The sequence below is a fragment of the Podarcis gaigeae genome (assembly GCF_964106915.1).
Source record: "Podarcis gaigeae genome assembly, chromosome: 2".
NCBI classification, from domain to species: Eukaryota; Metazoa; Chordata; class Lepidosauria; order Squamata; family Lacertidae; genus Podarcis; species Podarcis gaigeae.
The window spans coordinates 111,299,074-111,370,094 of record NC_139679.1 but is presented as its reverse complement, the minus strand read 5'-3'; the positions used below and the strand labels follow the sequence as shown (position 1 = coordinate 111,370,094).

General features: G+C 43.8%; 4 protein-coding genes and 2 long non-coding RNA genes across 9 annotated transcripts in view; 2 read left to right on the top strand and 4 right to left on the bottom strand.

Annotated features, from left to right (window-relative positions):
• Positions 1 to 2,660, bottom strand: part of LOC310838219 — an 8,647-nt gene extending 5,987 nt beyond the window's left edge. The window contains exons 1-2 of one of the 2 annotated variants that reach the window (XR_014560819.1): positions 2,429 to 2,632; positions 1,036 to 1,137 (exon numbers count right to left, since the gene is read on the bottom strand). This is a non-coding gene — a long non-coding RNA (uncharacterized lncRNA). Of the gene's footprint in view, positions 1 to 1,035 lie in introns of both variants that reach the window. The other variant, XR_014560818.1, reaches the window with a different exon arrangement.
• Positions 2,661 to 14,734: 12,074 nt separating this feature from the next.
• Positions 14,735 to 18,971, bottom strand: LOC310835777 (vomeronasal type-2 receptor 26-like; the record flags this gene model as incomplete). The annotated part of the gene is made up of 4 exons (XM_083720741.1): positions 18,814 to 18,971; positions 17,426 to 17,653; positions 16,342 to 16,468; positions 14,735 to 15,639 (listed from the first exon to the last, which is right to left on the bottom strand). Exons 1-4 carry the CDS (start codon positions 18,883 to 18,885, stop codon positions 14,735 to 14,737), a joined length of 1,332 nt encoding a protein of 443 aa, XP_083576867.1. The 5' UTR covers positions 18,886 to 18,971.
• Positions 18,972 to 20,300: 1,329 nt separating this feature from the next.
• On the top strand, positions 20,301 to 40,677 carry LOC310837402 (vomeronasal type-2 receptor 26-like). 3 transcript variants are annotated; one of them, XM_083723959.1, is made up of 5 exons: positions 20,301 to 20,744; positions 32,725 to 33,016; positions 35,548 to 35,775; positions 38,025 to 38,151; positions 39,433 to 40,677. In XM_083723959.1, the coding sequence occupies exons 1-5, from the start codon at positions 20,734 to 20,736 to the stop codon at positions 40,335 to 40,337; spliced, it is 1,563 nt and encodes a 520-aa protein (XP_083580085.1). In that variant the 5' UTR covers positions 20,301 to 20,733; the 3' UTR covers positions 40,338 to 40,677. The 3 variants fall into 3 exon arrangements, with proteins under 3 accessions (XP_083580085.1, XP_083580084.1, XP_083580083.1); XM_083723958.1 differs by lacking the exon at positions 20,301 to 20,744 and adding an exon at positions 30,932 to 31,279; XM_083723957.1 differs by lacking the exon at positions 20,301 to 20,744 and having other exon boundaries at positions 32,880 to 34,572.
• On the top strand, positions 25,583 to 27,832 carry LOC310838268. Its single transcript, XR_014560872.1, has 3 exons — positions 25,583 to 25,705; positions 26,423 to 26,549; positions 27,695 to 27,832. It is a non-coding gene; the product is annotated as an uncharacterized lncRNA (long non-coding RNA).
• Positions 40,678 to 42,653: 1,976 nt separating the features above from the next.
• Positions 42,654 to 54,043, bottom strand: LOC310835767 (vomeronasal type-2 receptor 26-like; the record flags this gene model as incomplete). Its single annotated transcript, XM_083720729.1, has 5 exons — positions 42,654 to 43,675; positions 45,215 to 45,341; positions 46,224 to 46,448; positions 52,635 to 52,926; positions 53,847 to 54,043. The coding sequence occupies 5 exons, from the start codon at positions 54,041 to 54,043 to the stop codon at positions 42,771 to 42,773; spliced, it is 1,746 nt and encodes a 581-aa protein (XP_083576855.1). The 3' UTR covers positions 42,654 to 42,770.
• Positions 54,044 to 56,803: 2,760 nt separating this feature from the next.
• LOC310835760 (vomeronasal type-2 receptor 26-like) lies at positions 56,804 to 60,211 on the bottom strand (the record flags this gene model as incomplete). The annotated part of the gene is made up of 3 exons (XM_083720718.1): positions 56,804 to 58,330; positions 59,166 to 59,292; positions 60,113 to 60,211. 3 exons carry the CDS (start codon positions 60,209 to 60,211, stop codon positions 57,426 to 57,428), a joined length of 1,131 nt encoding a protein of 376 aa, XP_083576844.1. The 3' UTR covers positions 56,804 to 57,425.
• Between the last annotated feature and the right edge of the window lie 10,810 nt (positions 60,212 to 71,021).

Genomic DNA, 71,021 nt, shown 5'->3' with positions numbered 1-71,021 from the left:
CCCATAACAGAACTCTGAAGCACATTCAAAGCATGCACACCCAAAAAGGAACCCTGGGAACTGTATAGTTTACCACCCACAGAGATACAATTCCCAAGCACCCTCAACAGACTACAATTCCCAAGATTCTTTGTGGTGGACGGCTGTGCTTTGAATGTATGGTGCTGTGAGTGCAGTGCTATTTTTCTAGAAAAAGAGGTGCTGGAATTCACCATGAACACCTCCATTTGTTCTCTTATAAGGGCGATGGAGCCCACCTGAGAGGTGCCAGAACTGAGTTCCAGCGAATTCTAGCTGAAAAAAAGGCCCTGTGTAAATGTATGGTGCGTATGGAACCCCAATCATAGACCTACAGAGGAACATAGAGAGGATCGGCTAGGAAAATAATAATAATAATAATAATAATAATAATAATAATAATAATAATAATAATTTATTACTTATACCCCGCTCATCTGGTCAGGCCTCCCCAGCCACTCTAGGTGGCTTCCAATATTAAAAACACAATAAAACATCAAACACTCCCTTTCTTTTCCCTTATACAATGGTACCTCGGTTTACGAACAGTCCTGTTTACGAACTATTCGGTTTATGAACTCTGCAAAACCGGAAGTAGTGTTTCGGTTAGCGAACTTTACCTTGGTCTACAAATGGAAGCCAAATGGTGGAAGGGCACCGGCAGCGGGAGGCCTCATTAAGGAAAGTGCGCCTCAGTTAAAGAACGGATTTGGTTTAAGAACGGACTTCAGGAATGGATTAAGTTCATGAACTGAGGTTCCACTGTACACGGGTTCTGTTTCTCTTTTTTCTTTGTGACTCACCATGTTTGATGCACATATAGTTATGCTCTTTCGAACTTCCAATTTTTTTTAAAAAAGAAAAGAACAGCCATGCCAAAGCAAAACAAAAACCTTAAAAACCTTTAAAACTTCCCTAAACAGGGCTGCCTTCAATCTTCTTGTACATAGTAGGCTGGTGTTTGGGTTTTAGCCCTGGCTCCTATTTTTAGACTACATGATGAAACTGTACAATTACCAGACAAAATCATGAAGATCAAAATGCACTTCAGAGCGACACTCGCTGCCAGCAAAACCCCAAAAACCAATCCAGGCCAGAAGAACATGGAAGAAGAAGGATCTGTGGAGAACCAAATGGTGTGAAACTCAACAATACAGAAAGTGTACGTGAAACCTTTAGCAGCCAATTGAGAGCTTTCATGATCTAAGGGCACATGGTGGTGTAACTTGATCTGAAGTTGAAGTCGGTCCACATCTGGTTCGTGACTGAGCGGAAATAAGCAGCCTAAAGTCATAGTACATGGGACCACTACAGACAGTGGCGCAGCTGCATGCTCCGCTACCGGGGGCGGAGAGCAGGCGGGGGCGTGGCTGGCCACCCGTGAGGGCGTGACACGTGTTTTGGGGGTGTGCCATGCTGCCTGTGGGGGCATGGCACCTGCTGCCTGGCGTGTGTCCAGGGGGGCCGCCGCGATGGCACCCTACTGGAATACTGGTGCCGGGGGCGGTCCGCTCCCTCCGCACCCCTGTTCCTCCATCAATGACCACAGACCCCACAGCCATCAGGATCCCCGGACGGTGAGCTTTCGTTTCTTTAAAAAAAAAAAGCATCTGAACCTCCTAAAAAGAACGTTACGAAAGCATGTATGAAGGTCGCCTTCCAAGAAATTTCTGTGAAATGAAACAGTTGCTCCCTTTTAGTGTTTTTAGTCAATGAGTCAGAGCTGTGACTAACAAGTGTGTGCTTTGTACACCAGGCAACAGAAGTCCTAAAGAGGTCCCTTAAGAGCTGCTGTCCCTACCCACCAGCTGCGACCCTTTTGTACAATTATTCTGAGTTTGTTTCATTTTCTAGTTCTTGGAATCTCAGTAATTTGCCTTCCTCCCCCCCCCCCCGCAACCAGGATGCATCTTTCCTCCAGTGGCCCAGGGGCCAGATCCAGCCCAATCACCTTCTAAATCTGGCCCACGGACGGTCCGGGAATCAGCATGCTTTTACATGAGTAGAATGTGTGCTTTTATTTAAAATGCATCTCTGGGTTATTTGAGGGGCATAGGAATTCATTTTTCTTCTTTTTTCTTCCAAAATATAGTCCGGCCGCCCCCCACAAGGTCTGCGGGACAATGGACTGGTGAAAAACTTTGCTAACCGCTGCTATAGCTAGCTACCTCTGGGACAAGTAACTTGCTCTATGCTCACCTCAGCTGAAAATAAACAACAGCCATGACCCTTCTCCTCCTCATTTGTCCTTCAACTTCTCACTTGTCTGTCAAGTACTTGCCCTGTGCCTTATGTTTGTTTTTCTGTTAATGTATTTACAAAATATTTTTTTCTGAAACTTAAAAGAAAGGGCTAGCTAGCTACATCGGTTGAAAACCAAAAGCAATATTTAGAATATTTTGATCCGTACCTTTAGCCTGAGCACGAGGCGATATTGCGGGTAACTCTCCTCTCTCTGGTCCAGTTGTCCTTTGCTTTTCATTCGCCATGTTCATCAACTATTTGATCTGACTTATTCGCTTAAAGAGCACCACCCTCCAGAAAAGGAACTAATGATTCCTCAAAGCTCTGAAAATCTTATAAACGTCAGGAAAGTACCCACACAGGAAGTGGTGATGCAATTCTTAAATTCAACTCTTTTCGGGACGAGCCAACCTCTGACATTTCTCACCGAATTTGCTCAGTTATACAAAATTTAAAGGGATATCATATTACTTTAAACCAGGGTTTCCCAAACAGAGGTCTCCAGCTGTTTTTGCACTACAACTCCCATCGCCCCTAGCTAGCAGGACCAGTGGTCAGGGAGGTGGGAACTGTAATCCAAAAACAGCTGGAGACCCACATTTGGGAAACCCTGCTTTAAACAGTCATGGTTTCCTCCAAAGAATTCTGGAATGTGTAGTTTGTTAAGGTTGCTGAGAGTTGTTAGGAGACCCCTATACCCTGCACAAAGCTACTATTCCCAGAATGATTTCACAATCAATCCCTCTTCCCAGAGAACAGGGCTGGCCCTACCATTAGATGGAGTGAGGCAGCTGCCTTAGGCAAGAGACTTGAGTATCATAAAACTCCATCAAATTTCAAATTTAATTTAATTGTGTTTAATTTTTCACTCCCAGAAAGACACTCTTGTGGGATTTTCTGCCTTATGTGCCAAAATAACTTGCTATTTTGCACTTTAACTTTAAGAGCAGAGTGGGAAGGGTGATGTCAGAGCCACCCGAGGTCCCAGCTCACAAGAGACCAAAATCCAGTCCAAGTTATATACAAAAGGTTTTATTGAAGAACATTGTTGTTGTTACATCCAAGCTCCATGGCTCAGCATCTGTTACCCTTAGATGTTAGAAGTCCCCTCTGAGTCAGTCCCGCCCCTGCACCAGCTTAAGAGGCTTGTACTGCTCCACCTTTTCCTCTCTTTCCTTTTCCGCAGGGTCTTCCTGCCCCCCTGTGCTCCCTCCCTCCGGGACTCCCCCGAGGCTGAGTCTTCTGCCGCCTGCTCCCCCCTCCTTCGTGCTTTGGGACCAGGCTCCTCCTCAGGGCTCTCCTCATTTCCGCGCGCCTCCACATTTGAACTTGGCGCGCGTACGTTGCCTCTGACCTTCCTTTCGACCGTTACGCTACTCTCGGTACTACACTCCTCCCCTTCCGGCAGGACGTCTTGCTCCGAACTCCTTCCCCTCTCTGCTCCCTGTTCTGCTCTTTCTGACACACTGGCAACTCCACCCCCTTCACTCCGTTCCGACGGAGAGGCCGGTCCCGATCTCCAGCCCCCACTGGGGATTCCCCCTTCGTTCCCCTGCTTCTGACTGCCTCCCTCTCTACTGCCCCTTGGCCTGACCAGGGGGGCTCCCTTTTGGGAATCCTCGGATTCACTTGACGGACTCACTGACAACCTCGGGTCGTCGTCGTCCTCTTCCTCGTCGCCCTGGGACCCCTCCCCCTCGCTCTCTGTCCCTGAAACCCTGACATCCATCCCCCCCTCGAAGCCCCCCCTTCCCCCCTCCCGCCCATCGGGTGCAGGTTGTAGGAGCTGCAGCTCTTCGGAGGTGGATGCAGGATACAGGTTGTGTACCTCCATATCCTCTGCTTGCAGTTCGGTGTATGAGTGTTCGAATTCGGGTTCTTGACCCAAAGTGTTCTCTTCTCCCTCTTCCATTGGTACCTCGTCTGGTGCTGCCGGCCAAGGTCCCGTCAGCCATTTCCTGCGCCAGTCCTCCTCTGGTTGCTCGTCCCACCAATAAGAGGGTTCTGTGTCCACCCCTGAGCACGATCCCCTGGGCGGGCTAGATTCTGGCGTTCTCTCCTCGGCTGAAGAAAAATCCCGGAAAGTACTGTCTGGGAGTGTGGGCGTAAAGAGCCAGTCATCAAAGTACTCGGCTGGCATGGGTCTATGCGGGAAAAGGGCATGGAACTCGTCTTTTAGAAGAGGTTCGTCTAAAGCGTAGCCCGGCACCCAACCGTTGGCACTGGCTGGAGTGCCCTCTGTGGCTAGAAAGTATTCTACCCCCTCTTCCCCCCATCTCGAGTCCAGGATTTCTGTGACCTCGTTGAGTGGTTCGGCCCTAGGCGCCCTCTCCCTCTCCTGTGACTTAGTGTGTAGTTGCGGGACTGTTTCAGACTCCTGAAACCTGTGCGGTGCCTTGTAGGGGGTGAGCACCGACCTATGAAATACCGGATGCACTCTGGAACCTTCGGGGAGGGCTAGTCGAAAGGCTACAGGGTTGATCTTAGCCTCCACCTGGTACGGCCCTAACTGCCTGTGCCCTAGCTTCTTCTTGGCCAACGACTTGGCTGGCATCGCTTGGGCGGCTAACCACACCCAGTCCCCCACCTGGATCTCCTCCCCCGCTCTCCTGTTTTTGTCTGCCTGCACCTTATATGCTTGCTTGGCCAGCTCCAAATGTCTCCGCAACTTTTCGTGCACCTCCTGCAGCTCCGCTGCAAACTGGTCGACTTCTTGCGGCACCCCCTCTCTCGGTGCCCCGAACCCCGGGAAGGTTCTGGGATGCCGACCGTTGTTCGCGAAGAACGGCGTCACCCCCGTGGACGCGTGCTTCGTGTTGTTATAGGCAAACTCTGCCATCGGCAGGTAGTCCACCCAAGCTGCGGGTCGCTGATTGGCGTAACATCTCAGGTACTGCTGCATGATCGCGTTGACCCTCTCAGCTTGGCCGTTGGTCTGTGGGTGTCTCGCTGACGTACGGTTGATCTTGACGTTCAGGATACCTAAAAGCTTCTGCCAAAAATTGGAAACAAACTGGCGCCCCCTGTCGGACAGGATGGACTGCGGCAGCCCATGCACCTTGAACACGTGATCAATGAAGAGTTTGGCAGTCTGTTCCGCCGTCGCCACCTTTGCGCACGGAATGAAGTGCGCCATCTTGGTGAACAGGTCCACAACCACCAGTACCGCCGTCTTCCCTCTGGAGCTGGGCAGGTCAGTAACGAAGTCCAGGGCTACCCTCTCCCACGGTTGCTGTGGCGTTTCCAGCGGTTCCAACAGCCCCGCTGGCTTCTGGTGTACTGGCTTGGACCTTTGACAAGTGTCACACCTGGCGACGTAATCCGCTACCTCTCCACGCATCCGAGGCCACCAAAAGTCCCTTGCCACCAGTTCTATTGTCTTCTCCTTGCCGAAGTGGCCCGCACTGGGGGCGTCGTGCAACTGCTGCAGAACCTTTGCGCGAAGCTCGTCGCTTGGCACGTAGAGGGCACCTTTGCGAGTTAGCAGCCCGTCGCGTAGTTGGAAATCTTCGCCACTCTGCACACCTCTGCGCAACTCCTCCATTTTGGACTGTGCGAACTGATCCACTTGCAACGCGCGTCGCACCGCGTCCAGATCTACTGTGATGGCAGCGCACGACCACGCCTGCGGTGCGAAAATGTGCCTGGCTGCTACTGGTGTCGCTTCATCGAGATATTGCGGTTTCCTGGATAGCGCATCGGCTATAACGTTGGAATCTCCGGGGATGTACTCTATCCGAAAGTCGAAATCCGCGAAGAATTCCGCCCAGCGCATGTGTCTCTGGCTTTGGAGCTTCGCCGTGCGCCAATACTCTAGGTTCTTGTGATCCGTGTGGACCTGTACTGTGTGCTTGGCTCCTATGAGGAAGTGTCGCCACGCTTTGAACGCTGCGTGAATGGCCAACAGCTCTCTGTCCCATATGGTGTAGTTTTGCTCCGCCTTGCTGAGCTTTCGGGAGTAAAAGGCACCGGGTCTCCAGTTCCCATGTGGATCTTCTTGCAGGAGCACGGCTCCAACCGCCCTGTCTGACGCGTCGGTCTCTACTCGCATGGGCCTGCCTGGATTCACGTGCAGCAGCTGCTCCTCGGATGCGAAAAGGCTTTTAAGCTTCCGAAAAGAGCGCTCCGCCTGTTCCGTCCACACGAACCTCTTCTTCTTGGAACTCAGAGTGTCCGTGATCGCTGCCGTCTCCTTTGCAAAACCTCTGATGAATTTGCGGTAGAAGTTGGCGAAGCCGACGAATCTCTGGACTTCCTTCCGATTGCGTGGGCTCTTCCAGTCCAACACCGCGCGGACCTTGACGCTGTCCATGGCCAGCCCCTTGTCGGACAGCTTGTAGCCCAGGAAATCCACCTCCGTCACATCAAACTGGCACTTCTCTAACTTGGCGTAGAGCCTGTTCTCCCGTAGTCTTTGCAGGACTTCCTTTACGTCCCTCTCGTGGGCCTCTTCCGTCTCTGAAAAGATCACGATGTCGTCGAGGAAACACACACATTTCTTGTAGAGGAGTCCCGCTAGCACGTGATGCATAAAGGCTTGGAAGACGTGAGATCCATTTTGGAGACCAAACGGCATAACTCTGTATTCATACGTGCCCAGAGGCGTGAACATGGCCGTTTTCCACTCATCGCCCTCCCGGATGCGTATGAGGTTATACGCTCCACGCAGATCCAATTTGGTGAAGATCTTCCCCTTCCTCACGGTTGCTAGGAGATCATCAATCTTAGGCATGGGGAAGGCCTTGGGTTTGGTCATACTGTTTATGGTTCTATAGTCCACAATGAGTCTCTTTTGGGGCGTGTCCTTCTTCTTCACAAAGAACACAGGACTGCCCCCCACTGCTTTCGATTCCCGGATGAATCCACGCTTCAAATTGTGCTCTATGAACTCCCTGAGCTCTTGCATTTCGTCCTCAGACATGGAATACAGCTTTGCAGTCGGCAACTGTGCCCCCGGCACCAGATCGATGGCACAATCATAAGGTCTGTGGGGCGGCAACTGGTCAGCTTCCTTCTCGCAGAAAACCTCCAGGAACCCTTCGTACTTGCTAGGTACTGCCTGCACCATGCCAAGTCGCAGCTGCTGCTCAGCCCCCTCCTCCTGGCAGGACTGGATGCAATTTTGAGCACAGTACGATGAACAAAAGGTGATCTGGCGTTGGTACCACGCTACAGCAGGACTGTGTCTCTCCAGCCAACTCATGCCCAATACTATAGGCGTGTCAGACAGGTGGGTGACATTGAAGCTAATGACTTCTCGGTGATCTCCAATCCGCATCACCATGGGAGGTGTCTGTTGCACAACTTGCCCTCCTAGCAATTTCCTGCCATCCACCGTGACTACGTTCAGAGGCGTTGTGGCGGGCAGAAGCGCTATGCGATGCTGCTTGACGAATTGCATCCCCACGAAATTGGCGTTGCTCCCCGAATCGATCGTGAGGGGCACTTCTAGGGTGGTCCCATTTGGCAACTGAAGTGTTGCAGTGAGCTGCACCGCTGGCTTGGGTGGTAAAGGGTCTGTGGGTTGCAAAGACGCTGGGGACTGTTCTACAGATTCGCCTGGCTGAGCCCCAGCAATTCTGCTTCCAGCCAGGCATAGTCGTTTCCCTGAGGTTCCTCTTCCTGGATCACTTCTGCAGCTACCGTCGCTAAAGCTGCAGTGTGTTTCTGGAGCCTCTGGGGGCACTCTTTCGCCATGTGCAGTGCACTGTCGCAGATGTAACACTTCCTGGTCCCTCTAGGAGGCTTCGCCTTTACTGCACCGGAAACTGGGGCTCTGGCTGTTGCTTGAGCCTTAGCACCACCAAGTTCCATCGGCTCCTCCCCCTGCCTCCCCAGCGGCGAGGGATGTGACTGACTGAACTCCCTGGGGATGAAAGAAGACGTCCTCGCTTGTGGACGCACCTGACGTTCTTCCTCATTGTGCCAAGGACGTCCCTCGTGACGTATCCCAATCGCCAGAGCCCTCTGCACCACCTCCTCCAGGGTCTGAGGTCTGTCTCCCCTGGCAAGTTCGTCCTTTATGGGACCGCTGAGACCCTCCCAGAACAAATCCCTCACAGGTGTGCAGTCTTTCTCCCAGCGTAACGCAGTCAGTAAAGCAAAAAATCTGGAATGGTACTGACGCACAGTGGCTTTGCCTTGCCGCAGTCCAAATATCTCCCTGCGTGCAAGATCCAAATCTACGGTTGACTGGAAGCAGGCATCCATCGCTTTAATGAATTCATCAGAATCGCGGCGGGCAGGGCCATCTTCACGCCACAAATTGCGCAACCAGTCTCTGGCCGGCCCATGCAAGTGAGAAACAATAAACCCCACTTTCTCCTCCTCATCTTTAAAGTCATGACGAAGCAAGTGCAATGCATACAAAACGTCTGCTCTGAAACTGGGGTAGTGCTTCAGGTTCCCATCGAAGTGGGTGACTAGGCTGCCCCCCCCCGCCTTCCAAGTCCAATTCCCTCTGATCTGGACCCTGGGAACCCTTCCCTGCTTGCACGCTCCCACCTTGTTTGCAGGTCTTGGCAGCGCTTCTCCATTTCGTCATGCTTCTTCTGAGACGCAAGGACTGCAGCGGTGAGTTCGGAAACTGTAGTTCGCAGTGCTGTCAGCTGATCCTCTGCACTCATGGCTGTCACCGTTTGTGAGCTTTGCAAAAAAAAATTTGCGTTCTTTGGGAGGGGACTTACTGTCAGAGCCACCCGAGGTCCCAGCTCACAAGAGACCAAAATCCAGTCCAAGTTATATACAAAAGGTTTTATTGAAGAACATTGTTGTCGTTACATCCAAGCTCCGTGGCTCAGCATCTGTTACCCTTAGATGTTAGAAGTCCCCTCTGAGTCAGTCCCGCCCCTGCACCAGCTTAAGAGGCTTGTACTGCTCCACCTTTTCCTCTCTTTCCTTTTCCGCAGGGTCTTCCTGCCCCCCTGTGCTCCCTCCCTCCGGGACTCCCCCGAGGCTGAGTCTTCTGCCGCCTGCTCCCCCCTCCTTCGTGCTTTGGGACCAGGCTCCTCCTCAGGGCTCTCCTCATTTCCGCGCGCCTCCACATTTGAACTTGGTGCGCGTACGTTGCCTCTGACCTTCCTTTCGACCGTTACGCTACTCTCGGTACTACACTCCTCCCCTTCCGGCAGGACGTCTTGCTCCGAACTCCTTCCCCTCTCTGCTCCCTGTTCTGCTCTTTCTGACACACTGGCAACTCCACCCCCTTCACTCCGTTCCGACGGAGAGGCCGGTCCCGATCTCCAGCCCCCACTGGGGATTCCCCCTTCGTTCCCCTGCTTCTGACTGCCTCCCTCTCTACTGCCCCTTGGCCTGACCAGGGGGGCTCCCTTTTGGGAATCCTCGGATTCACTTGACGGACTCACTGACAACCTCGGGTCGTCGTCGTCCTCTTCCTCGTCGCCCTGGGACCCCTCCCCCTCGCTCTCTGTCCCTGAAACCCTGACAGGTGACATTTTTGTTCTTCCTCAGGTGGCAAAAGGGCTTGGGCAGCCATGTCACCAGAGGTCCTTTTCTGGGTGTTTCTTTCCTTGGAAGTCAACTGATTGGCTACAGTGAGAAAGTGGCACCTTCTCTCCATTCAGTTGGTACCTGCTATTTTGGCAGTTTAAATGGAATTTTTTCCCATTGACCCAGGTTTTTCTTTTGTGGTATGTAGAGAGGCTGAGTTATTTTCACATGCTATTTTTATCTAGCTGTTTCTGGTTTCTGGTTTCCAGTTCTGCTGTTCATTTAATCATTTGTTTGGTGTTATTTATCTATTCACAGCGGGTGGCATTGTGGTCTAAACCACGGAGCCTCTTGGGCTTGCTGATCGGAAGGTTGGTGGTTCAAATACGCACAACAGGTTGAGCTCCTATTGCTCTGTCCCAGCTCCTGCCAACCTAGCAGTTTGAAAGCACAGCAGTGCAAGTAGATAAATAGGTACCACTGTGGCAGGAAGGTAAACGGTGTTTCCGTGCTCTCTGGCTTCTGTCACGGTGTTCCCTTGTGACAGAAGTGGTTTAGTCATGCTGGCCACATGACCCGGAAAGATGTCTGTGGGCAAACGCTGGCTCCCTCAGCCGGAAAGCAAGATGAGCACTGCAGCCCCACAGTCGCTTTGTGACTGGACTTAACCGTCCAGGTGTCCTTTACCTTTACCTCATTTAATTAATTGTTGTTTGTTTCTTATTAAGATGATTTAAAGCAAAACATAACAAAACCACAAAAACAAGTCATGGGATGCCTTGAGATGCCTTAATGTGTGCTCGTAAATCATTGAGTGCTCTTCTTAGAATACGAACGTTAACAGAATATACTATTGGAATCTTGTATGTGAAGGCTACACAGATGCCATTCTCAATGAAAGCTACCTTCATGGTTCTCGCAAAGTTATCTCCACCATCATTATCTGGAGCAAATAGACCAACCCATATTCACCTGAAATGCAGGAGCAACTGAACTATCCCCATGTATTGTGAAGTTTCCTTGGGGCTCATTCAGTAGGAAGAGGAGAACTGGGTGTTATCACTCAGAATATGGTTGACAAAACCATAAGTGAGCTAGGAGAAAAGCAATAAATGCTTCACATTCAATATAATGTAGACATTTGTTAGCCGAAAAATGGTTTCCACTGAAGAATGCAATGTTCCAAACATCTACTCACTCTAAGTTCTGTGGACTTTGATTGGACTTACTCCCAGGTAAGTGAGCCTGGGGTGGCGGCAACCTGATTGATCTGCTTTTGAATCATTGTACATTTGACTTCCACAATCTTTTTTTAAAAATAATATTTATTCAGAATTTTGAAGAATTACAAAAATAAAAAATAAAAAAGAAAAAGAAAAAAGACAGAAAAAATACAATCATTTAAAAAGGGGGGGAAAAACAGATTAAGCCTTTACATAACTTTCTTCCTTTGCTTATTTCCTTGACCTCCTCACACCTCCCATTTTTGTATTCTAGTTCAAATTGTTATTCCAGCAAATCCTTCCAACCTTGTTTTTATCTTAATAATTTGATTTAATATATTGTAATTTTACGTTCTCTCTTTCATCAATTCATTTTTACTTAACCCTTTATATGATTTCTACCAAAACCACATAATTTTCTTTTTCCAACATCTTTCTAACAATCCTTAATTTTACAATATTTTTGAAGATATACTTTAATTTTTTTCCAATCTTCTTCCACCGACTCTTCTCCTTGATCCCGGATTCTACCAGTCATCTCAGCCAATTCCATATATTCCATCACCTTCGTCTGCCATTCTTCCCGGGTGGGTAGATCTTGCATCTTCCAATACTTTGCGATGAGTATTCTTGCTGCTGTTGTAGCGTACATAAAAAAAGTTTTATCCTCCCATCGCACCAATTGGCTGACCATGCCCAGGAGAAAGGCCACTGGTTTCTTCTGAAAGGTATATTTAAATACCTTTTTCATTTCATTATATATCATCTCCCAGAAGACCTTAATCTTTGGGCACGTCCACCAAAGGTGAAAGAATGTGCCCTCAATCTCTTTACATTTCCAACATTTATTATCGGGCAAATGATAAATTTTTGCTAGCTTGACTGGCACGAGTAAGTGTTGAAAAACTGCATCTGTGCCCAGAAAAGTGGGACCATTGGGGCAGCCGCCATTCATAGCTATGAGTGAGTTGGTTGCTACCCAAGGCACCTTGCAAAAAATATTCTGAAATTGAGGACCTGGGAGTCTGCAGGGGAGACCAGAACTAGCTGAGAAAAAGCAAACGCTAGAAACACTTACGGGAGGAAGTCATAGACAGGGTCAGATGTGAAAGCATGTGTTGGATAGACAGCTGTCCTCAATGGTATAACTCCATGTCAGAGAACTGCCATCAGGGCCAGAGGGAGAGAGGGGGCTCCAGAGGGATTCCAGAGAGCGTCCCAGGATGGGGAGAGGCAGCCCATCTTCTGGGGAACGGAATCAGCTTAGCACCAGTGGAGAAGGGGGGTAGATGGGGGAATCGGTGAGGCGGTCCCATGACTCCTCACCGGGGACCAGCAGGGTGGGCACAGGTCCTCCGCTGCCCACACCCTCCTTGCGCAGAAGGCTTCTGCGCAGGGAGAGTAGGCGGAGACTAGGCGTCAAAGAGCTTCTTTGCTGGAAGAAGTTCAAGAAATGCCCACTGACGGATTCTGCCAGCGATTGAGGCAGCCACGGGCGAGTGGCTGTCCGGACAGAAAAGGTTCACTCAGGCAACCCAGCCAGGTGTGGCGCCGGTTTATGCACGAGCAACCCCTAGAACCATTACACTCCAGTAATAAAGTAATCACCTGGTCTGTAATAATTATTTGGAGACATTCGTAAGCTTAAGATATCTTCATCACTCATCACTAACCCAAAGTGCAAACGAAACAATAACAGCATAAGCATCATTTTGGGTCCAAGCATACACTAGATACCCCCCTCCAATTGATTTTATTATACCAATAAATTTGTAGAGAGATCTGCCAAGAAAGAAATACAACAGCCTACAAGCCTCATCCTGTGTCTCACTTCAAAGTCTGTTATCTTGGCTAATTGGGATGCAGTCAAACATCAGACCCACAGACCACCTCTGCTTATCCAAGTCCTCATTCTTATTAGCCATATATCTATCTATCCAGATTTGGTGGAAGAAATGATTGATAATTTGGGGTTTGAATTATTTTTATTTAATGATAATGCTCAAAGGTGACCTCTGGAAAAATGCTGTGGAATTCTGGTCACAGGGACACAAATCAATCACAATGATTTTGATAATTGCAGGGGGTGTATAATCACCTCTTTGCATGCTCTCTCTGAGGCAAAGGCACAGGTGCGTGGCAGGAGAAAACATGTTTGCAAAAGTTCACCCAAGTCATGTCATGCTTTCCTATGGGACAATTGGAAGGGCACTGAACTTGAATTTTTATTATTATGGTCATGGACCAGTTCTGGCTCACAATATCAGGAAAATCATAAAACACAACAGGAATACGTTGAATTGCAATTGGGTATAACAGACAATACAGATATAGCAGTTAATATATTTATATAAATTCTTGATCACTAAAATATAACCTAAAACTGTCATTTAAAATCTTTATTATTTTGGTAGTACGGCTTGTTCCCTAAGTTTCATGGCAGTCCCACAGAATTTGACCACCCTTAGCATGCTCTCTGGATCCTTGTCCTCTACCAGGAGTTTTAGACATTGAAGTTCGGAAACAGGCACTGAACTTGGACCATGTTTAGCGGAGCTGTGGGCGACCATCAGCTGTCCATAAGTATCATCTTGTATTTTGCCTACGGCAGAAAAATGCCTTTGGACAACCCTGGGAAGCAGTTTCCTTCGTCACCACTGGCTCCTGAAAAAGAAGGTTGTCAATGTGCACCAAGGTGTCCCGTGCCTGCACAATGTAATCAGTTATTGTCCTTAGAGAAAGAGGAGCTGAGAAACCAAGAGAAAATATAACTACAGAGTCTAAATTGTGAGAACAACGTGTGAGACTGTGTTGCATCTTTCCTGATTCCATTGTGCAGATGTTATGGGAGAATTCTTAACATACATTTTACATTTTGGGGTGGAGGATAAATAAATGTGAAGAACTTCACCCCTTTTCTTTTAAACTGAAGGCTGTCAAAATTGTTACTATATTTATAAAGCACCAGTACTATAGATGAGAGTTTATAGCGTAGTATCACTGCCACAAAAATACAGGTCCCTGTAGGCAGAGATCAGCAGCCTGGCTGCTGTTGAATCTAAACCTCTTTTTTGAATGCCCCCCAAACCAGCAGTTCCAGAGAGCCAGTGTGGTGTAGTGGTTAAGAGCGGTGGACTTGTAATCTGGTGAACCGGGTTCGATTCCCCGCTCCTCCACATGCAGCTGCTGGGTGACTTTGGGCTAGTCACACTTCTCTGAAGTCTCTCAACCTCCCTCACCTCACAGGGTGTTTGTTGTGGGGGAGGAAGGGTCTTCTTCTGCTGCTTCATGGTGACATGGCATGTACTCAGAGACATTCCTTGGAAGGAAGATGGCTACTCCATGATGATAATAATAAAAGTTTTGAAAAAATCTGAAAGTCCACATACACACATACATAGTTATGAAATTTAGTTGAGTAATACCTTTGACACAACAATCTTTCAGAATGTATTGGAAAAATAATATAGAAAGGTTTATTGTTTTGTGTACATTCGATTGTAAGATAAAACATATGTGAAGGGACTTAACATGAAGTCAAAACTGAAGAAAAGATTTCCTAAGATAAAAGGGGGAAATATTTACTTTCTTTATTATCGTTTCTTGGGGGTGTCTGTACATATGTGTGTTTTTGTATGGAATGTTTGGAAGGAAATAAGATGGTAAATAACAAATAACAAACTAAATATTGATGTATGTAATTTTTATTTCTCAATGATATTTAGTGGTTGTATGGTTGTAATGTTTTTGTAAGATAAAATCATTCAATAATTTTATTTTTTTTATAAAAAAACACAACCTTAATCTTTCCTTCTCATCATTAAGTGCGCCTTTGTATTCAAATCAGGCCTGAGGACAATGATGTAGCATTTGGGAAGGAAGATGCAGCCCAGGAGCCCAGCACTGGAAGCCAAGATGGAGAAGATCTGCACAGCCACCACGTATTTTCCCTTGGTGCTCAGGTAAGTTGGCACAAAGGAGACCCAAACGCTGCAAAACACCAGCATGCTGAAGGTGATAAACTTGGCTTCATTGAAACCCCCAGGGAGCTTCCTGGCGAGGAAAGCAACTGTAAAAGAGATGGCAGCCAGAAGGCCCATGTAGCCAAGGGCAGAATAAAACATAGTGACGGACCCTTCATTGCACTGGAGAATGATCTGTCTGACCTGGGAATCCATGTCCAGTTCTGGGAAGGGGGGATACCTTCCGATCCAGGCAATACAGATGCCAAACTGAAAGACAGAACTAAAGAAGACAATGCCATTTGTCAGACTCTTTCCCACCCACTTGCTAATTCTGTTCCCTGGTTTTGTGGCCATGAATGCCAAAAACACAGTTATAGTTTTTGCCAGCACAGAAGAGACTGCAACTGAGAAGATGATGCTGAAGATGGTTTGGCGGAGAAGACAGGTGACCTTTTGAGGCTGGCCGATGAAAAGAAAGGAGGACAAAAAGGAAAGCAGGAGAGAAACAAGGAGGATGTAAGTAAGGTTTCGATTGTTGGCTTTAACAAGTGGAGTGTCTTGGTATTTAATGAAGATTCCCAAAATAGTACTTGTGATTACGCACAAGAATAGGGCAAAGAAAACCAAGGTAACCCCCAGGGGTTCTTCATAGGAGAGAAAGACTATAGTCTTGGGGATACATTGATCCCTCTCATTGTTTGAGTATTGATCTTCTGGACACTGATGACATTGATCTGCATCTGAAAGAAAACATTATTTTTGTACATCAAACCCCAGAAATTTCTGTATCATCAATATATTCCCTACCTAAATGGAGCATCTTTTTTTCTTTTTAGTAATTTTATTCAATATCTGAACTGTACTGCAGTTCATAAGCACAGTGAGTTTATGAGGTTTAAGGTTTCTTTACAGCTGGGTTCGGTTTTCTGTGTCTGTCTCATCATTTAATCTTGTGTTTGTGTGTGGGTATGTCTGCATTGTGAGTATATTCTACACCATCCAGCAGATACCAAATTTAGCAAACTAATCCCCTCTGCAGGGGCTGCTGTGGATCAAAATTTCATGTCTCTGTTTTTTAAAAAGAAGAAATTGAAGGCCATTTTGGTTTTGCAGTGCAGTCAATTGGCTTTTCAGGAGATTTGTATTTACTGGATCACAATCTAGATTTGAATCCAGTGCAGGTCAGATCAGGTCTGGAATGAATCAGGTCTGATCCAGATTTACAAGTCATGACTGCAAATCAAAGTGGGTGAAGTCTATGCACAGCTTTTCTGCCATTGCAATTTTGTGATTAGCAGTGTAGCACCACTGAAACAACTCATGACAAGTCTTGAGATTTCTTTCCAAATGTCTCTTTTTAGATCTAGCATGATTACCGGTACATTCACAGTGAACTTGCTCTTCATCCCTTAGAGCCTGCTGTTCCTTCAAAGCTGTTTTACCTGTGTGACTAGATATGGCTCCTTCTAGGCATGGGCCGCATTTATAGCAGCAAATTTGCTGTCCTTCTGGTACCACTTTTCTGGATCCAGGCTGGCAGCTTTCTGAACATGTGGAATGGGGCCTTGTCTAAAGGGCATCAAGAAAACAAACAGCATTTTAGGAGCTCTTGCATTCTCTGTAGGTACTATACCATTCTGCTCTGATGGGTCTGTGTCTTAGAAAACTGAATAATAATAATAATAATAATAATAATAATAATAATAATAATAAAATTTATTTATACCCCACCCTCCCCGGCCTGAGCCAGGCTCAGGGTGGCTAACACCAGTAAAATTACAGTAAAATCATAATAGGAAAAAAAACAACCCAATTTAAAATACAGGTTAAAATGCAATTTAAAATGCAGCCTCATTTTAAAATAACCCATAGATCAAAACCATAAGGGGAGGGAAAACATAAGGGTCAGACTGAGTCCAAACCACTGGATCAGGTTCCTCATTCTTGCCTTAAAAAATGATCTATATCTATATCCAGCGTTTTCTTTCTTTAAAAAAAAGTTTAGGGGTACTCTCATTTTCCTACTCACATTGAAATGCTGCTTCTCAATGAGACCAAACTTAGATTCACAAAATGTTTAGGGGTATGTGTACCCCTGGGTACCCCCAGTAATCATACAGCATTATTATATTTAAATAACAAATGTGAGGTTGCAGCTGAGACCAGCTTTTACATTTACTTTTACTGTATTTTTTGCTGTATAAGACACACCAGACCACAAGACGCACCTAGTTTTTGGAGGAGGAAAACAAGAAACAAATAATTCTGAATCTCAGAAGTCAGAACAACAAGAGGGATCGCTGTGCAGTGAAAGCAGCGATCCCTCTTGCTGTTCTGGCTTCTGGGATAGCTGCGCAGCCTGTATTTGCTCCATAAGACACACACACATTTCCCCTTACTTTTTAGGAGGGAAAAAGTGAGTCTTATAGAGCAAAAAATACGGTAATTTGAAATGTACATCTTCCAGCTCTCAGCTTGTGCTCCCAGCTACTATAGGACAGCATAAAACACGAATACACTCCCCACCTGGTTGAACCATTTGGGCCACACAGTGGCCTCTTCATCGATGGTCATCTCTAGACCTGAGGACTCCTGGGTCTCCAACTTCCCCACTTTCACTCTTACGGCAGTTTGGTTAGGAAATGTGACCAAATTCACAATATCGTAGTCAGCCACCAGCTCTCTATCTTCATCAAAATGCACCTTGTCCTCTGTAGTACTGTTGAAATGGACGCTTCTCAGAAAAGGGGGGAGCTAGTAAGAAAGAGAAAGAGTCTCAACATCTGTAAATGAATTAGATTCGTCTCTTCTTCCATCCCAATCTTCATTTAAAAAAAAATTATTTGAAAGAAACAGAGGTAGTCCTTGAATGTGGCAACAAGTGAAAACAAGTTTGGATCTATGATTTTTTTTTGGGGGGGGAATTCATGAAAACAATTGTTTTTCTCAGTTCCACAGCTACACACACTTCACTAGAAAAGTGATTCGTAGAAGAAAAAATTTAATTAAACATTAAATAGAACAATGTTCTTATGGTATGAACACCTTTTCGGTGTGAAAATGGTGGAGAACCTGTTATTTTTCTCCTGACTGTTCCCAGAAAAGTTATAATGTAACTGTAGGTTCAGTGGTAGTCTTCCAAGAGGAATTAGATTTACAGTTTCTTTTTAAAAAATAATAATCAGATTTTTTAAAAAATTTTAAGATTTCAGATATGGCAGTTAACAGTAGACTCTTGCTTTTATATGGGGCAAGAGAATTGAAATGGGTCAAATCGTGATAGGTCCTTTAGTGGTCATTCAAAATCATTAGTCCTTTGCTACAGTCCAATGAGAATACAGATTTCCAGGCAGAACCTGAAGACTGGTCAGAGAGGGCTTTAGTAAATAGATTAGCAATTTAGTTGAATCTAGCCTAAATGGTTAGCAACTGGAGGCACACTTTATTTAAGCTGTGTAATTATAAATAATTGGTGGTGTTTGTAACCCCCAGTTTACACAGGCCGGGTTCTTGACAAGGGGTGACTCTGTTGAATTAGCAGGAGTGAGCAGATGAATCAATCAATCAATCAATCAATCAATCACAACCAATGAAGAATTGCGACAGAATGACACATGGAGGGGCAGAGGCCAAAAGCAGAACAGAAAACAGGAAGGGACACAGTGAGGAATCACTTCTATGGGTTGCATTATTCAACTGCCCTTTTTCACCTGGCATACCAACAGCCATTTTATGCCCCAGATCACCAGCTCAGAATTATCGACTTAGGCAGATACTATCATAAATTGGAGCTGGCTTAGAAACACGGGAAACAGCTTTATACTAAGCCTGGCTACTTCTCTATCTAGACACATTTTTAAAAACCTCTGATTAGCGTTGCCTCTTTAGGAACTCGGGCAGAGGCACTTCTTCACCTGCTTATTTGAATCCTTTGAACTGGGAAGGCTAGGAATTATCCTCAGAAGTCCTGCATGCAGAGCAGACATTCTACTGCTGTGCTACAGACCCTCACTAGTGGTATAGGGGAAAATGCAAGTGGCCAGAGTTTAACAGGTCATCCAGACTTGCATTTGTCCTGATTGTCCCACATTTTCTAGGTACAGGTCCAAGCAGTTTTGCACTTGTCCCACTGCTTTCCTCTGGAAAATCCACTCTTTAGTGATGAATTGGAGCAAACAATCCAGAGAAAACCCAGTTGGTGTTTTTTCTGGGGAAAGCAGTGGGGCAAGGTAAAGTCTGAATGAATGTTATGGCTTGGTCTCTCCCACAAACGCGAGACGACTCTGGCTGTTAATTTATTGCTTTATTTATTGCTAAAACAACAAACTAGGACTGAGCTCCTCTATTCATCGTCCTCCCCAGAAGATGGAGTTGCCTGGACTGAGCTCCTCCCCCTCCCCCAGCATGGAAGCCCCAACTTTCTCTTCCAGTATCTTTCACATCTCAGCCACTTTTGAGATCCTACGAGATTTGGGAGAGAATGTTTCCTGCATTCCAACGTCTGCCTTCCACTGCTAACTGTTCTCTCCCTATACCTGCTTCTTCTCCTCCTGTCAGCATCTGAGCTTCGCTGACAATGAGCCCTAAGTGAAAGAAAACACTACCTGAACACAAAACTTTACAGTCGACCCCTAATATATATAAAATTTGATTAAAAAATTCACCTACAATGGCTCTCTTTCTCTCTCCCTCTTACCTGCCATGGTCTTATGCTCAGAAAATCCACTCTTCTGTCTTCTGCAGGCATCACGTGGCTAGATACAGATGTGACGAGCGCATGGAAGGCATGTGCCACAACATAGACTGCGTTATAAACATTGTAGCTCTCAGCAGACATTCTTTTCTCAAGCCAACGTATGGGGAAATCGTCAAGCTTTCTCTTCCCCACACATCTTTTCCAGGTTTTTCTTGACCATCTGTGGTTGGAATCAGAGCAATCAAATGCTTCTGACCAAAATTGATCGAGGAAATATTCATCTTGAATCAATAGGTGGTCTTGGAATTTTGACCTCTTGTTTGTTTGGATGGTAAAGGACAATGCACCGTGGAAGGATTTGACATCCCAGAATGCAAAAGATGTGCTTAAGGTGAAACCCCACAGAGCTGTGGAGACCCAAACTTTCCCTACAGGGGTCCGTTTTCCTTCTTCAATCCTGTTCAGTATGACAGGCAACAGACACATGGAGTCAGGATCCCCAAAGTAAATGATCACGTTAGCTTTTCTCTGTGTAAGGTGTGCTTCCAAATAGGAAGGTTTTCTGCGTAAAACATGAACTCCAGCAGCAATTAGTTGTTGAATCCTATCTGTGAAGGCTACACAAATGCCGTTTGCAAAGAATATTGTCTTCATGGTTCTCAAAAACCAATCTCCACCATCATGCTTCGGAGAAATGAGACCGACCCACATCCACCTGAAATGGAGGAGCATTTTCACTATTCCCATGTACTGTTGAGTTTCCTTTGGGCTCATCCAGTAGGAAGAGGGAAACTGGGATTTATCATTCAGAATATTGTTGACAAAGCCATAAGTGAGCTAGTAAGAAAAGGAATCAATGTTTAGTGTGGGAAATAATGCTCATACATTGCCAGCCTAAAACAGCTTCTGCTTAGCTGTACAACCTTATACATGTCACACTGAGTTCAGTTGAACCTTCTCCCAGCTAAGTGGATACCAAATTATTGACATTTCTTTCCAATCATCCTATGCTTGACTACTTTTGCAGAGCTGTTTCTGGAGTACATCCTTGCATCTGTGCTCTGGACAAACTTTCCCAAACCGAACTCGTTTGGCTCCATTTTTCTTGCTGCCACACTGAACAATCAAGTTCTTACAGATGCAAGCCAGGTATTATGTGGCACCTGTACAAATAAAGTTCAGTTCTGCCAATCAAAGGGGTCCAGCGGGGATGCATGGGGTGTGGCAATCTTGTAGGAAAACTGGTCCCAGGTTTTTGAGGAAATAAAGTGGAGAAGCAAATAACAATAAGAATTCTCCCATTTCACTTGGTTAGATGCTACTTGGGGAGGGCATGTTGATTGGTCACTTGCAATGCAGCCTGTTTCTGCGTTCAGGGTTCCAGCCAGTCAGACACAATCTTTTCCATGGATGCTAACACACACACACACACACACACACACCCCACAGGTTTTCTAACCCCACACCCACTCTTGAACAATCAGCTGGCATTCCAAAGCCCCATAGCAGGTTCAGCCCTCCTTTAGCAATTTCTGTATTTGTGTGGCCAGGCATCCCCACCCCCCACCCCCCAAAAAATATATCATCTAGCACCATGAAAAAATGAAACATGACCACTTGCATTTGGGTCAAATCAGACCAAAACTTTATTGATTATAGGTGGAAGAGGCATTGTAGGCATTGTTGGAAACTAAAATGGCAGCTTCCACTTAAATGCCCTGGAACATTACAAGCTTAGGGGCATTTCAGAGTATAGCAAGAAATGTAAATGGCAGCTCCAATCTACCCTGGGGCTCACAGCAATGCTGCTGCTGCCATCCACTGATGCCCAGTGCCAGAACTCATGTGGTTTTGCTGTGATGAGAGATCTCTCTCATGCTGACCCTGAGGAGAAAACCATCCTTCAATATCTGTGCATGCCTGTTATGTCCATACCTGAGGGACCTTGTAAACATCTAGCATGGTTGCCATCTGGAAAAAGGTTTCAAAGCCCCCTCCTTGAATAACAGCCAGGAGCTTTCCTTGCCTCCCACACTTGAAATTAGGGACCATCCAATGTCCGGTAGAGAACAGGTCTATGGTGGCTTCATAGGCTCTCCTGACACTGAAACAGTTTTCATAGATGCTGTAGCCAAGGGTGATATTGGGTAAGAGCTCGGGGTTTTCGTTGATCTCATTAATGGCAAAAAGGATAGCTAGGGCATGCTGGTAGTTCCTTTCCAACAGTCTGGAATGAAAAACAATTGGAATGTTTCATATAATCATAACTGTCAGCTCCTGTGGTGTTTCATAATACCAGTAGAGGAAGGAGAAATATATATTGTTCTATAATTCTCCATGACTTAGTTATATCTCTGATTAAAGTTTCAACCAACAGGCAAGTAATATGCAACCATCTATATATACAAGAAAAAGACAGATCTCTTTATATATATATATATATATTGGTAGTGTGGCTAATTGGAGCTATATCAGTTTCCCTGAAACTTTAAGATACTTCTCCACTTCTTCAAATACTAAAGAAATGCTGTATTTGGGACATTTATAAAAAGAACAGTCCTTTAGAGAATGCTTCCCTCTGCCTTCCCCGCAAAACATGGCAAGCCAGGAAAGAGTTAATTAACTATTAATAAACTATTAATAAATTGATACCTACAAGCATCTATCAAGTTCAATCTATATATGATTTCACACTAAGGTGTTTAAAGGGATTTATAGATAAGATGGAAAAGATGGTAATTTCTGCATTGTATGATTAATATCTAGCAATTTATGGGTTGTTTTGTGCTCATTTTATACCTGGATTTTTCTCCCAATATTTATCTCTATAAATCAGTAAAGGTAAAGGTAAAGGTACCCCTGCCCGTACGGGCCAGTCTTGACAGACTCTGGGGTTGTGTGCCCATCTCACTCAAGAGGCCAGGGGCCAGCGCTGTCCGGAGACACTTCCGGGTCACGTGGCCAGCGTGACATCGCTGCTCTGGCGAGCCAGAGCCGCACACGGAAACGCCGTTTACCTTCCCGCTGGTAAGCGGTCCCTATTTATCTACTTGCACCCAGAGGTGCTTTTGAACTGCTAGGTTGGCAGGCGCTGGGACCGAGCAGCGGGAGCGCACCCCGCCGCAGGGATTCGAACCGCCGACCTTTCGATCGGCAAGTCCTAGGCGCTGAGGCTTTAACCCACAGCGCCACCTGCGTCCCCTATAAATCAGTACAACTGATTAAATCCTACTGAACACAAAGGAACTTACTTCCAAGTAAACAGTCACAGTGAGGTTTACTTCCAAGTGCAGATGGGAGAGAAATTGTATTAAACAGAGGGGGGAATGTGGAGAACCAAATTTATAAATGGAAAAAGGAGAAACCGAAATTGTCAGGTTCACTCAACCCTATTTCCAAGAACACTGTAATCAAGTAACTCTCTGTGACTTCTTTTCCAATGTGTTGTCGTGTAGAGTCCTTCTGATCAGGATTGTAGCCAGCCAGTCATGCCCCTTTCCCAGATATGCCAGTCAATCCCTCCAACAGTTTTACCAACAGCACTCTGCCTGCATTCTGTGTCCACTAAGCTTTCCTTTTTTAAAAAATAAAATAAAATGTGTTTTTCCAAATGTCGGGATTCACCCAAGCCAAATGAAACCTTCCATTATGTCTAAATGGTGTTGTTTTCTCTATATAAGAATCTAAACTCAGAGAATGAGTTCCCTATTAGCACAGACCTCAAAGCAGCTTACAGGGATGGGCAGTTGAATGGAAGATCAGAATTGGCTGAGGGCACTCAAAAGCTTAAGAGCAAACCACACTTACGGGAAGAAGTCGTGGACAGGGTTAGACCTGAAAGCATGTGTCGGGTACACAGCTGTCCTCACAGGTATTACTCCACTAATAATGTAGTCTCCTGGTCTGTAATAATTATTTGGAGACATTCGTAGGCTCGAGAGATCTCTGGGTCTGTTCATTGCTAACCCCAAGTGCAAATGAAGCAATAGCAGTAGCAGCAGAGTCATTTTCGGCAGAAACAAGCAAGCTAGAGGCACCCTCCAATCTGCAAAGAGAAACAGAATCGCCTTGCAAGCCTCATCTTATGCTTGACTTTGCAGAGGAAGATGCCAAGTCTGTGTTAAAGGAGTTGTGATGTAATGAAACATCAGACTGTCAGACCATGTCTGTTGGTCTAAATCGCAGCCCTCATCCTTACTAGCCCACTAAATATATTCATGTTGCTTTCTTTCCAATTTTGGAGCAAGACGTTATCAGTGATTCTTGGTTCCTTGGTGGTGGTGGTGGTAGTAGTAGTAGTATTGACCTCCAAAGTCACCTATGGAAAAACCCTGTTGAATTTTGATCACAGGAACACAAAATCAATCACAATGATTTTGATAATTGCAGGGGACGTATAATCACCTTCTCTGAGGGTACACTTTCTCTGAGGGTACCTGCGCAGGTGCACAGCAGAAGAAAACATCTGCAAGTTCAGCCTGAGCTATGTCATGCTTTCTAACTAAACAATTGACAGGACAGAAAACTTGGACTAATGTTTATTGGAGGTGTTAGTAACTTTGACCCTCCAGACTTCTTTCATAAATATGTGAATTCCCTTTTTGATACAATATATGTAGGTCCTCTTTATTTTTCTTTGTGGTCCTTCTTCACCCTTGATGTGCCAGATTCTGGAAGGTGCTCAGCTCTCGAGGTCAAAGGAGCTTTTAAAAGAGGGTGTCTGGTTTGCATGAGAATTGAAAAGTTAACCCGGTGTTTCTCAAACAATGGTCTAGGACTGAATAGTCCCAGGCCTGGTTTTGGTATAGAAACTGCCTTGATTGGCCTGTATGATGACTTCTACTGGGGGAGAGAGGGAGGAGCATGTCCCAGTTAATTATTCTTGATCTCTCAATGGCTTTCAATACCAAATGTGTTCTGATGGAGCAGCTGTCCAAGTTGCTGAGGGGCAGCACTGCTCTGTGGTTGTTCAGGTCCTACCTAGATGGTCATTTTCAGAGGATGGTGCTTGGGGCGTATTTTTGGCCCTGTGTGTGGCCCTGTGGAGCCTCCAATGTGGGGTTCCACAGGGTTCAAGTTGATCCCTCATGCTGCGCAAAATGAAAGTGAAACCACTGAATGAGGCCATCCAGGGCTGTCTTTAGCAGATGCGGTGCCGGGGTGCAAATTACCAAGGATAGTAAGGGGGGTGAAGCTGCACACTGCCAGCCATTGGGGGGGGTTGCGCAACTCTCCCCCATGCCGCTGCAGGAGAGCAATCCCTGCAGAGGCTTGGGAGGCAAACCGCACGCCCACCAACCATATGGTTGATGGGGTGCAGCTGGCAGGCATGCAGGGAAAGGGGAGGCCGCTGGCAAAGCCGCGCAGCTCCCCCACTCGCTGGGGTGCCCCTGAGAAGCCGACGCCCTGGCGCAACAACCACTAAGCCGTAGGGGAAAGACGGCTCTGGGGTCATCAGAGGTTTGGGAGCACTTTGTCAGCAATGTGTTGATGACACACTACTTTACATCTGCAGGTGTGACAGAGGAAATGGTAGATCAAGGTCTTGCTTAGCATCTAACTGGATGAGAACCAATAAGTTGATGCTTAATCCAGACGAGACTGACGCACTGTTAGTGGGTAATTCCCTAGATTGGATTGATGGGATGTGGCCTGTTCTGGATGCGGTTACACTCCACCTGAAGGAGTAGCTCCATAGCTTGGAGGTACTTCTGGGTCCATTGTGGTTGCATGAGGCTGAAGGGACCTTGGTGGTGCAGAGTGCCTTCCACCAGCTTCTATTAGCTTCAGCTGGTGTCCCAGCTGCAGTGCTATCTGGATGGAGATAGCTTAACTTCCATTGTCTAATCTCTAGTTTTGTTGTTGTTTAGTTGTTTAGTTGTTTAGTCGTGACTCTTCGTGACCCCCTGGACCAGAGCATGCCAGGCCCTCCTGTCTTCCACTGCCTCCCACAGTTTGGTCAAATTCATGTTCGTATTGTGAATTTGGTCACATTTCCTAACCAAACTGCTGTAAGAGTGAAAGTGGGGAAGTTGGAGACCCAGGAGTCCTCAGGTGTAGAGATGACCATCGACGAAGAGGCCACTGTGTGGCCCAAATGGTTCAACCAGGTGGGGAGTGTATTTGTGTTTTGTGCTGTCCTGTAGTAGCTGGGAACACAATCTGAGAGCTGGAAGATGTACATTTCAAATTAAAAGTAAATGTAAAAGCTGGTCTCAGCTGCAACCTCACATTTGTTATTTAAATATAATAATGCTGTATGATTACTGGGGGTACGCAGGGGTATACATACCCCTAAACATTTTGTGAATCTAAGTTTGGTCTCATTGAGAAGCAGTATTTCAATGTGAGTAGGAAAATGAGAGTACCCCTAAACATGTTTTTAAAAAGAAAAAAGCACTGGATATAGCCAGTGTGGTATAGTGGTTAAGAGCGGTGGACTCGTAATCTGGTGAACCGGGTTCGCTTCCCCGCTCCTCCACATGCAGCTGCTGGGTGACCTTGGGCCAGTCACACTTCTCTGAAGTCTCTCAGCCCCACTCACCTCACAGAGTGTTTGTTGTGGGGGAGGAAGGGAAAGGAGAATGTTAGCCGCTTTGAGACTCCTTCGGGTAGTGATAAAGCAGGATATCAAATCCAAACTCCTCTTCTTCTTTTAAGGCAAGAATGAGGAACCTGATCCAGTTGCTCTGGTCCATTATTTGCTTCAGGAAGCAAAGGGGGATTTCAGTTTTCTAAGACACAGACCCATCAGAGCATAATGGTATAGTACCTAAAGAGAATGCAAGAGCTCCTAAAAGACTGTTTGTTTTCTTGATGCCCTTTAGACAAGGCCCCATTCCACATGTTCAGAAATCTGCCAGCCTGGATCCAGCAAAGTGGTGCTAGAAGGACAGCAAATTTGCTGCTATAAATGCGGCCCATGCCTAGAAGGAGCCATATCTAGTCACACAGGTAAAACAGCTTTGTTGTTTTTTTAAATAATTTTTATTAGCCGACCAATCAAATCAAATCACATCACATATATTCCAAATTACAAAGCCGAATTTTAAATTTTTGTTGAGGGGACCCATATTTCAAGTTCCGAAGGGGGATTCCGATCAACTTCTTGCTACTGCGTTAATATCCAAATCAGTCTAAATAATGTTCATAATTCTATCCAGTCTTATCTTGCTGTTTCCACATCTCATCTTATTTGTATATATTTTTTCTTTTTTTCTTTATGATCTCTTCTGATAATTTCCTTAAGCAGATAAACACCAATTATTATCCTGTGTGAATTTTTCTGTTCGTCCAATCCTCATATCAAGATGGTTTCCATATATCATCACTTTCATAAATAACATCGCTCTTTCCATCATTCTCTCAAATCTGTCGCTCTTAAGTCCCTCTGAGGAGTCTCACCCACAATATAAAAACAGCTCTGTTCCTCCTCCCAGACTTAAGTCCTCCGACAGAACTTGCCAACATGGCGACGGTATTTTTAACTGCGTCATTCCAAAGCTCTTATATTTTCCACGATCTTCTTGAAACATGCTTTGGTTAGAAAATAATCTCCACACAGTCATAAATCCACAGCATAAGTCATTAAAACGGCATTTCTGACTTGTGTGTGGGGGGAGGGGGGGTTCTTGGTTAATCACATAGAGGAAAGAAAGGAAAGTTTTCCCCCCTCTCCCATCCAGTCCCTTTGCCATACCGAGCCTTGGTGATCTTCTCATGATTTATTCTTATTCCCCCGACCCGTCTTGTTTATCAGAGATCTCTTCCGTTAGCAGTCTTTACTCCCCCTCCTTCCTTGAAATATGTGCAATTCACTTCCTCCTAATTGTTTCTTTTGAAGTTATTGCAGCTAGAGGCATGGATCAGAGACAGCGTCCAGGAGTGCCGAAATCCACAGGAGGGCTTTCTGCCTAGTGCCCCCATCCCCACAAATTCGGGGGGGGGGTGTAGGGCACAGCAGGCAAGGGCAGCCCCCCCCACAACCTTGGGGGAGTAGGGAGGCTATTTACTCCCATCACAGCCTCCTAATTACCTTGTGTGGGTCGGAGAGATGTTATGGTCAGCCATCTTCCGATGTGCCCCTAGTGGCCCCTCAGGTAAAACAGCTTTGAAGGAACAGCAGGCTCTGAGGGATGAAGAGCAGATTCACTGTGAATGTACCGGTAATCATGCTAGGTCTAAAAAGAGACATTTGGAAAGAAATCTCAAGATTTGTCATGAGTTGTTTCAGTGGTGCTACACTGCTAATCACAAAATGGCAATGGCAGAAAAACTGTGCATAGACTTAACCCCACTTTGATTTGCAGTCATGACTTGTAAATCTGGATCACACCTGATTCATTCCAGACCTGATCTGACGTGCACTGGATTCAAATCCAGATTGTGATTCAGTAAATACAAATCTCCTGAAAAGCCAATTGACTTGCACTGCAAAACCAAAATGGCCATCAATTTCTTCTTTTTTTAAAATAGAGACATAAAATTTTGAGCCACAGCAGCCCCTGCAGAGGGGATTAGCCAACAATTGAAACCTCACCTATACCCTCCTTGTTTCTCTCCTGCTTTCCTTTTTGTCCTCCTTTCTTTTCATCGGCCAGCCTCAAAAGGTCACCTACCTTCTACGTTAAACCATCTTCAGCATCATCTTCTCAGTCGCCGTCTCTTCTGTGCTGGCAAAGACTGTGGTTTTGGCATTCATAGCCACAAAACCAGGGACCAGAATCAGCAAGTGGGTGGGAAAGAGTTTGGCAAATGGTATTGTCCTCTTTAGTTCTGTCTTTCAGTTTGGAATCTGCATTGCCTGGATCGGAATATCTCCCCCTTTCCCAGAACTGGACATGGATTCCCAAGTCACACAGACAATTCTGCAGTGCAATGAAGGGTCTGTCACCATGTTTAACTCTGCCCTTGGCTACATGGGCCTTCTGGCTGCCATCTCTTTTACGGTTGCTTTCCTCACCAGGAAGCTCCCTGGCAGTTTCAACGAAGCCAAGTTTATCACCTTCAGCATGTTGGTGTTTTGCAGTGTTTGGGTCTCCTTTGTGCCAAGTTACTTGAGCACCAAGGGGAAATACATGGTGGCTGTGCAGATCTTCTCCATCTTGGCTTCCAGTGGTGGGCTCCTGGGTTGCATCTTCCTTCCCAAATGCTACATCATTGTCCTCAGGCCTGATTTGAATACAAAGTCACACTTAATGATGAGAAGGAAAGATTAATGTTGTGTCTTTTTTAAAATAATAATAATAATTTTATTGAATGATTTTATGTTACAAAAAACATTACAACCATACAACCACTAAATATAATTGAGAAATAAAAATTACATACATCAATATTTAGTTTGTTATTTGTTATTTACCATCTTATTTCCTTCCAAACACACATATGTAAAGACACCCCCCGAAAAAAATTGATAATAAGGAAAGTAAATATTTTCCCCCTTTTATCTTACAAAATCTTTTCTTCAATTTTGACTTCATGTCAAGTCCCTTCACATATGTTTTATCTTACAATTGAATGTTCACAAAACAATAAACCTTTCTGTATAAATTTTCCAATACATTCTGAAAGATTGTTGTGTCAAATGTATTACTCAGCTAAATTTCAGAACTATGTGTGTGTATGTAGACTTTCAGACTTTTTCAAAACTTTTATTATTATTCTTATTATCATGGAGTAGCCATCTTCCTTCGAAGGAATGTCTCTGAGTACATGCCATGTCATGATGATGATGATGAAGGAGAAGAAGAAGGAGAAGGAGAAGAAGAGGAGGAGGAGGAGTTTGGAGTTGATATCCCGCTTTATCACTACCCTAAGGAGTCTCAAAGCGGCTCACAATCTCCTTTCCCTTCCTCCCCCACAACAAACACCCTGTGAGATGCGTGAGGCTGAGAGACTTCAGAGAAGTGTGACTAGCACAAGGTCACTCAGCAGCTGCATGTGAAGGAGCAGGGAAGTGAACCCAGTTCACCAGATTACAAGTCCACCGCTCTTAACCACAACACCACACTGGCTCTCTGGAACTGCTGGTTTTGGGGGCATTAAAAAAGAGGTTTAGATTCAACAGCAGCCAGGCTGCTGATCTCTGCCTACCAGCTCTGTTCTATAAGTGGTGGTGGTGGGGGGGTCTTTATCACCTTGTAAGCACTCCACATTAAGTGTTGTAGTTTTTGCACTTCCTAAAAATTACAGAAATTCTCTATTCCTCCTACAAGGAATATAGACAGATAGAGATATTTTTTTAAAAAAAATATTTTTTATCAACTGGCCAATCACATCAAATTAAATCACATCACATAAATTCCGAATTACAAAGCCAAATTTTGAATTTTGTTGGGGGGACCCATACTTCAAGATCCGAAGGGGGATTCTGATCATCTTCTTGCTACTGTGTTAATGTCCAAATCAGTACCATTCAATCCAAACAGACAGAGATTTTCAGTCCATTCAAATTAGACTGGAAGGTCCTGAAAGGAGGGACCTGTTTTTTGTGTGGCAGTGATACTACGCTGTAAACTCTCATCTATAGCACTGGTGCTTTATAAATATAGTAACAATTTTGACAGATAAAAGCCTTCAATTTAAAAGAAAAGGGGCGAAGTTCTTCACATTTATTTATCCTCCACCCTCAAATGTAAATTCTATGTTCAGAATTGTCTCTTAACACCTGCACAATGGAAGCAGTAAAGATTCAACACAGTCTCACACGTCGTTCTCACAATTTAGACTCTGTAGTTATACTTTCTCTTGGTTTTTTCAGCTCCTTTCTCTAAGGACAATAACAATTAAACTTCTTATATTGTGCAGGCACGGGACACCTTGGTGCACACTGACAACCTTCTTTTTCAGGAGCCAGTGGTGACGAAGGAAACTGCTTCCCAGGGTTATCCAAAGGCATTTTTCTGCCTTAGGCAAAATACAAGATGACACGTATGGTCAACTGATGGTCGCCCACAGCTCCACTAAACATGGTTCAAGTTCAGTGCCCTTCCAATTGTCCCATAGGAAAGCATGACATGACTTGAGTGAACTTTTGCAAACATGTTTCCCCCTGCCGCGCACCTGTGCCTTTGCCTCAGAGAGAGCATGCAAAGAGGTGATTATACATCCCCTGCAATTATCAAAATCATTGTGATTGATTTGTGTCCCTGTGACCAGAATTCCACAGCATTTTTCCAGAGGTCACTTTTGAGCATTATCAATAAATAAAAATAATTCAAACCCCAAATTATCAATCATTTCTTCCACCAGATTTGGATAGATATATATATATGGCTAATAAGGATGAGGACTTGGATAAGCAGAGGTGGTCTGTGAGTCTGATGTTTGACTGCATCCTCATTAGCTTAGATGACAGACTTTGAAGTGAGACACAGGATGAGGCTTGTAGGCGGTTGTATTTCTTTCTTGGCAGATCTCTCAACAAATTTATTGCTATAATAAAGTCAGTTGAAGGGGGGTATCTACTGTATGCTTGGGCCTAAAATGATGCTGCCGCTGTTATTGTTTCATTTGCATTTTGGGTTAGTGATGAGTGTAGATGCAGATATCTCAAGCCTACGAATGTCTCCAAATAATTATTACAGACCAGGCGATTACTTCATTACTGGAGTTACACCGCTGAGGACAGCTATCTATCCAACACATGCTTTCACATCTGACCCTGTCTATGACTTCCTCCCGTAAGTGTTGCGAGCTTTTGCTTTTTCTCAGCTAGTTCTGGTCTCCCCTGCAGGATTCTAACATGAGCTGCAGACTCCCAGGTCCTCAATTTCAGAATATTTTTTGTAAGGTGCCTTGGGTAGCAACCAACTCACTCATAACTATGAATGGCGGCTGCCCCAATGGTCCCAGTTTTCTGGGCACAGATGCAGTTTTTCAACACCTACTCTTGCCAAATCGCTTTCCCTTCTTTGCTGTTTGCTGAGATTTAGAAGAAGCTGCTTCAAAGTACTAGTCCATGTTTCCTGAGGTGCCCTTTTCCTGCAGGAACTCTTGAACAGGGATGTGCTGAGTAGAACAGCGTCTGCCTTGCATGCAGAATGCCCCAGCTTCGGTCCCCAGCATCTCCAGGAGCTAGCCCTCTTGAAATCTAGGAGAGCAACTACGTCAGTGTTGATTACACTGAACTGGATGGAGTAATGCTCTGATTCAGTATATATCAGCTTCCTAACATCTGATGCTTTGTGAAGTCTACATTGGTGAACCCTAAATTTAGCTGGCACGCTAAATCAGTTTTCCCCCTGACTTGGTTAATTTTAACTGACTTTATGCTGCAACCCATTGTCCCACTGTTGTAGTATATGATGACTGAGAAAAAAGTGACTTTTTAAAAAGTCACTTTTCTGAGTAGTATTATTATTATTTCTATACCACCCTATACCCAAAGGTCTCAGGGCGGTTCACATAAAATATCAAATACATCAAATCAAAACAAAACCAACAACCAATAACACCCCCCCCAAAAAAAAAAAGAGCCAGCATTTGTCAAAAGGGTATAGGATGTAGATCAAGTCAGGCAGGCCTGGTTGAAAAGGAACATTTTTGCCTGGCACCTAAAGGTATATAGTGAAAAAACAGAAGAAATAAGTAAATGTGAGGTAAAAGTGTACTTAACAAATAATGTACAATGAGAATGTTTGGAAGTCTTTTTTAGAACCTCAACTACTTTTTCTTCTTCTTTATTTTATTTTATTTTATTCTTTCTTCTTTCTTTTTCTTTTTTCATAAATTGTAGTGTCATGTGTATTGTGAGATATACAAAGTATCTTTGCTTCACTTGGCACCATTTTCTCTTTTTGTTACAAACAAAAACAGAGAGTGTTGTATAAATGTTGTATAAATGTATATTTTTTTTAAAAAATCAAGATTCAATTGGGGGAAGAGAAAGAAAGAAATAAACCCTAACCTAGCCAGGGCAGGTTTTTTCTCTTTCTTGCTATGAGACATCTACAAGACAAAGCTCAGGTCTGCTTCATACATTTTTAAACTAGTGGGATAGACTTGTTTACAGGTCTTCCTTCCAAGTAGGTCACTCATAGTCACTGGCATTTTGGGGGGCTGGGGGGAGAGCAGGACTGGAACATACCATTTTAGCAGTTGATATGACATTTGCTTTTCATTCCAGGATAGTGGAGATAAACTACCAGCATGCCCTGGCTATCCTTTTTGCCATTAATGAGATCAACGAAAACCCTGAGCTCTTACCCAATATCACCCTTGGCTACAGCATCTATGAAAACTGTTTCAGTGTCAGGAGAGCCTATGAAGCCACCATAGACCTGTTCTCTACCAGACATTGGATGGTCCCTAATTTCAAGTGTGGGAGGCAAGGAAAACTCCTGGCTGTTATTCAAGGAGGGGACTTTGAAACCTTTTTCCAGATGGCAACCATGCTAGGTGTTTACAAGGTTCCTCAGGTATGGAGACAGGTTGCCAACCATGCCACACATGTATAGAGATACAAAGGGAGTCTTTTTCTCAGGGCCAGCTCCTTGGTTGAGAAATTCATTGGTGTAGTATCCCCCTCCACAATAAGCTGTGGTACTGATGGGCTTAGCTGGTGGTGAGCAGTAATGGTGGTGCTACTGAGAACACCAGAATGAGTGGGTTGGAGCCAGCATTTAGATTTCCTGCAATCCCCTAGTTCAGCAGCACACTGCATTGTGTGGGCATTTGGGGAAATTTAGGTGGAGACTGCTACTGGAATTTCCTACGATAATCCATACTGATGATGCATCAGGCCACTTCAGAGCACTATAGGAAATGTGAATAGTGTGAGGTTGAGAAAAGATGGGACAGGATGCAATGCTACTCAAAATTCCTCCATCCTTGGCTGCTAATGGAAATAGGAAGCGAGTTATGTTGTGCACGGGGCCTGCAAAACAATGTTGCCATAGTGCTGGTGTGTGCAAACCACGCATAAGATTGTGGAAGTCAAATGTACAATGATTCAAAAGCAGGTCAATCAGGTTGCCGCCACCCCAAGCTCACTTACCTGGGAGTAAGTCCAATCAAAGTCCACAGAACTTAGAGTGAGTAGATGTTTGGAACATTGCATTCTTCAGTGGAAACCATTTTTCGGCTAACAAATGTCCACATTATATTGAATGTTAAGGATTTATTGCTTTCCTTCTAGCTCACTTACGGTTTTGTCAACCATATTCTGAGTGATAACACCCAGTTCTCCTCTTCCTACTGGATGAGCCCCAAAGAAACTTCACAATACATGGGGATAGTTCAGTTGCTCCTGCGTTTCAGGTGGATATGGGTTGGTCTATTTGCTCCAGATAATGATGGTGGAGATCACTTTGTGAGAACCATGAAGGTAGCATTCATTGAGAATGGCATCTGTGTAGCCTTCACATACAAGATTCCAATAGTATATTCTATTAACATTCGTATTCCAAGAAGAGCGTTCAACAATTTCCGAGCACACATTCTGCAAAGAAAAGCCAATGTGATCATTTATTATGGTGATTCTGACTCAATGTTTCTGTTGCCTCATGTCCTAAGCAGAACTGAAAGAAAATTCAGTGCTCCTATAGGGAAAGTTTGGATCTCCACAGCTCTGTGGGGCTTCACCTTAAGCACATCTTTTCAATACTGGGATGTCAAATTCTTCCATGGAGCTTTGTCTTTTGTCATCCAAACAAACCAGCGGACAAAATCCCAGGGCCTTTTCTTGACTCAAGATGGCCATTTCCTGGATCGTATTTGGTCCGACACGTTTGACTGCTCTGATTCCAATCAGAGATGGTCACGGAAAACCTGGAAAAGATGCCTGGGGAGAGGAAAGCTGGAAAGCATTCCAACATCTTGGCTTGGGAACGGTATGTCTGCTGAGAGCTACAATGTGTACAATGCTGTGTACACTGTGGCACATGCTTTCCATGCTCTGATCACATCTGTGTCTAGCCGCATGATGACCACAGAAGAAGACAGACTGGATCTTCTGAACATAGAGGCATGGCAGGTGAGAAAGAGTGAGAGCCATTGAAATGACAGCTGAAATGGATAGCCCGTGTTTGTTGTTGTCATGCACCATTTTCTTCTACTTGGGTTCTGGGAACCCTTTAAGCAATGTGATGCTGCTCACTGTCCCACTACTGAGGGGCTGCATTGGACTGGAAGGGCACATGTTTTGCATGCAGAAGGCGACAAGCTGAAGCTTTGGCATCACCTCTTAAAAATGATCCAGACAAGGATGTGATGGGAAAGAGATTTTGACGATCCACTGCCACTTAGATCCAGCAATACTGAACTAGAAATTGTAGGTGTGTTCAGTATGTGTGTTGTGTATATACATCCATATGTGTGAATGTGAATGTTGAGTATCTGACTGTGAGTGGTGCGAGAGTGTGTGGCGGGACTCTACCTTCCCACTCACTCACTTTTATTATGGACCTGCCTGCCTACCATTGGCATGTAGCTCCCGGGAAGTCGGTCACATCCTGCCCACTCTTGAGCTACCTGAGCAAACACTCTGATCTATGGCACAAGACTCTTTGATCTATTAGGTTGTAACCCAATAGGGAGGTGTCAGGCTTCAGGGAATCAGCTTCCTCCCCCCTTTGGCAGTAGATAAGAAGAACAAAGGGAAAGGAGTCTTCTTACCAGTTCGAAACTTTAATGATCACAGCGAGAGAACAAACAATCCATTTCCTAGGAATGACGGTGCTACCAATTAAGGGTTCCACCCACTTCCTCCCTAGTCACACACATCACTACTGCATCATCTTGTTATTTTAAACAGATTTTATTAATTTTACACATTAATAAATTTTTCAATTACACGTGCTTCAGAAAATCCCCTCATCCAATGTTTCCTCCAGATTTTGGACTTCCAAATAGTTAATTGCACTGGGATGCTTCATGGCAAGTGATTCATAAATGAAAAGAAAGAAATAAAACAGTTTAATTACCCATCTTGAAATTATTGCTCCTCTAGCTTCACCCTTTTCTGAGAAGGATCCGCTTCAACAGTACGACCATGGACGAAGTATATTTTGATGAAGATAGGGAGCTGGTAGCTGACTGTGATATTGTGAATTTGGTCACGTTTCCTAACGAAACCGCCATAAGAGTGAAAGTGGGGAAGCTGGAGACCCAAGCCTCTTCAGGCCCAAAGCTGACTATTCATGAGGAGACCATCGTGTGGCACATCTGGTTTAATAAGGTGGGGAATGTATTCGCATTTTGCAAGCTGGTGTAATGTAGTAGCTAAGTGTGGACCTGTGAACCAAACCGAACAATCATCCTTTTATCCCTTATTGATCCATGAGATCCTTGCAATCTGTGAGAAAGTTTCTCCTGCGAGTTGCAAAGATGTCAGAAACCTGCTCTGGAGCAGGACTTTGAATGTGGCTGTCCTTGTGGAATGGCGTTCCTGTCAAGCTCTGCATTTTCTGGAAGCAACTGAAGACATTTTGGTTCTGACAAGCTTTCCCAGATGACAAATTGGTCTTTGCCATAAGTCTGTATTGTTTTAGCTTTGTTTTAACTGCACATCGCCTTGAGATGATTCTCTAGAGTCTAGAAGGTGATTAATAAATTAATCAGAAAAATTAACACTAATAAGAAAATTAACAACGAACTCTGTCAGTGGTCTCATTCAAATCACTGTCTCTCAGCCTCTCATTTTGCAATATAGGGGTGAAAATACTGTGTCATAAGTTCTGCATATAAGATTAGAAGAACCACTTTACAGCATCTTGAACATCAGCAAATAAATTGCCAGCTAAGATTTTGCAGACTAGAGTCCACCTAAACTTGTAACACTCTGGGGGAAGTGCTCTGACAGTGCCAGCTCTACTATTGAGCAAAATGAGACAGTTGATCCATTCACTGGGTGCTAACAAGTACTGGGTGGTGTAGAGGTGATGGAGGAAAGAGCTATGTGTTCCACAGTGCTCTAGGCTACTCTTCTGCCCTCAGGTGTGGGGGAAAATGCTGTTCCACAACAAACAATGAGGCAAAATTCAGCTGCCAGTCAAGCATGTGTCATGGAGTGGAGCAAGTTTGTTCCATCAATGGATGTTGTGCCTCCATGGTTGGTAGAGGCAACAATGCTTCTGGGTATCTGTTGCTGGAAGCTACAGGAGGGAAAGATGCTCCTGTGTTTAGGTCCTGCTTGCTGGTTTCCCACAGGCATCTGGTTGGCCTCTTTGGGAAGAAGGATGCTGCACGAGATGGACCATTGACCTGATCCAGCCTGCTGTTCTTGTATTCTTATGTCCAGTTCTTCATGACAGCAAAATGGCTTGGATAGGCCTTGTTCTTCAATCACAGGAGAGAGTAAGATTCAACTCAGACAAGACACAGGACCATCAGAATAGGATGATTTATTCTCTCTCTTTTTGGTGTCTCCCCCCCCCCTTTTTAAATTTTTTTTCACATATTACTTTACAATATAGATGTACCAAAGCCAACACCATTTCCTCCCCATCCCCCCATACATTTACATTTCTATTTCTTCAGTCCATCATATTATTCTTTTCTCCTTCCTCCCACTTCCCTCCGCCCCCCACGCAATTTCCTCCACATTAAACAATTTACAATAATCTTTGCATTCTACAACCTTCTCAAATCATCTATATATTCTTATTATCTTTCCTTACTAATTTTTCTTCCATCCAGTACATTTTAATCTAGGCATATTAGCGTATCTTTTGGGGGGCAATATTTTGCCATATATTCATCAAAACATTTCCACTCCTTTTTTAATTTTTGATTCGACTGATTTCTTATTACAGCAGTTAATTTTGCCAAAATTAAATATTCATTTAGTTTACAAATCCATTCCTCCTTTGTGGGTATAGTTTGTGACTTCCACCTAGCAGCAATCACTATTCTAGCAGCTGTACTTGCATATAGAAAAAAATATCTCTCCCCCCCCCCCCCGTGGGATCTCTTCATCTATCAATCCAAGGAGATATGTCTCTGGGTTTTCTTGTTATTGATATTTTCAACATCTTCTTTAGTTCTTCGCGTAAGGTAAAGGTAAAGGGACCCCTGACCATTAGGTCCAGTCGCAGATAACTCTGGGGTTGCAGCGCTCATCTTGCTTTACTGGCCGAGGGAGCCAGCAGACAGCTTCTGGGTCATGGGGCCAGCATGACTAAGCCGCTTCTGGTGAACCAGAGCGGCACACGGAAACGCCGTTTACCTTCCCGCCGGAGCGGTACCTATTTATCTACTTGCACTTTGATGTGCTTTTGAACTGCTAGGTTGGCAGAAGCAGAGACCAAGCAACGGGAGCTCACCCTGTCGAACCGCCGACCTTCTGATTGGCAAGTCCTAGGCTCTGTGATTTAATCCACAGCTCCACCTGTGTCCGTTCTTCATGTACTACTATCCAAAATTTCTTAATTTCCTCAGACAAAGCAGAACCTCCTCAAGCACTCTTTGTTTTCTTGTTCCCTTCAGACCAAGCCTTGTTCTACTTGTACAGAAAGTTGCCATCCTGGGTCCCACAAGGTGGTGCCAGAAACAAAGCCCGTTTGCTGCTATAAATGTGTCCCATGCATGGAAGGAGCCATTTCTACTCACACAGGTAAACGGCTTTGAGGGAGCAGCAGCTTCAGTGTGAACGTAGTAATGCTAGGCCTGAAAAGAAATGTTTGCCAAGTAGAAAGTACAGCAGTCGGCTTTGCAAAATCCAGATCCAAAAGTTCAAGATGCAGATTTCCACAGAACAGTTAGCTTTAAAATTTCAGTTCTGGTGAAACAATTTCAGGGCAATCATCTGTCGGATGCACTGCTTAGGAGTAGAGACCCAAATGGGCTCAAGTTCAGCCTTATTCCTCTACTGCTGTAGGTGCTTGCAGGGAACCTTTGCTAAACCACCACTTTTAGTCATCCGGCTTCCTGAGACCATGTTGGCTGTGAGGCCTGGATGACCTTCTCCCTGCCTTGCAGGCCTTTTCCCACCTGGCCTGGCCGGGCCTGGACTGACTCCAGCTACAAAAGCTGAGGCTGCTGAACAGGCTCTAGGGTTGAGGTATCGCTTGTTGCCATCATTGATATCAATTTCTTGTGTCTTTATTTTTAGATCCTACTATGATTTAATGTGGAAATTGTTCAGATTGCTTGGGTACATTTTGATGCGTTTTCTTTATTGTTAACGACTATCTTTCTTAACGTTTGAAATTATGTAATGTGCTACATGTTGCCTTGATCACGGTTTTAACTATGGAAAGGCAGCATACACATAAAATGATGTGTGTATGTATGAATTGACCATGATCCATGGTACTCGTGTTTTACGGTCACAGTTTTCCATCAGTTTGGAAAGATGCCTCAGTCATTTCTCATAACCAAATCTCTTGTCCCAACCCCAGCATGCTTTTCTCATGAGTTGTGGTGCAGCACTGCTACCCACAATATTGCAATGGTATAAAGGCCTGGCTTCTAGTACTATTTAACTTTGACTTCCACAACAAAGTGCATCACAGGACCGGGCTGTCAAAACATATGGTTCAAGTAGTCCTTGTTTCAGCTCTGACATCATCATCATCATCATCATTTACTATTTATGCCCCACCCATCTAGCTGGGTTTTCCCAGCCACTCTAAAGCATAAGTCTTGACCGTATCCAGCTCAACACCAGTCCATTATCTGATAAGTAACTATTTCCCCTGCACTTCAGCTATGATCCTATGATTCCTGATTCCCTAGATCTGTATCCGTGAGAAAGGTTCATTAGGAACTGCAACAAGAGAGAGAATATTGAATAAAACTGTTACAAAAAGAAAATGCTACATTTTTGCAAGGAATGTTTTAACAAGGAAAATATTTGATGTTGGGGTATTGAATTTTTCTTTCTTTCTTTCAGATGCAGATCACTGCCTTGCGTGTCTAGAAGATCAGTACTCAAACAATGAGAGGGATCAGTGCTTCCCCAAGACTATAGTCTTCCTCTCCTATGAAGAACCCCTGGGGATTACCTTGGCTTTCTTTGCCCTACTCTTGTGTTTAGCCACAGGTTTCATTTTGGGCATCTTCATTAAGTACCAAAGCACTGCACTAGTTAAAGCCAACAACCGAAACCTCACTTACATCCTCCTTGCTTCTCTCCTGCTTTCCTTTCTTTCTTGCCTTCTGTTCATCGGCGAGCCTCAACAAGTCACCTGTCTTCTCCGCCAAACCATCTTCAGCATCATCTTCTCGGTCGCCGTCTCTTCTGTGTTGGCAAAAACGACTACCGTGTTGTTGGCATTCATGGCCACAAAACCAGGGAACAGCATCAGGAAGTGGGTGGGAAAGAGTTTGGCAAATGGTATTGTCCTTTTGGGTACTTTCATTCAGTTGGTCATCTGCATTGCCTGGATCGGAATGTATCCCCCCTTCCCAGAACTAGACATGGATTCCCAAGTCACACAGACAATTCTGCAGTGCAATGAAGGGTCCATCATTATGTTCTACTCTGCCCTTGGCTACATGGGCCTTCTGGCAGCCATCTCTTTTACTGTGGCTTTCCTTGCCAGGAAGCTCCCTGGGGGTTTCAATGAAGCCAAGTTTATCACCTTCAGCATGCTGGTGTTTTGCAGTGTTTGGGTCTCCTTTGTGCCAACTTACTTGAGCACCAAGGGGAAATACATGGTGGCTGTGCAGATCTTCTCCATCTTGGCTTCCAGTGCTGGGCTCCTGGGCTGCATCTTCCTTCCCAAATGCTACATCATTGTCTTGAGGCCTGATTTGAATACAAAAGAGCACCTGATGTTGAAAAGCAAAGATTAAGGTTGAGATAAAGCAAGAGGGGAGTGAAACCCTCTCGAAGACTGGGGTGTGAAAACGCTCAGATAGATGGTTAACGTTTTTACTTACTCACATGGGAAGCCAACCCCCACCCAGCCCAGCATAAGAAATGTTACATTACCAAAGCAGACAGCAGATGGCTTGCTGATTTCTGCTAAGCTGATTTATTATTTTAGTGAGGTATAGGTGGGTGGTTGGGATCCTAACCACCTTGTATAAAGTGAAGTAGATAAGGAGGAATATTACCTGAAAGTGCTACAATTTATAGTTCAAATACTTTTCTTCTTCCACATCATATTGAATTACAGATTTCAGGTTTACAGGCACCGACTGGGGTAAATTAGTTAAATTTATTTTTACTTAAAGATGCACACTGTGTTAAGATCGACACATCTGCAGGAAATACATTAAACTGCTTTTTCATCAATAAAATACAGTCATACCATGGATTACAGACGCTTCAGGTTGTGTCAGGAGTCCAGGTCCCGGCTTGATAACAAAGTAAGCGTAGGTATTAAAAAGGAGGATTTATTGCAAAAACAAACAGATAGCTCTGGACGGCTCTAACAAAGCTGCCGACATTATCACTCAACATGACCCTTCTGAAGACTCCTTCAAGTTCCTACAGAAGATATTGAACCTTCACCCCTTATGTCTCTTGTTTTGCTTCCTGTCCAACAGTCCTCCCATTCACCAACTCTTCGGACTTATTGGATCAGCTCCAATCTCTTCCTGTTCTGCAAGACTGTCTCTGTGTCTGTATGTACCTGTTTGAGCTTCCTGAAAGCTTTGGCTGTGTTCCAGCCCGCTCTCAGTTGTTCCCTTGGCAACCAGCCATCCAAGATCAGAGGGAGTCGATGCTGGCAGCTCTGGCCTATGCTCAGCTTGTGTCAAATCTAAACCTCTCTGTTCTTGCCCATATTCTGCAGCTGGCTGTAAAGTTCCACTTGGAGCTGGCTCATTCCTGACACCAAGTTGTTGACTTGGGTAGGGCAGTCTGAACACTGCACTAGCTATCAATTAGTTTCCAGGTTCAATTCAAATGCCACTTTTGACCTATTAAAGCCTTATGTAGCTCAGGACCCCACTACCTCAAGTACCACCTTTGCTTGCATGAACCAATCCAGACCCTGCAAACACAATCAGGGCCCAGCATGTGCACCTCCATAGGATGTTTGGAGGGTGGCAACCCCAAAACCAGTGGTGGCCCCCTGCTTGTGAAATGCTCTCCTTGTGGATGGTCTGGCACCATCCTAGACATCATACAGTGACTTTTCTCTTTACTCAGACTTTTGGCCCTTAATTTGAAGGGTTGCATTGTGGCCTCTTTGAGTAAGGCAAGCTCTGTAAGTCCTGCCATTGTCTCTACAGTTGTGTTTTTAGCTTTTTATTTTGCTTTTAATGGGTCACTCTGTGAGAAAAGCTACTAACAACAACAACAACAACAATTTATTAAATTTATTGGTCACTTTTTTTGCCACAGCAGCTCGAAGCAACATACAATATTGTAAGCAAAAATAAATTACAATCTCCCTTGATTTCAAATGGGCTCACAGTCCCTTAAGAGGCTCTCTAGACAGTCAGAGAAGAAGGAAAAGAAAACCGAAGTTTTGCAACCAAGCATATCTGAAAGCCTTGATCATTTGTTGATCTGCTGCAAAAGAGATTTCTCGCCTCGAAAAAGAAGAACCCCAATCACATGTGTGTCAAAGATTTTGAACGCTTGTCGGTGTCCATAGGGCCACCCATATAATTGTCACAGAAATGTCACTGAAATGGGTTGTACAGGTAAATCATGACATGCGCAGAAAAATATGATTCAGGAATATTTACAAGGCTGTCAGTTGCAAAGGTTGGCAATGTAAGCTGAATTGTCTTTTCTGAGTTGCCCAAACACTCTTTTGACATGTTGGGCAATCCCAGTACCCAAATCTACCTACCAAGATTCAAGTCATTCATACAAATATATGTTCCTTTTGACAAATCAATTTGGGTGGTTATCGGTGCTTAACAGCTAAGCCACAGCCTTCAGTCTTCAGGAGATGTTTCCCATGATGTGCCTGGAAAAGGTTTCAGAGGTCAACTAGAGACTAATATGGCCTTGGCCTTGCTCAGTGTTTCTGTTTTATTAACATTGTATTGTAATAAAGTCACATTTTAATGAGAAACATATGTTTTCCATTGAAATAATGAAAGTAAATGAAAGTATCCCTGTTGCATGTTTGACATCATACACAGAATACCCCTAGAAAGAACAGTAGACCATTCTCAGGGGAAATTGCTCTCAGGAAAAATGGCTGTGTCATACTAAGGTTTTTTATGTGTTTAAAACACCCCCACACCCCAAATATCTGAATTCATTGGCTCCTCATGTTCACCTCTGAAATGGGACTGGGGCCTACATTTTAGACAACCCTAATTTTTCCTTTTCATCATTAGGTGCTCCTTTGTATTCAGATTAGGCCGAAGAACAATGATGTGGCATTTGGGAAGGAAGATACAAACCAGTAACCCAGCACTGGAAACCAAGATGGAGAAGATCTGCACAGCCACCATGGATTTCCCCTTGGTGCTCAAGTACGTTGGCACAAAGGAGACCCAAACACTGCAAAATACTAGCATACTGAAAGTGATAAACTTGGCTTCGTTGAAACCCCCAGGAAGCTTCCTGGCTAAGAACGCTACAGTAAAAGAGATTGCAGCCAGAAGGCCCATGTAGCCAAGGGCACAATAAAACATAGCGATGGACCCTTCATTGCATTGCAGTATTATCTGTCTGACCTGTGAATTCATGTCCAGTTCTGGGAATGGAGGAGAGATTCCAATCCAAGCAATGCAGATGCCAAACTGAATGCTGCAACAGAAGAGGACAATAGAGTTTGCCAAACTCTTTCCCACCAACTTCCAGATGCTGTTCCCTGGCTTCGTGGCCATGAATGCCAAAACCACAGTTATAGTTTTTGCCAGCACAGACGAGACGGCAACTGAGAAGATGATGCTGAAGGCAGTTTGACGGAGAAGGCAGGTGACCTTTTGAGGCTGGCCGATGAATAGAAAGGAGGACAAAAAGGAAAGCAGGAGAGAAACAAGGAGGATGTAAGTGAGAGTTTGGTTGTTGGCTTTAACAAGTGGAGTGTCTTGGTTTTTAATGAAGATTCCCAAAACAGAACCTGTGGTTAGGCACAAAATTAGGGCAAAGAAAACCAAGGTAAACCCCAGAGGTTCTTCATAGGAGAGGAAGACTGTAGTCTTGAGGATACATTGATGTTTGTCATCGTTTGAGTATTGATCTTCTGGACACTGATGACAATGGTCTTCATCTGAAAGGAATTAATAATTTAAGTACATCGAATGTCAATAATTTTCCTTATTAACAAGAATCTCCCTACATAAATGAGGCCGCTTGATTTGCTTTTGTGTAGTTTTACTCAACATTCTGCCTCTTACTTCACATCCTGAATGAGGAGCATAGCTGAACACCAGGAGAAATAGTTATTCATCAGGTAATGAGTTGATGTTGAGCTACATAAGGCCACAATTAGTGCTTTGAATGAATTGGTTCAGCTGAACTAGTTAAAAAATATCTGAATAATACAGTTGCCATAGTTGTGGGTGAATTAATGACACATTAAATTCATTCCAGGCTAGAACTTTGAACAATTTATAGTTCATCCTCGTGTTCAACCCCCCACAGACCCCATACTCTTAGCTTTCATTACACTTAGCTTTCATTAAAAGAAAGAAGTGAAATGGAAATCCGTTTAACAGTTTCCTGGCTGGTACAAATTAAACAGGGTAAGCCATCTTGGTTGTAAGTCGTGGAGGACCTGCTCCCCACCTTGCAGCCCTTTTCCCTGAGAGGTCTGAGAGGATAGGGCCCTAACTGACTCCAGCTACAAAAGTTGAGGCTGCTGAAGAGGCCAGAGGCAATCTTGGCTGTGAGTCATGGAAGACCTGCTTTTTGTGAGTTAAACAAGTTCTCTTGACTGAACGTGAAGTGAACCAGCTCGGGGGTTTTTGGGGGGCGGGGGGTAACTTGAACTGAAACCAGTTCCTTTTTAAAATGAACTTCCAAAGCACTGGTCAAGAAATGTGGTGCAGCGGTGTCTAAATCGGAGCAGGAACAACTGGGGGGACTAAAAAGAATTCTTCAGACAATGGACTGGAACGCCCAGCGCACTGATGTGTTTTACTGAAATAATGAAAAATGGAATAGTACTAGAAGTCAGCATTTTAATACCATTGTAACAACTCGGAACGAAGCATGATTGGACAGAAAAAGAACTATGGCTGTGGCAAAATGGCCAAGATGTGTTTTTGTGCCATTGAAAGACTGCAGCCATAAAATCTGAAAACTGTTCTAAAACTATGCACTGGATTCAACTGAAGTCCTGATTCAGGACATGGCAATGGGGGGCTTGAGATAAATTGGGTTGAGACAGCCACTGATATGGCCCATCCAGAGCAACCCAGAGCCTGAGTGTTAAAGGAGTTGTAGGGATGGACAACCCTATTATGGTCAATAGCCTTCACAGACCACATGCTGTTTAGTGGCTTGAATGGGTGAATGTGGTGCTGCAGAGGCTTTCTGAGAGTACCTAGCAGGGGAACAAGCTATAACTTCAGTCTCTTTGGGGCTACATTGCATTAGGCAAATTATTGCCCTGGAACTGATTCTCAAGAACGGAAGATTAAAAATGTAAAGGTGTTGTGAAAAATCAGCACCTTGGTGTTCTGGATCTCCGTTTTGCAAATCGTCCCGATTGTGCCAGAATTCTTTTCTGGCCTAGCTTGACTACATTCATTTTGAACCTCCTCCTCAGTCTCCCAGAGTCTGCTGTTCCTACAAAATCATTTACCTGCCTTGGTAGAAATGGATCCTTCCACGCAAGGGTCACAATTATAGCAGCAAATTGGTTGTCCTTCGGGCACCACCTTGCTGGATCCGGGTTGGCAGCTTTCTGCACAGGTAGAACGAGGCCTTGTCTGAAGGGCACCAAGAAAACAAATAGGGTTTGAGGAGTTTCTGCTTTGTCTGTGGCTACTAAAACCTTCTAAAGTGATGGAAACCCAAACAAAATATATCATAACATAAGAGCATGTGACATAATTCATTCTGAGTTTTTAAGGTGCTGCAAAGTACTTGCACTTTGTGTTTTCGAACTGCTAGGTTGGCAGGAGCTGGGACCGAACAACGGGAGCCCACCTCATCGCGGGGATTTGAACCGCCGACCTTCTGATCGGCAAGTCCTAGGCTCTGTGGTTTAACCCACAGCGCCACCCGTGTCCGATAACACAGTTAGCGTAGGTAATTAAAAAGGAGGATTTATTGCAAAAGCAAACAGATAGCTTCAGATGGTTCTAACAAAGCTGCCAACATTATCACTCAAGATGACCCTTCTGAAGACTCCAGTTCCTACGGAATATATTGAACTTTCGCATCTTACGTCTCTTGTTTTGCCTCCTGTTTAGCAGCTCTCCCATTCAGACTTATTGGATCAGCTCCAACCGCTTCCAGTTCCACAATACTGTCTCTGTGTCTGTTCACACCTGTTTGAGTTTCCTGAGAGCTTTGGCTGTGTTCCAGCCCGCTCTCAATTGTTCCCTTGGCAACTGGCATTCCAATGTCTGGGGGATTTGGCACTGGCCACTGTTCCACCTGCGTCAAATCTAAACCTCGCTGTTCTGCAGCTGGCTGTAAAGTTCCACTAGGAGCTGGCTCATTCCTGACAGCTGAGATGAGCTAATTTGTTCCTTGTTCATTTGAACTGGAGATCTCCAGGATCATTGCTCACTTTCTTAACTACAATTATATAAGTTTGGGGGTGTTTTTTGTTTTGGTTTGGTTTACAAAGGATATATTCCCACCTGATTAAACCAGTTGGGCCACACTATGGCCTCCTCGTGAATAATCAAATGTACACCTGCGGAAGCTTGGGTTTCCAGCTTTCCAACTTTCACCCGTGAAACAGTATTGTTAGGAAACACAACCACATTCACAATATCATAGCTGGCCACCAGCTCATCTTCATCAAAATATATTTCATCCATGGTAGTGCTGTTAAAGCGGACAGTTTTCAGGAAACGATGAAGCTGAAATAAGAAGCAGGGAGAGAAGGCCAACATTTGCAAAATGGGCAAAACAATTAAGATCCCATTCCTCTTCTCATTTCCAGTCTCCAACTGTTCTATTCCCACATCCCCTGCCCTAGAATTGATTCAGTATAGCTGTAGCCTCCGCTTGAATGTTGAAGTCACCCAGAATTATCATCGAGGATTCCTTCAGAACCATGCTGAAAACCGTGTCGGAGTTCAAATATAACAACTGGAGAGAGACCTGTTGGAATGTAATGTAAAAGTGCTGTCTAAAAAATATATAAAATTATGGGAATGGGAGACAAAGGATGGGCAAGTAAAATCCTCAGTGATACACTGGGCAATAGATATCAGTTATAATATAGATATAGAAGCATGGGAATGATTGTGAAATATGAATATAAAATTTACAACATGTTATGGTTGAAGAGAAAATGATATGAAAATTATATATCGTTGGTATCTAACATCGGGTAAACTGGTAAAAATGTATAAATCTAAATCAAACAAGTGTTGGAAATGTAAAGAGAAAGAAGGTTCTTTTTATCATATGTGGTGGTCTTGTAGTAAGGTTAAAGCTTACTGGGAAATGATATACAATGAATTGAAAAGAATGCTCAAAATAACTTTGGTAAAAAAACCCCAGAAGCTTTTCTTTTGGGAATTATAGGGACAGAACTACTTAAATTGTATAGAAATTTATTTATGTATGCTACTACAGCAGCAAGAATGTTACTTGCCCCAGACTGGAAAGAAGCAGAAGTCCTAGCAAAGGAAGAATGGATACAAAAACTTATGGAATATGCAGAAATAGTGAAACTTACTGGAAGAATAAGAAATTAAGATAACTTTTTATAAAAAAATGGAAATGGTTTATTGAATATTTACAGATAAATTGCAAACAGATAAAAACATTAGCAGGATTATTGTAATAACCTGCAGTTTCTTAAGCGTATATATTTAAAGTAGATAATTAAATGAGCAAATTAAATGAATTTGAATATGCAGAAGATTTTTAAAAAATAACAATACAGGAAGAGGGCGAAGGAAGTCAAACTTTGAAATCTTAAAGTGATTGTAAAACTAATGAAATGCATAAACTTGAAGAGTATAAATAAAAACTTGGAGGGAAAAGGAAAAGCAAAGAAAAAGAAAACCGTGTCTGAGAAACTTTTGGGCAGATGAATGGGTGGCACACCAACAGCGGCGCTGACCTGTCTCTCAGAGGCAGCAGTAGATGTAGGCCCTCTACTTCCGCTCCAAGGCAAAGAGAGGTTTCCTGGTGAGGGAGAACAAGCTCCCGTGAACCATGGCAAGCTTTCTTCCCCACCCAGGTAGTCATGTAGTTGCACCAACCAAAGTCTCAGTAATGCACCCCAGCTTGGTGCCCACACCCATAACTGAATAATGAATGGGTATGTTTCTGAGCACAATTCAAAGTGTTGGTGCTGACCTTTAAAGCCCTAAATGGCCTCTGTCCAGTATACCTGAAGGAGTGTCTCCACCTCCATCATTCAGCCCGGACACTGAGGTCCAGCTCCGAGGGCCTTCTGGCGGTTCCCTCGCTGCAAGAAGACAGGTTACAGGGAACCAGGCAGAGGGCCTTCTTGGTAGTGGCACCCGCCATGTGGAACACCCTCCCAAAGAAATAACCATCTACCAGACTTTTAGGAGACATCTGAAGGCAGCCCTGTTTAGGGAAGTTTTTAATGTTTAATAGACCATTGTATTTCAATATTTTGTTGGAAGCTGCCCAGAGTGGCTGGGGAAACCCAGCCAGATGGGTGGGATATAAATAAATTATTATTATTATTATTATTGGCAACTTGGTGTTCAGCAACAACAACACTGTGCTATTGGACACAGGCGATGAGCGCACAACAGCACCATGGGGTCGCAGGGAGTCAGATTTGGCACACTGTGTTCCCCTCCCTGCTTTTACCTTCACAGCAGCCCTATGGAGGTAGGTTAGGCTGAGCATTGGTGGTTCAGCAACTAAAGTTGTGAAACTGCACGCAGTGCTTTTCTTCTAGCCAAAAAGGTGCCGGTACTGCATACCCTTGAGTACCCCCAAGGGGGAAAAGCACTGAATTAGGGTATTTTCAGCTTTATATATATATATATATATATATATATATATATATATATATGCTTTCGTAGATTTTCACGGGTACAGGAATGCAGGTTTTGGTGTCCTCGGGTGTCTTCCCGTGTAAAAGTTGGGGTGTCTAGGCGACGTTTCGACGAGGTCTCACTCGTCATCTTCAGGCTGGTGCTTTCGGCTTCTTGTTACTGGAACAGAGCGGGATCTCAATGTTTGAGTTCCTATAAATACTGTAGAGGGGGTGTGGTGTCTAGCCTCCAATGTTCTGGGCAGAGAGGAAGTTCCCAGGCTAGTGTGCCTTTTCTTCTTTTGTTCCTTAATTACTTGAGAGATACCTTGAGTGATTTCTTGAGTGATATCCTGAGTACCACTTAGGTGGGTCATTAGGTGTGGATTAGTTGCTAAAGTCTTTGTGTCTTGACCTCTTGAACTTTGTGAAGAGTTTTCCTGAGAAGATGGCTGTATTGCACTTAGTTGTGCTTTGGCTTGGCTTCGTGTATAGGGGCGAGCTGTGGTTTTGTGGCTTGTGTCAGCCAGATCTGTGTAGGGATTGCAGGGGGGTGCAGCATCCGGAGGTGCCACCATGGATTGGCTACTGGATGGTGTCAGTAATTCATCTGTGGAGAGGGTCTGGGTTTGGGTCTGGTGTGGTTGATTGGTGTTGGCGTTCTGTGTGCCTCTGGATCTGGTGTCAGTTTTTGTGGGGAGGGCTAATTTCCAGATGTCTGGCAAGCGGGATGTGTCGTCACGCTTGTTCATGTTGTGAGGGTGTTTCTCTATCTCGATGGCTTCCATGATTATTCTCTTGTGGTGATGTTCCGTGTTAAAGAGCAATTTGGAATCTGCAAAATTAATTTCGTGTCCTGTTTCTTTCATGAAATTAATGTGTCGTCACGCTTGTTCACAACATGAACAAGCGTGACGACACATCCCGCTTGCCAGACATCTGGAAATTAGCCCTCCCCACAAAAACTGACACCAGATCCAGAGGCACACAGAACGCCAACACCAATCAACCACACCAGACCCAAACCCAGACCCTCTCCACAGATGAATTACTGACACCATCCAGTAGCCAATCCATGGTGGCACCTCCGGATGCTGCACCCCCCTGCAATCCCTACACAGATCTGGCTGACACAAGCCACAAAACCACAGCTCGCCCCTATACACGAAGCCAAGCCAAAGCACAACTAAGTGCAATACAGCCATCTTCTCAGGAAAACTCTTCACAAAGTTCAAGAGGTCAAGACACAAAGACTTTAGCAACTAATCCACACCTAATGACCCACCTAAGTGGTACTCAGGATATCACTCAAGAAATCACTCAAGGTATCTCTCAAGTAATTAAGGAACAAAAGAAGAAAAGGCACACTAGCCTGGGAACTTCCTCTCTGCCCAGAACATTGGAGGCTAGACACCACACCCCCTCTACAGTATTTATAGGAACTCAAACATTGAGATCCCGCTCTGTTCCAGTAACAAGAAGCCGAAAGCACCAGCCTGAAGATGACGAGTGAGACCTCGTCGAAACGTCGCCTAGACACCCCAACTTTTACACGGGAAGACACCCGAGGACACCAAAACCTGCATATATATATATATATATATATATGCTATAAAATGTTTGTTTTTCATTATTTTACTGTAAAATATGAGGAGACGATGGGCTGGGATGCTTAAAGCAAGGGGGAAACTGCTTTCATGGGTTTGTACATGTTTATTTAGCTTTATATAATAATAATAATAATAATAATAATAATAATAATAATAATAATACCTTTATTGTCATTGTACATCCTGTGTACAATGAAATTAAACTAGCCTCCCCCCCAAAAAACACTCATGTTTATTTTTCTCTATGCAACCTGTGAATGCTACATTCTAGAGATGTATATTGCTTTTCTGTCCAGGAGCTCAGGGATGTGCCCATTGCCTTCCCTGCTTTTTCTTTCTTTCTCCACAACAACCTTGTGAGGTAGATGGAACTAAGTTATTATGTGTACATAAGCAGGAGTTCTTGCCTGCCTTTCAACACTTTAAACAGCCATGTCTTCTCCTAAAGAATCCAATGAACTGTGGTTTGTGAAGGAGAGTTGTTAGGAGACCTCAATTCCTCTCACGGAGCTACAATTCCCAGACTGTTTTAACAATCTATCCCTCTGCCAAGGGAATTCTGCAAATTGTAGCCTTGTGAGGGGAATAGGGGTCTTCTAACAATCCTCAGCACCCCCCAAAAAACTGCAGTTCCCATGATTCATTGAGGGAAGCCATGACTGTTAAAGTGGTACAGGAGTGCTTTAAATCTATGGTGCACAAATGGCCCAAGTGAAAGAAAACAGTGTGTGACAACAACAAACACGTTATTGCTATTTCAGTTGTGATTTCAATGAATCTCTCCTACTCTTACCTGCCATGGCTCTACACTCAGAAGGCCCGGTATACCTTCTTCTGCAGTCATCATGTGGTGAGATACAGGTGGGATCAGAGCATGTAAGGCATGTGCCACGACATAGACAGCATTATAAATATTGTAGCTTTCAGCAGACATCACCATCCCATCCTTGGGGAGGTTTCCCCTCCGCATGCACCTTTCCCAAGTTTTCCTTGACCATCTGTGGTGGGTATGAGAGCACTCAAATATGCCTGGCCAAACACTATCAAGGAAAACCCAATCTTCAGTCAAGAAAAGTTTCTGGGATTTTATCCTCTTGTCCGTTTGAAAGACAAATGACAAAGCGCCATGGAAGAAAGTCATGTCCCAGTATGAGAAAGATGTGGTTAAGGTGAAGCCCCACAGTGCTGTGGAAATCCAGACTTTCCCTACAGTGGCATTGCTTTGTCTTTCAACTTCCTTCAGCCCGTGTGGCATCAGAAACATTGATTCGGAATCGCCGTAATAAATGATCACGTTGGCTTTCCTCTGAGTCAGATGGGCTACGCAACTTAAAAGCATGTCTTTTGGAACATTCATTTCAACAGAAAATATCCGTGGGATTGCATATGTGAAGGCTACACAAATAGCACTCCCAGAAACCTCAGCCTTCATGGTTTTCACAAACTGATGTCCGCCATCATTGTCTGGAGCAATGAGACCAATCCACGTCCACCTGAAATGCAACAGCAATTTCACTATCCCCTTGAACTGTGGAGCTTCCTTGGGGTTCATCCAGTAGGAAGAGGGAAAATGAATTTCATCACTCAGAATATTATTGACAAAACCGTAAATCAGCTAGTAAGGAAAGGAAAGAATGTTTAGTGTTGGAAATAACATTGCTAGTCAACAATGCCTTCTACTTAACAGCACAACCTCACATATGTCTGTCTACTCAGATGTAAAGTCCCACTGATTTCAATCGGACTGATTCCCAGGAAAGTGGGTATAGGATTGTTGATATTTCTTTCCCATCAATATACATTTGGTTCCCTTACAGAACTGCCTCTAGAGACAGTTTAGAGTACAACTGTATGAACTTTTCCAAACCAACCAAAGTTTGCTGCATTTTCCACTTGAATATTGTTTTCATTTTCCACAATTGGCCTTCATTTTACAATGGTGATAGAAATCACCAATTTTCTAAACGTTTATCGGATTTGGACATTTTATCATCCCTACACAATTTTTCTGCACATATGTCCCAAACCAAGAACTCAATGGTGCTTGCTTACTTCTCACTGGCTATACTGATGTTCTTATTTTATTTATTTCTTGTTCTTCAAGATAATATTCCAGGGAATGTTTAAATGATTTAAAATTCAAGATTAAAAATGGTTCAAAACAAGTCCAAAACATTGTAGGTTAACAGAATATCTTTGCAGCCATCTGAAATACAAGCTTCAGATATTAGTTAGAAATGCAACCCATTTTGCAAAGAAATAAACCACAGAGCTTTGGGTTTGCCGATCAGAAGGTCGGCGGTTCGAATCCCCACGATGGAGTGAGCTCCCATTGCTTGGTCCCTGCTCCTGCCAACCTAGCAGTTTGAATGCAAGTAGATAAATAAACCCCACTTTCAATCACAAGAGTTAAGGCATTTGGTCTAGGATTTCTTCTGCCCAGCCTACATTGTTCTCCCTACCTGAGGGACCTCGTAAATGTTTAGCATGGCTGCCATCTGGAAAAAGGTTTCAAAGTCCCCTCCTTGAATAACAGCCAGGAGCTTGCCTTGCCTTCCGCACCTGAAATTAGGGACCATCCAATGTCTAGTAGACAACAGGTCTATGGTGGCTTCAGAGGCTGTCCTGGCACTGAAACAATTTTCATAGATCCTGTAGCCAAGGGTGATGTTAGGTAAGAGCTTGGGATTCTCATTAATCTCATTAATGGCAAACAAGATGGCCAGGATGTGTTCATAATTCCTTTCCAGTATCCTGGAATGAAAAGGAAATTGAGCATCGAGCATCTACCATCTACCTGTTGCATCTGGCTGACATTTTGTTTCCTAAATTTTATTTTTTGCAAACTTTGGAGTTCCCCCAAGTCTGATGCTACCTCGCTTTTTGTGGGAATGGTGACATTTCAACTACAGAAGAATTAACACTCAGAGAATGAGTTCCTTATGATGTAAAATTGCATATTACAGTACAAATAAGGTTGATCTGCTCCCAACTCAGAATTGGAACTTTTATATAACTTATGGAAAAGAACATATTGAGTTACTCACACCAACAATTGTGTGAAACAGCATCTCTCATATCTCACCAAAGCGGGGACAGTATTTTGCCAAGAATAAGTTTGGAAAACCCAGGTTTGTGTCCGGATATTGTGAGAAGACTCTTGAGAGTCCCATGGACTGCAAGAAGATCAAACCGATCCATTCTTAAGGAAATCAGCCCTGAGTGCTCACTGGAAAGACAGATCCTGAAGCTGAGGCTCCAGTACTTTGGCCACCGCATGAGAAGAGAAGACTCTGATGTTGGGAAAGATGGAGGGCACAAGGAGAAGGGGACGACAGAGGACGAGATGGTTGGACAGTGTTCTCGAAGCTACTAAAATGAGTTTGACGCAACTGCGGAAGGCAGTGGAAGACAGGAGTGCCTGGCGTGCTCTGGTCCATGGGGTCACAAAGAGTCGGGCACGACTAAACGACTAAACAACAACAACATTGTGAGCACTGGAGCGTATTTCCTTCATCTCTCCATATGAATCCTCCACTTCTCCATTCACCTTTCACATCACTTTTCAAAACCAATTTGCTTAAGAATCTGCTGCTGATTCTGAATACAAACTGTAGCAGGGGAGATTGGAATTGACTGGAAACAATTTAAAGCTAACAGCAAGTAACACTTACGGGATGAAGTCATGGACAGGGTCAGACTTGAAGTCATGGGTTGGATACAGAGCTGTCCTCACAGGTATAACTCCAGCAATGAAGTAATCTCCTGAACTGTGATAATTATTTGGAGGTGTTCGTAGGGATGAGAGGTCTACATATTCAGACTTTACTACCCCAAAAAACCAGTGAAGCGATATTAGCAGCAGGATCATTTTAGGCACAAGCAAACAAGAGGCACCTTCCTTCACTTGGTTTTATTGTATATCCAGAAAGTGCACTGGCAGAGAGATCTGCTGGGGGGAAATACAACAGCCTTGCAAGCCCCATTCTGTGTCTGACTTCATAGAGGAGGAGCTTGGCCTCAGTGCTAAAGAAGAGGCAATCAAATATCCAGCTTATTAGCTCAGTATATTTGTATTGATGTTCCTCTCTTTCCATGTTTGGTGCAAAAAGTGATCAGTGATTTTGAGTTCCAATATTATTATTACTATTATTACTGATTTCAAAAGGGACCTCTAAAAAATAAAACCCTATGGGACATTGATCCCAGGAACACAAATCGATCACCATGATATTAATAATTGCAGGGGACATAAGAACACCTCTTTGTTGCATATGCACAGGAGAATACATGTTTGCAAACGTTTATGCCACACTTACCCCTGGGACAACTGAAAGGACAGTGAACTTGGATTAAAGTTTAGCGGAAGTGTAGGAAATTTGTGACCCTACAGATGTTGCTAGACTGCAACTCCCATCATCCTTGACTGTTGGGGGCTGATGGCCATTGGGATTATAACAATATCTGGAAGGCCAGTTTCGCCACCACTAGCTTAGTGGAGGAGACTCCCCAGAGAGTAAGGAAAATGATTTTTATGTATGTTTCTGCATTGCCTGGAGAGACAAAAGGGAACTTGACTGGAGAGTTATCTCATCTACTCTTCTGCTCCTGCCAACTGGGTGATCCCCTCTGTTCTAGACCCTTCTCCAGCACTTAACACAACTGTTGCTGTTTGCCCTGCATTTGGTTGTGATTGTAGAGCAATGCTTAATTGTCCTCAAGATGTTTCCAAGGGAGAGGGATTGGAAGAAAATGTGAGCAACTTGCTCCTGCCGTCTTGGCTACCAAACTGAAAGAGCATCTCAACCCCCATTATTCAGACCAGACACTGAGGTCCAGCTCCAAGGGACTTCTGGAGGTTCCCTCACTGTGGGAATTGAGGTTACAGGGAACCAGGCAGAGGGCCTTTTCAGTAGTCGCACCCACCTTGTGGAATACCCTCCTATCTGATGTCAAGGAAATAAACTGACTTTTAGAAGACATCTGAAAACCGCCCTGTTTAGGGAAGTTTTAAATGTTTGATCTTTTATCGTGTTTCTAATATTCTGTTGGGAGTTGCCTAAAGTGGCAGGGGAAACCCAGCCAGATGGGTGGGGTATAAATAATATGATGATGATGGTATAATAATAATAATAATAATAATAATAATAATAATACACCACCGTGTCCAGGGCTCACACTAGAACCTTCTGTGTAAAACCTAATCTGATCATAACTGTAAGCTTCATTTGCAGCTCCACTAATGTTCATATGTCTGCCCTAAGCTCTTGTATCCCTGCCAACCTAGCAGTTCAAAAGCATGTCAAAGTGCAAGTAGATCAATACCTTCCTGCGGGAAGGTAAACGGCGTTCCCGTGCACTGCTCTGGTTCGCCAGAAGTGGCTTAGTCATGCTGTCCACATGACCTGGAAGCTGTATGCTAGCTCCCTCGGCCAATGAAGCGAGATGAGCGCTGCAACCCCAAAGTCGGCCACGACTGGACCTAATGGTCAGGGGTCCCTTTACCTTTACCTTTACCTTTAAGCTTTTGTAAGCAGGTTAGCCCCATCAGGCCAAGGTAAGGTTGCCTATTCAATCCACTCACAAATACTAATATTAATCACAGTCCGCATGGTGTGTGCTCTCACTGTTCCTTCTTTCTGTCATTCAATAAAATGTTTAAATAGTCTGGGAGTCACCTTTTTTGGAACTGCTTAGCCCATATTTCTCGACTTTCAATCCTGCTTTGAGATTTGTCAACTCACAAATTTAAAAGAAATGCTACTGTTTGGTAAGGAGCCAGCAATATATGCTGGCAATTCTGGAGCTGATACAATTTCCTAACAGCTCTGCAGAACAAAGACCCTGACCTGGATGTATTAATGGCCTAGCCACATAATTTAGAAAAGTATCAATTGTCCCAGAAAGCAGCTTCTTAAAGGTGTTTGCCTTCCATTCTATTATTTATTTGAGATCCAGAATCGATTTAAACAGGTTTGAATTCACTTAAGCTGCATAGCTTTCATCTAAACCCCTGAGGAATTGATCAATCACAGGAGGTGTGCCTTCGTCTATCATTTCTGATTAACTGGTCACTAAGGTTGGTAATGCGGGTGGCGCTGTGGTCTAAGCCTAGGGATTGCCGATCGGAAGGTCAGCAGTTCGAATCCCCAAGACAGGGTGAGCTCCCGTTGCTCAGGCCCAGCTCCTGCCAACCTAGCATTTCAAAAGCACGTCAAAGTGCAAGTAGATAAATAGGTACCGTTCCGGCAGGAAGGTAAACGACGTTTCAGTGCACTACTATGGTTTCACCAGAAGTGGATTAGTCATGTTGGCCACATGACCTGGAAAAACTGTTTGTGGACAAACGTCGACTCCCTCGGCCAGTAAAGCGAGTTGAGTGCAGCAACCCCAGAGTCGTTCATGACTGGACTTAACTGTCAGGGGTCCGTTACCTTTTTTAAGGTTGGTAACTGGAAAAGTATGTACTTTCTGGCTAAATGTAACACCTTGAAGTGTTACAAATCAGAGGTTGTTTTGATCTGTTTGTAGCTGGTTCTTTAGGAGAAAGGAACACAAATAGACCCAGAGAGTTGCAACTCAGCAAAACATTTTTATTGTATACATTAAAATGGCAGTCCCTAATACACACACATTCTCAATCATACTCACCAACACCACTTCACCAAGGAGCGGATGTTGCTGTGGTCTAACCCACAGACCCTCTTGGGCTTGCTGATTGGAAGGTCGGTAGTTCAAATCCCCACAACGGGGTGAGCTCCCGTTGCTCTGTCCCAGCTCCTGCCAACGTAGCAGTTTGAAAGCACGCCACTGCAAGTAGATAAATAGGTACTGCTGTGGCAGGAAGGTAAAGGGCGTTTCCATGTGCTCTGGTTTATGTCACGGTGTCCCGTTACACCAGAAGCGGTTTAGTCATGCTGGCCACATGACCTGGAAAGCTGCCTATGGACAAACACCGGCTCCCTCAGCCTGAAAGCGAGATAAGCATCACACCCCATAGACGCCATAGACTGGGCTTAACCATCAAAATGATGATGTTTCCCTCACCTTACACTTATAAAACAAAATAGGTGTGCAAAGATCAAAAGCCTGGTTGCTGTCCACTTTGAAAATATAACCAGAATTCTCCTGGGAATGATGGTATATATTGAAAGGGCACTCCTGGGGCAAAAGATGGTCATCCCATGGTAACATGTTGAGTAGAATATGAATTCATTTCTGAAATCTGGCTGAGCTATACATTTGACCAAACTCTAATCTTTTCTTTTCATCATTAGGTGCACCTTAGAATTCAAATCAGGCCTTAGGACAATGATGTAGCATTTGGGGAAGAAAATACAGCCCAGTAACCCAGCACTGGAAAACAAGATGGAGAAGATCTGCACAGCCACCACGTATTTCCCCTTGGTGCTCAAGTACGTTGGCACAAAGGAGACCCAAACACTGCAAAATACTAGCATACTGAAAGTGATAAACTTGGCTTCATTGAAACCCCCAGGAAGCTTCCTGGCGAGGAAGGCAACCATAAAAGAGATGGCAGCCAGAAGGCCCATGTAGCCAAGGGCACAATAAAACAGAGCGATGGACCCTTCATTGCACTTTAGAATTATCTGTCTGACCTGGGAATCCATGTCCAGTTCTGGGAAGGGGGGATACATTCCAATCCAGGCAATGCAGATGCCAAACTGAATGCTGCAACAGAAGAGGACAATGGAGTTTGCCAAACTTTTCCCCACCCATTTCCTGATGCTGTTCCCTGGTTTTGTGGCCAAGAATGCCAAAACCACAGTAGTTGTTTTTGCCAGCACAGAAGAGACGCCAATTGAGAAGATGATGCTGAAGGCAGTTTGACGGAGAAGGCAGGTGACCTTTTGAGGCTGGCCGATGAATAGAAAGGAGGACAAAAAGGAAAGCAGGAGAGAAACGAGGAGGATGTAAGTCAGGTTTCGATTGTTGGCTTTAACTAGTGGAGTGCTCTGGTGCTTAATGAAGATTCCCAAAATAGTACTTGTGATTAGGCACAAAAATAGGGCAAAGAAAGCCAAGGTGACCCCCAGGGGTTCTTCATAGGAGAGGAAGACTATAGTCTTGGGGATACATTGATGCCTCTCATTGTTTGAGTATTGATCTTCTGGACACTGATGACAATGATCTTCATCTGATAGAAAAAATTATTTAAGTACATCATATTCCAAGGTGTTCCAGAAATTTCATACCACAATGTGATTTTCTTTTCCCCCCTTTATTATATTTTTACTCAGCATTCTCCCTTTTTATGCAGTTCTTAGGCAACATCTCAAAAAAGCATGAAATAAGCCTGTTGGAGTCTGCCAAATCTTGGGAATCAGATGGAAAGCTGAAGTCCTGGAGAAATAGTTACTCATTAGATAATGGATTGATTCGGAGCTTCATGTGGCCATGATTAGTGCTTGGAATTAACTAGTTCAGGTGAACAAAGCTCAAAAATCTCTGGATGACACCTGAAAGTAGTTCCAATAATTGCCATGGACAAAGGTGAATAAAGTCCATTTGAAGGTAAAACTTTGAATGCTTTCTACTCTGATTCATCCCTCCATCCCACCAAAAGCCTCAAAGTATTAAGCCTTTGTTTTTTTTAAAAGCAAGTCAATTGGTCATGTAAAAAAAAAAGTTGGAAAGCAAAAATTGGAGGCAATGTTCTATGGCTTATTAGGCAGATAAGGAGGTGTGCTGCTTACAGTATTAGTCATTTAATCACTGCGGTGGAAGAGGTTATAGTTTGAGCCTGCTTGGAGCTGTCCACTCAAACAGTGTGTTGGCCTAATTGTTTCACTGAAATAGATTGACAAGAACCAAATAATAATAATTTTGAAATGTGAAAAATCTGCATCTTAATTTTGGAAAGTGCCACACACTTCCTTTGCAAAAATTCATTTCAAACCTAGCATGCCTACTTTCATCCTGACCCTCTTTCTCAGTCTCCTAGGGCCTGTTGTTTCTTCAATACCATTTACCTGTGTTAGTGGAAATGGTTCCTTCTACGCAAGGGTCACAACTATAGCAGCAAATTGGCTGTCCTTCTGGCACCACCTTGCTGTATCCAGGTTGGCAACTTTCTGTACAGCTAGAGTGAGGTCTTGTCTAAAAAGGCATCAAGAAAACAAACACTGTTTGGTGAGTTTCTGTTTTGTCTGTAGGTACCAAACCATTCTATGGTGATGTGTCCATGCTTTGCAGAATGGTATATATGACTATGGGATGTGGGTGGCGCTGTGGGTTAAACCACAGAGCCTAGGACTTGCCGGTCAGATGGTCGGCGGTTCGAATCCCCGCAACAGGGTGAGCTCCCGTTGCTCGGTCCCTGCTCCTGCCAACCTAGGAGTTCGAAAGTACGTCAAAGTGCAAGTAGATAAATAGGTACCGCTCCAGTGGGAAGGTAAACGGCGTTTCCATGTGCTGCTCTGGTTCACCAGAAGCAGCTTAGCCATGCTGGCCACATGACCCGGAAGCTGTACATCGGCTCCCTCGGCCAATAAAGCGAGATGAGCGCCACAACCCCAGAGTCGGTCACGACCGGACCTAATGGTCAGGGGTCCCTTTACTTTTACCTTTATATATGGCTATACTAAGTATTTCAGCCTTGTTATCTCCAAATGAGAGGTTCAGGCTAAGGCCAACTTTTTGTTCATCATTTATACATTATCTAAGTAGGATCTTGCAGGAATCCAGCATTATAATCTCCCCAAAACCAAGGAGATGTTGATTTTGAGGCAAATATTAGCTATTTTGTCCAGAATTTGTTTGAACTGGAGACCTCCAGACTCACAGTTCATATTCCTAGCAACTGCTGCATTGATATGAGTATATCCTTCACCTGATTAAACCAACAGGGCCACACTGTGGATTCCTCATGAATGGTAAGTTTTAGACCAAATGATGCTTGGGTTTCCAGTTTACCAACTTTCACTCTTGCAGCTGATTTGTTAGGAAATGTGACCAAATTCACAACATCATAGTCGGCCACTAATTCCCCGTCCTCATCGAAATGCACCTCATCCATGGTAGTACTGTTGAAGTGGAGACTTCTCAGAAAAGGGTGGAGCTGGATGTGGGAGAGAGAGAATGTCAACATTTGCAAGATGGGCCAATTAGATTCATCCTTTCTTCTACCTGAGTTTTCATCCCCCAACCCTCTTTTCTTTGGCGGAAACTGATGTAGTGTTGGATAAATTTAAAAGCAGGCTCCTAGATTGGAGGTATCTCTCCCAGAAACCCAAAAGAAAAGGATGTAAGCTCCAAGTAGAAAAAAAATAGGCCTTTATTTATATGCTTATTTTCACTACATGATCTGTGCATGATTATTGTCTTCCAAAGCAGCTACTCAATTCTGAACTTAAAAATGGAAAGCTTAAAGCTGGTGGTCAACAAAAGAGGTTTAAAGACTCTCTCAAGGCAAACCAAAAAAAATCTAGTATAAACACCAACAACTGGGAAACACTGGCCTGTGAGCGCTCCAATTGGAGAACAGCCTTTACCAAAGGTGTCATGGGCTTTGAAGATGCCCAAACTCAGGATGGAAGGGAGAAATGTGCTTAGAGGAAGGCACGCTTGGTAAACCCTCACCGTAATAAACTCCTGCCCGGAGACCTATGTCTCCACTGTGGAAGGATGTGTGGATCCAGAATTGGCCTCCACAGTCACTTACGGACTCATTGTTAAAACTGTGTTTATGGAAGACATAACTCAGCTCCAAGTGATCACCAAAGAAGAAAGAAGACATTCTATACTTGTATTTTGCTTTTCTACCCAGGAGCCCAAGGATGTATGTATATATATTTTTAAAGAATATTTATTAACAGTTTAAAGACTACAAAAGAAAAAAAGAATTCAACAAAACAATACAATACAAAAACAAAAACACTACGTAACACTGACACTAAAACATTGAATTAACAGAACAAAACAAACAATTTAAAACACAACCAATAATTTCAATATCTTATCTTTCATTCACTTGTTTCCATGACCTCCTCACATCTCCCTTTTTGTATTCCACTTCAATTAACTGTTTCAGCAATTCCTTTCCATCTTCCTCTGTTTTCTGTCCTGTAATTTATCTTAACTTATTCTAACCTTATTTTTTTCCTTTAATACATTAAAATTCTATTTGTACTTAATTCCTTATACCATTTCTGCTAAAGCCATATAACTTCATTCCAACATTTTTCTAACATTCATTAATTTTACAGTATTTCTGTAAATAATCTTTAAATTTTTTCCAATCTTCTTCCACTGACTCTTCTCCCTGGTCTCGGATTCTGCCAGTCATTTCCGCCAGTTTCATATAGTCCATCAACTTCATCTGCCATTCTTCCCAGGTGGGTAAATCTTGTGTCTTCCAATGCTTCGCGATGAGTATTCTTGCTGCTGTTGTTGCATACATTAAAAAAAGTTCTGTCCTTTTTTGGCACCAATTGGCCAACCATGCCCAGGAGAAAGGCCTCTGGTTTCTTCAGGAAGGTATATTTAAATACCTTTTTCATTTCATTATAAATCATCTCCCAGAATGTCTTAATCCTTGGGCATGTCCACCAAAGGTGAAAGAATGTACCTTCAGTCACATTACATTTCCAACATTTATTCTCAGGTAAATTATAGATTTTTGCAAGCTTGACTGGGGTCATGTACCACCTGTAAATCATTTTCATTAAATTCTCTCTTAGGGCATTACATGCCGTAAATTTCATACCTGTGGTCCATAACTGTTCCCAGTCAGCCATCATAATGTTATGTCCAACATCTTGTGCCCATTTAATCATAGCAGATTTCACCGTTTCATCCTGAGTGTTCCATTTCAACAGCAAGTTATACATTCTTGACAAATTCTTAATTTTGGGGTCTAACAATTCTGTTTCAAATTTTGATTTTTCCACCTGGAAACCAGCTTTTTTGCCCAAATTGTATGCCTCCATTATTTGGTAATAATGGAACCAATCTCGCACTCTGTTTTTCAATTTTTCAAAGCTCTGCAGTTTTATTCTATCTCCATCTTGTTCCAGAATTTCCAAATATTTCGGCCACTTGGCCTCCATTTTCAGTTTTTTCTGTGCCTTCGCTTCCATTGGTGACAACCATCTTAGGGTTTTATTTTCTAACAAATCCTTATATCTTATCCAAACATTGAACAGTGCTTTTCTAACAATATGATTTTTGAACGCTTTATGTGCATTTACCTTATCATACCACAAATATGCATGCCAACCAAATACATTATTGAAACCTTCTAAGTCCAGCACATCAGTGTTTTCAAGAAGCAGCCATTCTTTCAGCCAGCAAAAAGCAGCTGATTCATAGTAAGGTTTAAGGTCTGGCAGGGCAAATCCACCTCTTTCTTTAGCATCAGTTAATATCTTAAATTTACAACAACAGAAGAGCCCAGGGCTGTATACATTCCCCTCTTCCCCCTTTTAAATTTTTGCCGCAACCCCATGGTATAGATTAAACTGAGATAATATATGTGCATAAGCAGGATTTCTGGCCAAAAAACTGTGCAGGAGTGTGGGAAGGCAGGCAGAATGTTCACCCATTGCAATTGTAGTAAAGGGATTTCACTCTCCCTCACCTGCCATGCTTCTATGTTCAGAAAGTCCAGCCTGCCTTTTTCTGTAGCTCTCATGTGGCTGGACACAGATGTGATCAGAGCATGGAAGGCATGTGCTACAACATAGACAGCACTATAAACATTGCAACTCTCCGCAGACATGTCTTTCCCAAGCCAATCTGCAGGGAGACCTTCCAATTTCTCCCTCCCCATGCATCTTCTCCAGGTTTTCCTTGACCATCTGTGGTTGGGATGAGGGAAATCAAAGGGTTTTGACCAAATCTGATTGAAGGAATCTTCATCTTGAGTCAAAAAAAGGTCCTGTGATTTAGACCTTCTGTTTGTTTGGGTGCTGAAGAACAATGCCCCATGGAAGAATACGATGTCCCAGTACTCAAAAGATGCGCTTAAGGTGAAGCCCCACAGAGCTGTAGCGATCCAGACTTTCCCTACTGGGGCATTGGTTTTTAGTTCAATTGTGTACAGCGCATGCGGCAACAAAAGCATTGAATCAGGATCTCCATAATAAAGGATCACGTTGGCTCTCCTCTGAATAAGATGTCCTAAAAACCTTAAAAGTATTTGTTTGGAAACAAAGAGGTCAATAGAAAATTGTGGGATTGCATATGTGAAGGCTAAACAAATGCCACTCCCAAAGACCATCGCCTTCATGGTTCTCATGAAAAGATCTCCACCATCATTGTCTGGAGCAATGAGACCGACCCATGTCCACCTGAAATGCAGCAGCAACTGAACGATGCCCATGTACTGTGGAGCTGCCTTGGGACTCATCCAGTAGGAAGAGGGGAACTGAGTTTTTTCACTCATAGTATGGATTACAAAGCCGTACGTGAGCTGGTATGGAGGAAAGGAATCAATGCTTAGTTTGTAAATAATGCTCAGGCCTTGCTTGTCTGAAATGTTTTCCACTTAACAGAGTAGTCTCACACATGTCTATTCAGAGGCAAGTCCCACTGAGTTAGATTGGAATTATACCCAGGCTATAGATCTGTTGACAGGTGGATGTAGGAAAGGTTGCAGAATTGGGGACTTTTCACTTTAGAGAAAAGGTGAACAAGAGATAGCATGGTTGGATCTAGACACATCAAAGAAGCGTTTCAGTTAAACGTGTTGCAAAATTTGTTGTAAGAAATCACATTGGGGGAAACAGAACTCCACAGTGAAAGCTGGTGTCACAGCGTTATAATGCATATACAATGCATGTGAAATGCTTTTTCTTCCCCAGTCTAGCTGAGTCCCACAACTCCTGCTCTGAAAAAGACAGTGTTGCATTTCGGAAGGTTCACCCTCCAGTACATCCCTGTTCCTTACTCTTCTCCTCCAAACCTTAGTGGGGCTCAGAAAACAGCAACAACAATGAGAAGCTTTTTCTGATGGGATTTTAAAAATTTCTTCAATACAGGTTTCATCTTCCTGCTTGTGGTGCAGAGTTGCAGAAGGCAAGCAGTGTGAGGTCACAAATTTATCCCAACTTTCCTGAGGCAGACATCAGCCCCAAACTCCTGAGAAAAGGGTTCCACATTCTTCAATCCCCTTTACCCCACTTTCAATCACAAGAGCTAATGATCTCCCTACCTGAGGGACCTCATAAACGTTTAGCATGGTTGCCATCTGAAAAAAGGTTTCAAAGTCCCCTCCTTGAATAACAGCCAGGAGCTTCCCTTGCTTTCCGCACTTGAAATTAGGGACCATCCAATGTCTAGTAGACAACAGGTCTATGGTGGCTTCAGAGGCTGTCCTGGCACTGAAACAATTTTCATAGATCCTGTAGCCAAGGGTGATGTTAGGTAAGAGCTTGGGATTCTCATTAATCTCATTAATGGCAAACAAGATGGCCAGGATGTGTTGATAATTCCTTTCCAGTATCCTGGAATGAAAAGCAAATTGAACATCTACCACCTGAATACTATGTTCAAATCCTGCTTTTTCCACTCAAGGTGCCAGTGACATTTAGATCTGAGTGGTTTGTCTACTTGGGGGGGGGGGAGGTCTCCACCTCCATCATTCTGCCCAAACACTGAGGTCCAGCTCTGAGGGCCTTCTGGCAGTTCCTTCACTGTGAGAAGTGAGGTTACAGGGAACCAGGCAGAGGGACTGTTCAGTAGTGGTGCCTGTCTTTTAAGAACATAAGAAGGGTCGTGCTGAATAAGAGCCAAGGTCCGTCATGTAGATGTCTAATAGGAAGAAGGCATAAAAGTCCTGGCTTGGCTAGGACTCAGTGCCCTTTGGCTCATCCCAGCATAGAACAGTCTCCTTCAGTGACCATAGAACCATAATTTACTTATTTTCCCCTTTTCCACCCTGTCCCCCTTTTCCTTTGATAATGTGTTATTTTAAATACAGTAAGTGCAAACAACCTGGGATGTGTTGGGAAGAAAAGTGGCCTGTAACGGTAGCAATCAAAAACAGAATTATATACTATAGAGAATGAATATGCATTTTCTGCAAGATTGCTGTGAAATCTACTCATATTGCATTCAAAACAACACAGCGGTTTGCTTACGTATCAGTAGTTTGTTTCAGTAATTCGTTTACGGTTTCAATTCAGTTAAAAGACCGGCAACAATTCATATACCTACATTTAATTTAAATATTTCAGAACTTTGCATATTTCTTCTCCCTTCCCCTGATGGTACTACAACAAAAGTTGTAAGAAGTTTAGAAAATATATATTCTAGGAGTCGATGTTCATTTTAATTTATCCAAATTTTTTCAGGTTTCAAATATTTAAAATGTCAGTGGATTTGCTACTTTTGGGGAGAGAGCAAAGACCCACAGACATGCACATTCCGCTCTTTGAAGAGCCAAAGAATTGTTCTGCTGAAGCAGACCAAAGATCCTTTTTTTTCAAGCAAAAGTCAGGTTAATGAATATTATGGTAGTCAAAGTGCATTTGAAGTTTTCCTGGTGATTCAGGTTGCTATTAGTAAAAACTTTCACATGAAATTCTAGGAACTGGATCCTGCTGCCTTTTATAACACCATGTAAAATGATCCTGGAGTTTAAGAGTAATCTTATTCTATAATTTAATGGGTAGTCCCACTTCTCACTTTTTTCCAGGGATGACGGAGAACCATTAAGGAGTACTCTTTGGGTTTCGCTCAGTCAACCAGCTTCAAATCTACCTAACAGTTACCTCGTTCAACCCACATTTTACCAGCTTCCTTGCAAGAGTATCATAACTTGAGGGACTTTGTCCAAAGCCTTACTGGAATCAAATAAGGAGCTAAAGATTCTGCTGCTCATTCAGAGCATAGACAGCAGCAGGGAAGATCGGAATTGTCTGAGGACAACCAATACTTAACAGCAAATAGCACTTACGGTTGGAAGTCATGAGCAGGGTCAGACTTGAAAGTGTGTGTTGGATACACTGCCGTTCTCACAGGTATAACTCCAGCGATGAGATAATCTCCTGGACTGTAATAATTATTTGGAGGTGTCTGTAGGTCTGAAAGATCTATCTCTATATTCATCACTACCCCAAAGAACAAATGAAGCAATATGAGCAGTAGGTTCATTTTAGGCACAATGAAGCAAGTGGAGCCTTTATTCAATTGGCTTTAGAATATACCCAGTCTACCTTGTGGACTACCTTGACTGAGTTCACAGATTAAGAGATTGGCTTCAGTGCTAATGGAGATACATTCAAGCATTTAACTGACAGCCCAGCTCTGATTGTCTAACTCTCAAGTATTGTTCTTATTAGCTCTCTTCAAATTTGGTGCAAGAAATTGCTGGGTTCTGATTATTATTACTATTATTATTACTGGTCTCAAAAGTGACATCCAGGGGTGGTGGGAGTCTTATGGGACTTTGGCCACAGGAACACTTATCAATCACATTGATTTTGATAATTGCAGGGGGCATAAAACCATCTCTTTGTTCATTCTCTTTGCAGCACATGCACAGATGGAGAGCAGGAGAAAATATGTTCACAGCTGAGGGCTGAAATAAACACACAGAGACATATCTCTATGTTGAATCAGGGTCACTTCTATTAATGTAAAACCCAAATTTATAGGTGTGGGAATTAATAATAATAATAATAATAATAATAATAATAATAATATACTACCCTTCATCAAGAGATCCCAGGGCACTTCATAGGCACTGCCGCCTTCCCACAGATACATTTAAAAGGCTGTGCAATATTAATCAACCAAAGGCCTGGTTGTAGAGGAATGGCTTATATTAATGGGAATCCTGAAGATATAAGGGTGATCAGACCCCCTGCTGGGTCAGAAGCAAGGTAAATAGGGAGACTTATCATTGTCCCTTGTTGTTGTTTAGTTGTTTAGTCGTGTCCGACTCTTCGTGACCCCATGGACCAGAGCACGCCAGGCACTCCTGTCTTCCACTGCCTCCCGCAGTTTGGTCAAACTCATGTTCGTAGCTTCGAGAACACTGTCCAAATATCTTGTCCTCTGTCGTCCACTTCTCCTTGTGCCCTCCATCTTTCCCAACTTCAATATCTTTTCCAGGGAGTCTTCTCTTCTCATGAGGTGGCCAAAGTATTGAAGCCTCAACTTCACGATCTGTCCTTCCAGTGAGAACTCAGGGCTGATTTCCTTCAGAATGGATAGGTTTGATCTTCTGGCAGTCCATGGGACTCTCAAGAGTAACCCAGCCTCTTGGATAATGGCGTTGTCCCGAGTGAATCTCCACCCTCTCCCCATGTCTCCCACTTCCTCATTTGTCATCCCTATGGGTGCTGACAAGTGCCCTCTGTCTCCGAGCTCTTTGCTCTCCTACTTTCAAGGCTCTCAGGGTTCTGGGAGATGGAGGATCTGGAATGCTTTCAAAAAACACTGTATCCGTCAGCTGTCTCTCCCCCCCCCCCCCCGGTGCTTCCACCTCCTCCTCTCCCATTATTTCCCAACATTTCCCCTCATCTGCCTCTGAGATCTGACCTCCCTCAAACCCCTGTTGTAATTATGAACTGTCTTCAACATTCCTCCTCTGTCCAGTTCCTGACAGAGGTCCTTCTTCAAGTCCCGCCCCCCACAAGAGGTGCAGAGGATGGCAACGTGAGAATGGGCCTTTTCTGCAGTGGCTCTCCATTTTTGCAATGCTCTCCTCAGGGAGAAGACCAGGATGGAGAGAGGAGAAGGGGAGGAGTGGAGCTGGAGGAAAGTTAGAATGATCTCACCCCACCCAACACTTGCCTGGTGTTGTAATCTAAAATGCAGCATTCCACAGACACTGGCTTTCTGGGGGACTATTCTGTGATACAGATCTGCAGAAACACCTGCAAATCAGTTCAGGACAACCTGATCAATCCTGTAGTGATTTGTAGCTGCTTCAGTCTGATATATGGACGTGGGTGGCACTGTGGGTTAAACCACAGAGCCTAGGACTTGCTGATCAGAAGGTCAGCGGTTCGAATCCCCGTGACGGGGTGAGCTCCCGTTGCTCAGTCCCGCTCCTGCCAACCTAGCAGTTTGAAAGCACGTCAAAGTGCAAGTAGATAAATAGGTACCGCTCCAGCGGGAAGGTAAACGGTGTTTTCGTGCACTGCTCTGGTTCGCCAGAAGCGGCTTAGTCATGCTGGCCACATGACCCAGAAGCTGTAAGCCAGCTCTCTCGGCCAATAAAGCGAGATGAGCGCCGCAACCCCAGAGTCGGTCACGACTGGACCTAATGGTCAGGGGTCCCTTTACCTTTTACCAGTCTGTTATGGGCAGAGTAGAAATTGGCTCAAAACAGCCTAGTTTGCTTTGGCCTTTGTCCAAATCCATTTCACAGCCCAGGTACACACAACCTATATTGTGAGAACAATATAGACCTTTCTGTTCTGTTTCAGTTATTTAATTGGACCAGCTTCTCCATACTGTTTTACAATAAATGTCATGCAGCCCAACCTCCTGCTATGCTGGGATGTTCTTTAGTTTATGCTGTTATGTCAGTTTGATCATTTTGTATGGTTTTACACAATGTGGCCAGTGTGTGTGTGTGTTTCTAATGGATTATAGTGTTTCTTGAGCTGTTATACTTATTTCTTATCTGATAATGCATGAGCCACTTTTCCTTGTGAAGGCGTGGCATTTACAAACACAGATGGTGATGCAGGCTGCTTCCCTCAACCCACCCTTTTACATATAAACAGGTGCTGGCACATGGAATCATAGAACCGTGGGGTTGGAAGAGACCCCAATGGTCATCTAGTCCACCCCATGACACAAGGAGGTGTTGGCCCTGAATCCCTCTTGTCAGCTGCATTCTCTATGAAGAAAGAATAGAGAAACTCTGTAAAATCCAGGGTGTATGAAAATTGCAGCACTTTTCAAGTGGGGCCAGTTTATTTTTGGCTGACATTTACATAGGGTTGCCATATTTCAAAAAGTGAAAATCTGGACAGAAAAGTTGTTGACATCAACCCCCCCCCCAAAAAAATCTCAAACAAAGTTTAAGTTTTTAAGATGTTTTTAAAGGAAAACACCAAAACAACAAACTTGAATTCAATTTGAACTTGAACTTATCTTATGGCGTTAATGAACTTGACTAAAAATGGAGGTTAAGTCTGAGAATGATTACAATGTTGGGGGGCCACCAGGTGGCGCATTGGAAGATGGCCGACAATAACATCTCTCTGACTCATACAAGGTAATTAAGAGGCTGCTATGGGAAGTATGCAGTCTTCCTACCCCCCCCCCCAGGAGATGGGGGGCTGCCTTGCCAGCGGTGTCCACAATGCACTCCCGGATCTGAGAGATGGGGGTGCCGGTCACTTGGCATGAGCCCTTGATGAGGTCAGCTCTTCCTGACGCCGATTCCAATCAGCGCATGCTGGTTAGCTTCAGCTCGGAATTATAATTGGAAACATACAATTGGAATGAAGCTGAAGCACATACATCAAGTAACGCTCGAGAGATAAGACTGCTGATTAATGGATCTCTGTGACCGGGAGTGACGGACGGATAAGTAAATCTTCTGATGAACCACCATTATGAGACTGTATGTTTGGAATGAAGGGGGGTGGAGGAAAAAACTTTTTTCTTTGCACTATGTGATATTAATAACCCTCCACCCCAGAAAGAAACAAGATCGTTGCATTTTTACTAACCACAGGCAGGAATTTAAGTACTGTGTGGGATGGATTATAGCTAAAGAGAGGATTGGTAAACAATGAGAATGGAGGAAAATTTTATGACGCAGTTAAAAAATGGCATCTCGCCAAGACAGGCTTGCCGGAGAAAGAAGGACAGGGGGAGGAGAATCAGGACCATTGGAATGAGAAGGATTGTTGGAATGTAATCTTGACCTGACAGAGCCTCCTGATATATTTGGCAAGTCTGAGAAAAGTAAAGGACAGACCGCAGATTAATTTTTTTGTGGAAGCGAGGAACAGCGGCTGTCCCTGAGCGATATGATCTTTGGAGAGTACAAAACCCACACAGAGGATGCCTGTTTCTAAACTGCTTGTGAAAATTATCAGAGATCGCAAAGAAAGGAATATACGATAACAACAAGAAGATGAAGAAAGTAATAAAGGACTATCTGGATTGAACTGGATAGAACTGTTTAATTAAAGCAGCAATATAAGTGATGCTTGGACTCGTTCGGAGCTTGATGTATGGGTACCCCCAACAAAATTTAAAATTTGGCTGTATAATTTGGAACTAATGTGATCTGGATAATGTGATGTGATTGGCCTGTTAATAAAAATTATTTTTTTAAAAAAGAGAGAATGATTACAATGTTATTTAATGGAATATAATTTTCTTCTCTGACTCTCTGAATAATCTCTATACTTTTGGGAAAGAGTTTTTGGACTTTTCAGAGTGTCGAAGATACCAAACCTAATGGAGTTACAACTGTGGACTTATTTTATTAAAAAGGCATCAGCTGGTTAAAAATCAAGATTGAAAGAAAAGGACTATAATATCCATAGCTAAAATTGGACTAAATCGGATTTAAAATGAAAATCAATATCATAGTTTTATTTATATTGGATACTAAAAATTTTGGTGTGAATGGATGTTAAGAATTGAATATATAATGGTTAAAATTTGTGAGCAATATGGGAGGAGGGGAGGGAAGAAGTTGGAAGGACTGGTGCTCTCTACTGAGTCTACCGAAATGACCTTGACAATGTACTGATAAAGTTAAAAATAACACTTTCCTTGGTGGGAAAGGTCTCTTTCTTTTGAAATTTAACTCTGTAGAGGAAGCTGGGAAACAGGGAGAGAATTGGCCCCCCTCATACCAGATTAGAAATGACAGAAGGAAAAATGTCAGTTAGAACAAA

Bases quoted from the DNA above. Each gene is read 5' to 3' on its own strand.
- LOC310837402 (XM_083723957.1), top strand. From the start codon at position 33,799: ATGAGCCCCAAAGAAACTTCACAATACATGGGGATAGTTCAGTTGCTC. The intron at 34,573-35,547 runs GTGAGAAAGAGT...TTGCTCCTCTAG, and splicing joins TGAACATAGAGGCATGGCAG to CTTCACCCTTTTCTGAGAAG. The intron at 35,776-38,024 runs GTGGGGAATGTA...TGTTCCCTTCAG, and splicing joins GGCACATCTGGTTTAATAAG to ACCAAGCCTTGTTCTACTTG.